We start from the raw sequence: 72,089 nt of genomic DNA on the forward strand, positions 1-72,089 counted from the left end.
GATCTTTAACAATAGCAATATTAGGTTCTACTTTAACTTGTTCAGGAGGTGTATAAGTTCTAATATTGCTTTTACGAACAACAGTTGAAGCTTTAGCATGATCCTTTATTGTAACAAGGAAAGGTGGTTTCTCAATATAAGAAGTAGGAACAATAGGATCATTATAAGTGACAGTCTTTTCTTCAACTTTAATAGGTGCAGCTACTTTTACTTCTATGGGAGGATGATATTTAAACCACTTCTCCTTAGGAAGATCAACATAAGTAGCAAAAGATTCACAGAAAGAAGCTACTATCTCAGAGTCAAGTCCATATTTAGTGCTAAACTTACGGAAAATATCGGTATCCATAAAAGATTTAACACAATCAAACTTAGGTGTCATACCTGACTCTTTACCTTCATCGAGGTCCCAATCTTCATAGTTGCGTTTAATTCTATCCAATAAATTCCATCTGAATTCAATAGTCTTCATCATAAAAGAGCCAGCACAAGAAGTATCGAGTATGTTGCGATTGTTTTCAGAAAGCCGAGCATAAAAACTTTGCATAACTATTTCTCTCTGGAGCTCATGATTGGGGCATGAATATAACATTGATTTAAGCCTCCCCCAAGCTTGAGCGATGCTTTCTCCTTCGCGAGGCCAGAAATTATATATATAATTGTGATCACGATGAACAAGATGCATAGGGTAATACTTTTGATGAAATTCCAACTTCAATCTTTTATAGTCCCAGAATCTCATATCATCACATAGCCTATACCATATCAATGCATCTCCCTTCAAAGATAAAGGGAAGACCTTCTTCTTAGCAACATCGTCGAGTATACCTGCAAGCTTAAATAATCCACAAACTTCATCCACATTTATTAAGTGCTCATCAGGATGCTTTGTTCCATCTCCTGTAAAAGGGTTAGCTAGCAGTTTTTCCATCATAGCCGCAGGAAATTCAAAAAGAGTTTCATTTTCAATAGGTTCAGTAGGTTGAGGAGCAACTCTTTGCTCTACTAGATGGGGTGAAGATGCCCCGAACAAGCCCCTCAAAGAATTACTTTCCATAGTAACAAGTGACAGTAAATTTCAGCACACTATATAAATTTTTCCTTACCAAATTCCACCTACCAAAGGCGCTACACTCCCCGGCAACGGTGCCAGAAAAGAGTCTTGATGACCCACAAGTATAGGGGATCTATCGTAGTCCTTTCGATAAGTAAGAGTGTCGAACCCAACGAGGAGCAGAAGGAAATGATAAGCGGTTTTCAGCAAGGTATTCTCTGCAAGTACTGAAATAAGTGGTAACAGATAGTTTTGTGATAGGATAAATTGTAATGAGCAACAAGTAACAAAAGTAAATAAAATTCAGCAAGGTGGCCCAATCCTTTTGTAGCAAAGGACAAGTCGGAACAAACTCTGATAATAGGAAAAGCGCTCCTGAGGACACATGGGAATATCGTCAAGCTAGTTTTCATCACGTCCGTATGATTCGCGTTTGATACTTTGATAATTTGATATGTGGGTGGACCGGTGCTTGGGTGCTGTTCTTACTTGAACAAGCATCCCACTTATGATTAACCTCTATTGCAAGCATCCGCAACTACAACAAAAGTATTAAGGTAAACCTAACCATAGCATGAAACATATGGATCCAAATCAGCCCCTTACGAAGCAACGCATAAACTAGGGTTTAAGCTTCTGTCACTCTAGCAACCCATCATCTACTTATTACTTCCCAATGCCTTCCTCTAGGCCCAAATAATGGTGAAGTGTTATGTAGTCGACGTTCACATAACACCACTAGAGGCTAGACAACATACATCTTATCAAAATATCAAACGAATACCAAATTCACATGACTACTCATAGCAAGACTTCTCCCTTGTCCTCAGGAACGAACGTAATTACTCACAAAGCATACTCATGTTCAAAATCAGAGGGGTAATAATATGCATATAGGATCTGAACATATGATCTTCCACCAAATAAACCAACTAGCATCAACTACAAGGAGTAATCAACACTACTAGCAACCTACTAGCACCAATCCCGGACTTTGGGACAAGAATTGGATACAAGAGATGAACTAGGGTTTGGAGATGAGATGGTGTTGGTGAAGATGTTGATGGAGATTGCCCTCTCCCGATGAGAGGAGCGTTGGTGATGACGATGGTGATGATTTCCCCCTCCGGGAGGGAAGTTTCCCCGGCAGAACAGCTCTGCCGGAGCTCTAGATTGGATCCGCCAAGGTTCTGCCTCATGGTGGCGAAGTCTCGTCCCGAAAAGTTCCTTCCTATTTTTTTCTCATCGAAAGACCTCATATAGGAGAAGATGGGCGTCGGAGAGCCACCAGGGGGCCCACGAGATAGGGGGGCGCGCCCTAGGGGGCGCACCCCCCACCCTCGTGAGCAGGGTGTGGGCCCCCTGGCCTTCATCTTTGGCGTGGATTTTTCTTTATTTCTTTTAAGACGTTCCGTGGAGTTTCAGGACTTTTGAAGTTGCGCAGAATAGGTCTCTAATATTTGCTCCTTATCCAGACCAGAATTCCAGCTGCCGGCATTCTCCCTCTTTATGTAAACCTTGTAAAATAAGAGAGAATAGCCATAAGTGTTGTGACATAAAGTGAAATAACAGTCCATAATGCAATACATATCGATATAAAAGCATGATGCAAAATGGACGTATCAGTCTTGTGCAGCCTTGAGCCTTTGCTTCTATTTTTCAGACTCCTTGTCGTGGCAACAAGCCTTTGGTGGGCATTATGTTGCTCCTGGCGCCTGTCTGGTGTGATGTAGTCCGGACTGTTATCTTCGACGGGGTTGGGTTGTTCGGCTTGATTTTCCGTGTTACCGTGGTCGGGCAATGGTTCACCCTGCTCTAACGCTGGGCCTATGTGATCGTTATTTCTGCCGGGACGGGATTTTGGGCGGCGTTTACGCCGCCGCTTTGACTGCTGCTCGAGGGAACCACTCGTCGCTGCGTCCTTCCGTTCCTCGTCGTTATTTTCTTTGGGTGTGTCCACCATGTATACATCATGTGATGAAGTGGTCGTCTAGTGCCCTCTGGGCAGTGATTCCTCTTCTACTCCTGCATCGTCGTCCATACCGTCGATGTCTTCGGAGTCAAAGTCGAGCATGTCGGTTAAGTCATCGACAGTGGCTACTAAGTGGGTGATGGGTGGGCGGCAAAAATCTTCGTCACCCGCATCCCAATCCCGCCGGACGTAGTTCGGCCAGGATCCTCCTGACAAGGAGAGAGACCTTAATGAGTTCAGTACGTCGCTGAAAGGCGAGTGCTGAAAAATATCCGCGGAGGTAAACTCCATGATCGGCGCCCAATCGGATTCGATAAGGACGAGCGCAGGCAGTTCGGAGTCCGTGGCCAGAGAAGAATCTGACAGTTTGGCAACACGGCTCTCGTGAAGGGTAAGGTCGATATTCGGCTCGATCGCCGTTGAGGGTACGGCCTCCGTGACGGGGTCCATCCACCCGTCCATGGATGGCGCAACTGGCTCCGAATCGAGGCTCGGAGCGTCTGCCAGTGCGATCTCCTGAATACGGTCCGATGGTAGAGCTAAATCGTACTCATCGTGACCACGTGGCGCACAAGGAAGGGGCTCTAATCCGTCGAAGATCAAGTCTCCGCGGATATCGGCCGTGTAGTTTAAGCTTCCAAATCTGACCTCGTGGCCAGGGGCGTAACTTTCGATCTGCTCCAGATGACCAAGCGAGTTGGCCCGCAGTGTGAAGCCGCCGAACACAAAGATTTGTCTGGGGAGAAAAGTCCTCACCCTGGACTGCATCGCTATCGATGATCATAGGAGCCATCAAGCCTAACAGCGACGACACAGAGGAACTCTCAATGAAAGCACCAATGTCGGTGTCAAAACCGGCGGATCTCGGGTAGGGGGTCCCGAACTATGCGTCTAAGGCAGATGGTAACAGGAGGCAGGGACACGATGTTTTACCCAGGTTCGGGCCCTCTTGATGAAGGTAAAACCCTACGTCCTACTTGATTTATTCTTGAGGATATGAGTATTACAAGAGTTGATCTACCACGAGATCAGAGAGGCTAAACCCTAGAAGCTAGCCTATGGTATGATTGTATGTCGTCCTACGGACTAAAACCCTCCGGTTTATATAGACACCAGAGGGGGCTAGGGTTACACAAGGTCGGTTACAAAGGAGGAGATATACATATTCGTATTGCCTAGCTTGCCTTCCACGCCAAGTAGAGTCCCATCCGGACACGAGACGAAGTCTTCAATCTTGTATCTTCATAGTCCAACAGTCCGGCCAAAGGATATAGTCCGGCTGTCCGGAGACCCCCTAATCCAGGACTCCCTCAGTCGTTTAGGTCATATTGGTGTAAAGCGCATGAAGAAACTCCATGCTGATGGACTTTTGGAATCACTTGATTATGAATCACTTGATGCTTGCGGACCATGCCTCATGGGCAAGATGACTAAGACTCCGTTCTCCAGAACAATGGAGCGAGCAACTGACTTGTTGGAAATAATACATACTGATGTATGCTGTCCGATGAGTGTTGAGGCTCACGGTGGGTATCGTTATTTTCTGACCTTCACAGATGATTTGAGCAGATATGGGTATATCTACTTGATGAAACATAAGTCCGAAACATTTGAAAAGTTCAAAGAATTTCAAAGTGAAGTGGAAAATCATCATAACAAGAAAATAAAGTTTCTATGATCTGCTTGTGGAGGAGAATATTTGAGATATGAGTTTGTTCTTCATTTGAAACAATGTGGAATAGTTTCACAACTCACGCTACCTGGAACACCACAACATAATGGTGTGTCCAAACATCGTAACCATACTTTATTAAATATGGTGTGATCTATGATGTCTCTTACTGATTTACCGCTATCGTTTTGGGATTATAGACGGCTGCATTCACGTTAAATAGGGCACCATCTAAATCCGTTGAGATGACACCATATGAACTGTGGTTTGGCAAGAAACCCAAGTTGTCATTTCTCAAAGTTTGGGGCTGCGATGCTTATGTGAAAAAGCTTCAACCTGATAAGCTCGAACCCAAATCGGAGAAATGTGTCTTCATAGGATACCCAAAGGAGACTGTTGGGTACACTTTCTATCACAGATCCAAAGGAAAGATCTTTGTTGCTAAGAATGGATCCTTTTTAGAGAAGGAGTTTCTCTCGAAAGAAGTGAGTGGGAGGAAAGTATAACTTGATGAGTTAATTGTACCTTCTCCCGAATTGGAAAGTAGTTCATCACATAAATCAGTTCCAGTGATTCCTACACCAATCAGTGAGGAAGCTAATGATGATCATGAAACTTTAGATCAAGTTACTACCAAACCTCGTAGGTCAACCAGAGTATGATTCGCACCGGAGTGGTACGGTAATCATGTTCTGGAGGTCATGTTACTTGACCATGACGAACCTACGAACTATGAGAAAGCGATGATGAGCCCAGATTCTGCGAAATGGCTTGAGGACATGAAATCTGAGATGGGATCCATGTATGAAAACAAAGTATGGACTTTGGTTGACTTGCCCGATGATCGGCAAGCCATAGAGAATAAATGGATCTTCAAGAAGAAGACTGACGCTGACAATAATGTTATTGTCTACAAAACTCGACTTGTTGCGAAAGGTTTTCGACAAGTTCAAGGAGTTGACTACGACGAGACCTTCTCACCCGTAGTGATGCTTAAGTCTGTCTGAATCATGTTAGCAATTGCTGCATTTTATGATTATGAAATTTGGCAAATGGATGTCAAAACTGCATTTCTTAATGGATATCTTAAAGAAGAGTTGTATATGATGCAACCGGAAGGTTTTGTCGATCCAAAAGGTACTAACAAAGTGTGCAAGCTCCAACGATCCATTTATGGACTGGTGCAAGCATCTCGGAGTTGGAATATACACTTTGATAGTGTGATCAAAGCATATGGTTTTATACAGACTTTTGGAGAAGCCTGTATTTACAAGAAAGTGAGTGGGAGCTCTGTAGCATTTCTAGTATTATATGTGTATGACATATTGTTGATTGGAAATAATACATAATTTCTGGATAGCATAAAAGGATACTTGAATAAGAATTTTTCAATGAAAGACCTCAGTGAAGCTGCTTATATATTGGGCATCAAGATCTATAGAGATAGGTCAAGACGCTTAATTGGATTTTCACAAAGCACATACCTTGATAAAGTTTTGAAGAAATTCAAAATGGATCAGTCAAAGAAAGGGTTCTTGATTGTGTTACAAGGTGTGAAATTGAGTGAGACTCAATGCCCAACCATTGCAGAAGATAGAGAGAAAATAAAAGTCATTCCATATGCCTCAGCCATAGGTCCTATCACGTATGCAATGCTGTGTACCAGACCTGATGTGTGCCTTGCTATTAGTTTAGCAGGGAGGTACCAAAGTAATCCTGGAGTGGATCACTAGACAATGGTCAAGAACATCCTGAAATACCTGAAAAGGACTAAGGATATGTTTCTCATTTATGGAGGTGACAAAGAGCTCGTTGTAAACGGTTACGTCGATGCAAGCTTTGACACTGATCCAGATGACTCTAAGTCACAAACCGGATACGTATTTTTATTGAATGGTGGAGCTGTCAGTTGGTGCAGTTCTAAGCAAAGCGTCGTGGCGGGATCTACGTGTGAAGCGGAATACATAGCTGCTTCGGAAGCAGCAAATGAAGGAGTCTGGATGAAGGAGTTCATATCCGATCAAGGTGTAATACCCAGTGCATCGGGTCCAACGAAAATCTTTTGTGACAATACTGGTGCAATTGCATTGGCAAAGGAATCCAAATTTCACAAGAGAACCAAGCACATCAAGAGATGCTTCAATTCCATCCGCAATCAAGTCAAGGAGGGAGACATAGAGATTTGCAAGATACATATGGATCTGAATGTTGCAGACCCGTTGACTAAGCCTCTCTCACGAGCAAAACATGATCAACACCAAGACTCCATGGGTGTTAGAATCATTGCTATGTAATCTAGATTATTGACTCTAGTGCAAGTAGGAGACTGAAGGAAATATGCCCTAGAGGCAATAATAAAGTTGTTATTTATATTTCCTTATATCATGATAAATGTTTATTATTCATGCTAGAATTGTATTAACCGGAAACTTAGTACATGTGTGAATACATAGACAAACAGAGTGTCCCTAGTTTGCCTCTACTTGACTAGCTCGTTAATCAAAGATGGTTAAGTTTCCTGACCATAGACATATGTTGTCATTTGATGAACGGGATCACATCATTAGAGAATGATGTGATGGACAAGACCCATCTGTTAGCTTAGCACTATGATCGTTTAGTTTATTGCTATAACTTTCTTCATGACTTATAGATGTTCCTATGACTATGAGATTATGCAACTCCCGAATACCGGAGGAACACCTTGTGTGCTATCACATGTCACAACGTAACTGGGTGATTATAAAGATGCTCTACAGGTGTCATCGATGGTGTTTGTTGAGTTGGCATAGATCGAGATTAGGATTTGTCACTCCGTGTTTCGGAGAGGTATCCCTGGGCCCTCTCGGTAATGCTCATCACTATTAGCCTTGCAAGCAAAGTGACTAATGAGTTAGTTGCGGGATGATACATTATGGAACGATTAAAGAGACTTGCCGGTAATGAGATTGAACTAGGTATGATGATACGACGATCCAATCTCGGGCAAGTAACATACTGATGACAAAGGGAACAGCATATGTTGTTATGTGTTTGACCAATAAAGATCTTCGTAGAATATGTGGGAACCAATATGACCATCCAGGTTCCGCTATTGGTTATTGATCGGAGATGTGTCTCGGTCATGTCTACATTGTTCTCGAACCCGTAGGGTCCACACGCTTAACGTTCGATGCCGATTTGTATTATGAGTTATGTGATTTGATGTACCGAAGTTTGTTCGGAGTCCCGGATGAGATCACGGACATGACGAGGAGTCTCGAAATGGTCGAGAGGTAAAGATTCATATATTGGAAGGCTATATTCGGACATCGGAATAGTTCCGAGTGATTCGGGTATTTTTTGGAGAACTGGGGAGTTAGGGGAATTCATCGGGGGAAGTATTGGGCCTTATTGGGCTTTAGTGGAAAGGAGAGAAGGGCCACAAGGGGAGGCATCGCGCCCCCCATGGGCTGGTCCTAATTGGACTAGGAGGGGGCGGTGCCTCTCTCTTTCCTTCTCCCTCTCCTCCTCCTTCCCTCTCTCCACCTCTTGGAAAAGGAAGGGGACTCCAACTAGGATTGGGAATCCTAGTTGGACTCCCCCTATAGGCGCGCCCCTCCTAGGCCGGCCTCCTCCTCCTCCCTCCTTTATATACGGTGGAGGGGGCACCCCAAAGACACACCAAAGTTTCTCTTAGCCATGTGCGGTGACCCCTCCACAGTTTTCCACCTCGGTCATATTATCGTAGTGCTTAGGCGAAGCCCTGCTTTGGTAACTTCACCATCACCGTCACCACGCCGTCGTGCTGATGAAACTCTCCCTCGGCCTCAGCTGGATCAAGAGTACGAGGGACGTCACTGAGCTGAACGTGTGCAGATCGCGGAGGTGTCGTGCGTTTGATACTTTATCGGTTAGATCGCGAAGACGTTCGGCTACATCAACCGCGTTACTAAACGCTTCCGCTTTCGGTCTACGAGGGTACGTAGGCACACTCTCCCCTCTCGTTGCTATGCATCTCCTAGATAGATCTTGCATGATCGTAGGAATTTTTTTTGAAATACTGCATTCCCCAACATTTGTTGGGTTGGCATAGATCGAGATTAGGATTTGTCACTTCGAGTATCGGAGAGGTATCTCTGGGCCCTCTCGGTAATGCACATCACTATAAGCCTTGCAAGCAATGTGACTAATGAGTTAGTTACAAGATGATGCATTACGGAACGAGTAAAGAGACTTGTCGGTGATGAGATTGAACTAGGTATGAGGATACCGACGATCGAATCTCGGGCAAGTAACATACTGACGGACAAAGGGAATTACGTATGCTGTCATAATGTTCGACCGATAAATATCTTCGTAGAATATGTAGGAGCCAATATGGGCATCCAGGTTCCGCTATTGGTTATTGACTGGAGAAGTGTCTCGGCCATGTCTACATAGTTCTCGAACCCGTAGGGTCCGCATGCTTAAACATTCGTTGACGATATAATACTATATGAGTTATGTATGTTGGTAACCGAATGTTGTTCGGAATCCCGGATGCGATCATGGATATGACGAGCAGCTCCAGAATGGTCCGGAGGTACAGATTGATATATGGGATAATAGTGTTTGGTCTCCGGAAGGGGCTCCAGATGTTTCCCGAAATGTTTGGGTACGAGAACACTTTATTTGGGCCAAAGGGAAAAGCCCACAAGATTTTTGGAAAAACGCAAAAGGAAGTTTTGCAGAGTCCAGGGGCCAGACGCCAAGGTCCCTGGCGTCTGGCCCTGGAGTCCGAGAAGGACTCTTACCTTTCGGGTGAAACTGACTTTGTGGAGGCTTTTACTCCAAGTTTCAACCCCAAGGCTCAACATATAAATAGAGGGGCAGGGCTAGCACCAAAGACACATCAAGAATCACCAAGCTGTGTGCTGGCAACTCTGTCCCCTCTAGTTTATCCTCCGTCATAGTTTACGTTGTGCTTGGCGAAGCCCAACGGAGATTGTTCTTCACCAACACCGTCACCACGCCATCGTGCTGCCGGAACTCATCTACTACTTCGTCCGTCTTGCTGGATCAAGAAGGCGATGACGTCATCGAGCTGAACGTGTGCTGAACGCGGAGGTGGCGTACGTTCGATACTTGATCGGGACGGATCGTGAAGGTGTACGACTACATCAACCACGTTGATAAACGCTTCCGCTTTGCGATCTTCAAGGGTATGAAGATGCTCTCCCCTGTCGTTGCTACGCATCTCCTAGATAGATCTTACGTGATCGTAGGTAAAAATTTTAAAATACTGCGTTCCCCAACAAAAACTTGACACGCAATGGTGCCCATGGCTTCCATGTGAGCTTCCAGTGGGGATCTTCGCAGGACCCAATGAGTAGGGCCCGGTAGCATGAGCTGGCAGAGTATTGTCCGGAGGTCGTCCATCTCCAACTGAGGGTGTCGTGGGTGGGCGAAAGCACAATGTGTCGTACACGCCTCCATAGCTCGACGTACTGGATCAAGGCAGTGGGTCCCAGTGCACCCATGATGCCTTGCACCCAAGATCTGAGGTGGAGAGCATCCCTCAGAGTGCATGATTTTTGTCGGCGGCGAGGAACGAGCGAGTGCACGAGGGGGGCGATCTCTACCACTGATCTACCGTCGATCTAGTGGTCGCTCCAGAATTTGCAGGTGGTCCCATTGCCAACCTGCCATGTAGTAGACGCCCTGAAGATGGCGGCGAGGAACGAGCGAGATCACATTGCTACTATGCCCCCTAATTAACTGTTGTTTCCACTCAACAAATTGCTTTTATTGGCATAAGACACTTCACACTTATGTACAAGAAACTAGTGTGTTTTATAAGAAAAAGGAACATGAGCCCAGTTGAGTTCCACATTAGGGAAACAAAAACTTGCACTTTTTGCCAAAAAAGATTTTAAAAAATCTTGTGCTCACTTTCAGTCAAGCAGGTGACACTGTGACACGTGGCCACTGCTTCTTCACGAGCCATGGTACAAACTGGGCCCACATAAAATCAGCTGTTCCGCGTCGCGGCTTCCCCTTCACCCGTTTCCTCTGCGCGCGCTCGCCTACCTCCCCCCCTCCCAAATTCGTTCGTTACTTCCCCACTCCGCCCGCCGCCCGCCGGCTGCTCGACGAATTGCCCGTCCCGTCGCCGGAGCGATGATGCCGCCGGCGCCACTTGCCGCGATGCTTATCCTTCCCTCGGCGCCCTCGCTGCGACCGCGGCTCGGCCTCGGGCCGTCCTCTAGCCGCGCGCGCGGAGCCGCCCTCCATGCCCTGCCGCGCCGCCTCGAGCTCTGGCACCCACGCCTCGCCGCCGTAGAGAGCGGGCCTCCTTCCAGCCAATCTTCTGCCCCGCCGCCTCAGCCTAGCTCGGAATTGCTGGGCGGCATCCCAGGTTCGGCATCCGTTGCTTCTTTGTTGCTCGTGCACGTGTTGGTGCGTTGATGTAATGATGCGAGCTTTCGCTGTTCTTGACAGGATTGGATGCGGGGTTCGGAGGCGGTGGTGGTGGTGGTGGTGGAGATAGAGGTGGTGACGCTGATCTCGGGTGGGTGCGGGCGTTCCCGCACGTGCTCACGGCGTCCATGGCCAATTTCCTCTTTGGCTACCACATTGGGTGCGTAAGAGAATACTCCCTCCGTCCCAAAATAACTGTCTTTGGTTTAGTACAACTTTGTACTAAAAAAGTTGTACTAAATCAAAGACACGGAGGGAGTAGTTAGCAACCTCAGGATTTACGATTACATATCCTTTCTACGAGTGTTGAACTGGACGTGCCATTTATGTGTTCTTTCTGAATTAGATTTAAAGTTTAAAGTTTAGAAAACATGCATAGACCTGAACTTGTTTTTGAATATCTTTGATTAGTAATCTCAATCAGTTGTTATGCAGTAGCTGGTAGTCACATCATTACTACATAAATTTTGTATAGGAAATGGTGCAGCTGTCATCAAAATTCGTGTGGCTTCAAGGAAATTTAAATGATCAATGTCAGTTGAAATGTGAACACTGAATTTGGAATGTATGTTGAAGTATGTGTATTTGACTGTTTAATGGGCTATACATTGCAATGTTATTTTCAGTTTACTGGTGCTGATATCTATGTTATGTTAAAACATTCTAGTAAAGTCTCGGTGCATGATGTAATTTGCAGGGTCATGAATGGTCCGATAGAGGATATTGCACGAGAGCTTGGTTTTCAAGGAAATCCGTTTCTCCAAGGTCTTGTGGTCAGCATATTCATTGTCGGTGCATTCTTTGGGAGCTTAGGCTCGTCTGCGCTAGTTGATTATTTAGGTTGTAGAAGGACTCTTCAGATTGATAGTATTCCATTAATTCTTGGGGCTTTCATCAGGTACTTTTTCTACATTCGTAGGTTTATGGAGTTTCTTCTTCTAACTGCTGTCGTAACATAGTTGTACAGAAGTTAACATCAAATTCAGTCTTTCCTCTTAACAGCATGTCCATTTCATAAACATCATTTGTTACGTCTAAAACAATAATACAGCGCACAGGCACATTCGTTGGATGAGATGCTCCTGGGAAGGTTCCTTGTTGGCATTGGAATTGGCGTGAATACCGTGCTTGTTCCAATATACATCTCTGAGGTACACTTCAGAAATGTGATGCTTCAGAATTGAACTGCAGTGCTATAGCACTATGCTTAGTCTTATACCCAGTTCTCATGTCTTGATTGTTTCCAATATCTCTGTATCAGTTTTCGCTCTTTTTACATGCTACTACATACTAGGTTGCTCCAACAAAATACAGAGGCACTTTGGGTACTCTATGCCAGATTGGAACATGTTTAGGAATAATTGCTGCACTTTCCTTGGGGATACCTTCTGAAAGTGATCCACATTGGTGAGGCACCTTTCGTTGGCTTTTCTGCTATGTTAATGATGTAAGTTATCATTGGTTTAATTTTTTTACAGTGCCCGTGATCATGGAACAGATTCATAACAGTTACTTATTAATCAAGCAGATTCATAACCTTTTTTCTCACATATCTCAGTAGTATAGAAGAATAGAACCAATGCAAAGGTTATCAATTGTTGAAATAAATCATAGTCATATGAAGAATATTGCACTGTTACAGCTTTACAGGAGCCCAAATTTCTAGCTTTAACTACTAAGTCTCGAGACTTTACATATTAAAATAAACACTTTGATTTTGAACACTTAACATTTTTGTTAAGCTTTGTGAACAAATTTCTAACCACATGCATTTTATTTTTAGTAGATTCTTAACATGTTGCCTAATTAATATTTTGGGTTCCTTTCCATAGGTGGCGAACAATGCTTTATGCAGCATGTGTGCCTGGTTTTTTCATTGTTGTTGGAATGCAATTCGCCGTTGAGAGTCCACGCTGGCTTGCCAAGGTGTGCCTTTGCTTAATTGTGAGTTTCATTTAGTTGATCAAGACCATTCGCATGAGTACATTCCATCATGTAGCTTGGGAGATTAGATGATGCCAGAAAAGTGGTAGATAATATTTGGGGAGTTTCTGAAGCGGAGAAGGCCATGGAAGAAATGAAATCTGTTGTTGCAAACGACGATTCACAGGCTAGCTGGTCAGAACTTCTGGCGGAACCCCACAATAGAGGTTGTTTCCATTACCTATATATTTCCTTTTGCTGTTCCTTCTTTTGGTCTCTCTTCCTGCTATGAATAACCATAATATGCTTGTGAACTGTATATGTTCGGATTTGTGCATGCCCGCTTATGTATCTAGGTATGGATGTGCACGTTCCTGCACTTACATGCCTGCTTGAGGTTTTGCATCTCATTTTTGCATAACTTTGAACACAAATATCATTCTTTCTCCACACATCTTTTGTAAAGGAGAGGCCATGACCTTACCTGGAAGCATTTTTCTTTGGTATATTATGATTTTTTTCATTAGCAATAAATATTCTCTAATGTATATGCAGTTGCATTGATTGGAGGGTCGCTTTTCTTTCTGCAACAGTTCGCTGGAATAAATGGTGTTCTCTATTTTTCATCATTAACATTCCGTGATGTTGGTATTACCAGTGGTATTTTGGCAAGCTTATATGTTGGAGTAACCAACTTTGGAGGTTAGTTAAACTCCGTTATTCATGTTCTTTATGTTGTATTTTATTCATAAACTCATGTACCATGTTTTGGGTGGTTTTAGGGGCACTTGTTGCTTCAAATTTGATGGACAAGCAAGGACGGAAGAATCTTTTGATAGGGAGCTATCTTGGAATGGTATGCAGCATTTTTCAGGCAGTCCGACATAATCTTAAAATTTTTGTAAAAAAATATCTGCATTTTCCTTTTATTGGAGAGTTGATGGCGAGTATATTGTTCCTTTGGTGCGCCGATATGGTTTTCCTGATATTCAGGCAATCTTGCTATGTTGGTATGGTCCTTGTGCAAATACTGCTCTTGTTAAAAATAATAATCTAATGCCACTTTCTTCCCATTTTCAGGCATTTGCTATGTTCCTCATAGTGTTTTCCATCAGCTTTCCCCTTGATGAAGGCGTTGGACATACCCTCTCAGTTACCGGAACTCTTTTGTATGCACTTTTACCTTCTTTCTCTCTAGCATATTCCTCATTCCATGGTCCACAGCAATTTAAAATGTGAGGACTAAACCTCGTTGCATTGCAATCACTTGACAGTTGTGACAAATAACCAGAATCTTGGTTAGAGACCTCACTCATGCTATTTGTGTTTCACTAGTATTGAAATTGGCTAGGTATGTCGCTCTTTTGTCCATGTGTACAGAAAACTTATGATTGCATTTTCAGGTACATTTTTTCTTTTGCTCTTGGTGCTGGGCCAGTCACTGGAATTATCATACCTGAGCTGAGCAGTGCCCGGACACGCTCAAAAGTTATGGGGTTCAGCTTCACTGTACATTGGGTATGCACTCTACTCACTCTGTATCAAGAGTATTGTCCAGTCTCAAAAAAAAACTGTCCTGTCTACCCCTATATGCTTATGGAATTGATTGTTTGTCAGATATGTAATTTTGTGGTGGGACTATATTTCCTGGAGCTCGTAAAGTTGTTTGGCGTCGGAGCGGTGTATGCAGGTTTCGGCGGAGTCTCCTTGCTGTCCGCACTTTTCGCTTATAATTTCATAGTTGAGACAAAAGGACGTTCTCTTGAGGAAATTGAGTTGTCTCTGAGCCCTGCTGCCCCTGGAGAACAAAAGTAGAACAGGTTGTTGTATTAAGTTATGCCGATGGGCCAAAAAACAGCATTCAACTGCCTCGATGAGTTTTTGAGCCGAGAAGTACATGCACACCAATGCCTGTGGGTATATCTGGAGGTCATGTAGAAGCAGTAGCTCTTTAGCAGCAACAATTTATCGCACAGAGACACGGTTTTGCCTAACTTCGATCATTACGCCCATGTATATAATACATCATATTGTAATTGAAAATACACCCCAGTTGATAATAGCGCTAGCCATTGGTGTGCTGTCTAAATACTGGGTAGAGCAAATACCATTCTTGTATATGTAGTTTGCAGTTCTTTATACATGAATTTTTTTTTTGCGGGTCTTTATGCATGAACATTGTGTATTCTTCCAAAGATGTGTAGTCATAGCATCGATATGGCTTGAGGGCAACGTATCCTATACAAATTGATAGTTTCAACTTGGCATTCAAAGTACTCCCTCCGTCCCGAATTACTGGTCACAGAAATCGATGTATCTAGATGTATTTTTAGTTCTAGATATATCCATTTTTGCGACAAGTAATTTGGGATAGATGGAGTATTTCTCGGGTGCAAGGAAAACAAATCTGCTGTGAGTAGCGACTGTTTCACATCCATTTGTCTTCTTTATTCTTTTTTGCGAAGTGCACGAATTCGAAGTTGGAACTTTTTCAAGAGCACATAACAGACTATATCGTAAATTACGCCTTCTTTCTTTCTTTCTCGCAGAGCACTTCTCGTAAGCCCCACATCTGGACAGACTCGCGCAGGAAACAATTTATACGCGCTGGTCATTCGCCGCTGAGGCACCCGCGCTGGAGATATTATCGCCGGTGTTTAGCAGCCAAAACTCCCAGGGCAAATCATTTATAGTTCTAAATCAAGGCCATGCATAGATTTCCTTTCTTTTACTTTGAAACAAGGTTGCTAGACCTGCCTAGGTGACGAGTATTTTTAAGAGCTAATCGCAACAAAAAAATATATTTTAAGAGCTGTGCAGTGTGCACACACACGCTTCTACCCACTGCACGACCGGATTCCTACTCACTACGACTATACCACACCTTAGTTAACTCGAAAGGAAAGCGAGCGGAGCTGATATTGTCTCGACTGCTCGCTTGGCTATGCTACTCCCGTATCCTGTACGGGTAATAACACAAACCCGCCTTCCTCCGCTCCGCTCCGCCCACCCCACCCCCCAATCTCAAGATAACATTCTTGGGATTATTTAATTTGCTCGACGTAACCAGCCCCAACTCTCTGATAGGATGCTCGTGGTAAACCGTGAGCAATGACCGACCGGCCTTTCTTTGATCGTCGTTGTTTATTGGGGCAGAGGCCTGGAGATCTTTTGGTGAGGTATTGCGAGTGTTGAATGTTCAAAAGGAGTGGAGATATTTCGATGCACGTCTCGAAGATATCTGGTAGTCGGCAACTACCTGCCTAAGCATGGGTGACGGTTTAACAGCAGGCCGTGCAATTTTCTTATAGTTTGCTCATCATGGTTATGTAGCTTATCGCTTCCTGTGCCCATCATATGACAACCCGAGTATTCTGTAATAGTAGTAACTTGTGAAACTGAATCTCAATCGCAGGGACTGGCTGAGTTTTCTCTTCCGTTGTCGCAAGGAAAATTAAGGAAGCATTTGTAATTCATGAAATAGTTTGTGCAGCACATTTGATGCTTAAAAAAGCCAGCGTGGTAGGACGACATGTATATTCCCGGAGCCCAGGGAGTATCATGTAAAAGAATTTAGTCTAGCCGTCCATTGGTCTAAATTTAAAGCTCATGCAATGGCACCTTGCTTTTGAATGTTCTCCCCCATCCATGACGAGTTGACGACAACGTTGGGTCCATTGTTGCAAGCCACGGGATCTACCTTTTGCAACGGTCACACATTTACGATAATGCGACACGGGAAGTGTGTCCAAACAGGTGCCGCACCTCGTGTTTGAGATCAGCATCGTCTCTAAACATCATAGTGAGGATTGACAGGAAAGGCACCATTACGTGCCTAGTTGTTCAAGTGGATCTTGTAACACTAATTTAGAAATTAAGAGCTGAAACATCAGACCGCTATGTTCAACTGGAAAACTCCTAATTTCTTTTAGCCATAGTGTGTACAAAATACTTGCTAGGTAAAATACTCCCTCTGTAAACAAAATATAAGACGTTTTAGAGATGAGGATGAGAACAAAAAATTTATACAGCGTCACTGATAAGAACATCAGACTAGTCTACTTCCCAATTGCGCACTGGTCGTCAACGAACACTCAAGATCTCGTCAAAATTCATCATGGTTTCGCTATGTCCGTGATTGTTCCATATTTTAGATCGGACGGCAGAGCCTCTGGTTGGATGGTGCATAACTTCCATCTCGACCATCGGCTGCAGAGTTCAGCGCATGAAGCCACCAATAGAGTCCTCCGCATCTCCCCTGATCCTGCACTCGGCAATGAAACCCGCTCTCACCGGCCGGTGGTCTGACAACTTGTAGTCGCAGGTCCCATATTGGATTTGTTTCAGGCCCTTGCCGCGCCAAAGAATGCGATCACACCTGCACACAAAAATTTACACAACCAAGGTCACATTAATTTGTCCCTGAGATAATCCCATCTCATCTATGGCGTTCTGAGGCATCAAGCTAGCTAACCATGCGGGAGCACGCTTCTTCTCCCCTCGCGCTGCTTCAAAGCACCAGTAGTACTGATCAGAGTTTGGCTGGTACTTGTAGGTGGGAGAGAAGGTGACCGGCCCTTCCTGAAAGCCCTCAAAAAGCCGACCCGTTGAGAATTCAGACACTAGCTGCGATAGAAACATGAGGAAAGGAAAAGCATAGTGGTATTCAGTAAAAAAATTCTGGTGGTTTCGTTAAGGATGGCAGATCAGGTTAGCTCGGCAAACAATACCTGATCGTTCTCTAACAAGGTGGACCAGTTCTTAGCTTTCACCAGCAACCTTGTCTCAGGCTCTTCCAGTGATATCCTATAATTCAAGTCGCCGAGCAAAACTACTTGGCTGCACAGATGATAAAAGGAAACACAAAATAAATGTCATGACCAAATCGGTGCTGCAAATCAAGACAAAATAAGCAACGCAGATAGTAACGTATGTATAATACTGTATCATCTAGCATCTTGCTGGATTCGTAGTTCTCAGTTGAGATGCCCTTATGTCACATCAAAGTAAGGACTAAAGAATGCAATCATTGGAATAATGTCAAAGCTAATCCATAGGGGTTAATATCCGTGGTTGTTTGATACTACAGCACAAATTTAAAGATGCTTTGGGATTGCCTGTTGAAGAAATCTAAGAGGAACACCAAATGCAAAGGACATACGAACACATGAGGTGCGGATGCTGTAAACTTACTCGTGATCGAGGATTTTCTTTGGCAGTTTTTTATGTCCACCACCATGGAATCTCGTCCTTGCAAGTATATCCGCTGCATCAAAGTTCCTTAGCAGCACATCCCCTTGTTTGCCACCTGAAGCCAGGTGACAACAAACAACACAAAAGCTCGTCTCATGCAGCAGAAATCGAACTGATACTGAACCCTGCAATCCACATATCAACATATGCATGGCCAACAGTCATGAGATTGTGCAGACGGATGATACACACTTATTAATACTCATGAGTGCAAGCAATGTGTACCTTGTTCCCTAGATAGCCCATGATACCTGAACCAACACATGACACATCCAGATGGTGAATGTATGACCTAAGATTGCTTCTCACCCAGACTGAGGTAAAGATGCCCACCATCTGCTTGCTCCTGATGCATATAAAGCACCCCTCTTGTGCAAAGCTTTCCATTGCACTACTATTTGTAGTTGTATGCTGCAACTGTGCTCCATCCCGTGTCTTCTTTTTGTTTAGTGCCTTCCCAATTAGTGAGTTCCACTTTGTAGAGATACACCTCTTGCTAGGACCAAGCACATTTACTGCATTCAGTGGCACTATTTCTTGGAACCTAAAACACCATCAGCACACAATATTATTCAGCTAGAACTAAACAGCACTAATAACATTAGATGGGTTGGCACTTAGCACGTTGAACTGAACTAGATACTCACCCTAGAACATAGATGTCGTAGGAGTTAGCTCTTGTATCCAACCAATCCTCCAAGTCCAGATCATCTGTTGGTGCTACACCACCGATATTCCAAGTACTAGCAAACACCCTTCATGTCCACAAGACATTGTCAGGAACGAAATGCAATGAACGAACTCGGGTGCTACGAGGTATACCACAAAAATCACCTGTATTTCAGTGTACCCTGCCTATCCAAGGGACTCTTTCCCAAGGTCTCATCCACTATGCCTGAAACATCAGAGATGGATTGATCGCCATGTAGCTCCTGGTGGTGCAGTATCTTATTTGTCGTCATCCTTGGCAGGATGATCTAGAAGAAGAACATCATATGTTATATGCTTCAACTCTGCAACAGAAAGAAGGAAGGCGTAGTTACAAATGCATGTTGGCTCACTTGTCCAAACTTCCTGTTCTCTCCCATGTTGTGGTAGCCTACTATGGACAAGGAAGAGATTGTCTTGCTGTCTAATAGTGGCATGCAGCAAGTAATCATAAACACAGCGAATGCTGCAAATATATAGCTGAGCAAATGGGCAGGAAAGAAAAGGGAGAAAGCAGTAGCTAAGATGTTGACAGAGTTGCAAGTCAAGAGGCTTCTCATCGTTTCCACCAACTCCAAAAATGATTTTTTTTTCTCTTTTGTGCAAAACTTAAAATGTTCACATGATACATAATTGGTCCAAGACGTGTTAAGCTTTCTGTAGACCAATTAGTTACTGCTGGTTCTGATCTTAACAGAAGATAACAGCTAGTTTACAATTTTGGCGTCACTTGTGTCAATGGCTCTATGCTAAAATAATATAAAATAGTACAGAGATATTACAGGTAACATCAGAAGAAAAAAAATGATCAAGTGGTATAAGAAATAATGTAAATATGCAATCCAAAGTGTTCTGATAGGCGAGCTACACTGTCATGCTTGATTGGCTGGGGAAGAAACCATTCTCTGTTGAATAATGGCTGGGTGGGAATATAAAAAGGCCTACTTGTGCAACTTGCTTACCCAATATATATTGTTATTATTATCTGTTTGTGATGACACCTTTGGTTTTGGCACGAAAACCACAAACTGGTGTTTCAACTTTGCTAGAACTTGGACTTACGTATGTAGCTATTCCACTATCTGAAAAGATCTCAAGACTACGTTTCTCGGAAGGAGAAAAGGAAAGATAGAGAAAAGATCTCAAGGTTGTACCAGCTTTGTGCCATGGTGTGGATAGATCCTGCAGGTGGCATATGGCACATAGACCCAAAAAAATCATATTAGAGTTAAAGCGCTCAATTATGTGTTTTTAGTAACATAAATGTCATAGTAGGCTTACCTCTGCCTGAATTCCAAGTGGAAGATATTATTACATTTGATACTTATCAGGTTGGGCTCCTCTTCACAGAGGAGAAAAACAATTACTCCCTCCGTTCCTTATTAGTTGTTGCTCAAACGGATGTATCTAGCACTGAAATACGTCTAGATACATCCGTTTCAGCGACAACTAATATGGAACGGAGGGAGTACTAATAGTGAATTCACAGGATCTTCTTCCCAGAGGAGAAAAACAATTACCAATAGTGAATTCATGGGCTCCTCTTCACAGAGAAAAACAATTACTAATGGTGAATTCATGGGCCAGGTACTAGAGATAAAATGAACAGAAGAACTCATGTTGTACTCCCTCCGTCCCAAAATTCTTGTCTTAGATTTGTCTACATACGGATGTATCTATTCACATTTTAGTATTAGATACATCCGTATCTGTTAGAACTAATCCTGTTATTAGTGCGTACGATTAGATATGTTGATAAATTGAAGACAGGAATTTTGGGACGGAGGGAGTATATTTTAGTTCTAGTGGTCATGGAGACGCTACAAGTTGGTGATTTGACAAAAGAATCACAAAAGAGCAATAAAAGAATATAAAAAAAGGGACATCAAAAGAGACAAGCAAGCACCTCTAGGCAAGACTACTGCCCACCGTCCATTTTCCCGAACAACTAAATTGGAGGCTACTAGCTTGTCCCATGTTTCTTCATTGGACAAGGCACCATTCTCATGAAACCATCATCGTTCTTTTTGCACCGAGGAAACCAAGGCAGGAGTAGGATGGTCCTGAACCAGAAGAGGAAAAATTGTGTTCGTGCATTTCTATGAGAGACCTAAGTACCTAACTACACATTGGAATGTAGTCACACACAGCTGTGGGAATCTAAAAGCAGGTTTGTAACCACATGCCCACATGTATCATCATCCTGATCCTAGTAAATGGACGGTGGTGGTTCCCAGCGAGTCTCCAGTTGCATACCGTCAGTACTGGTAGAAGGCTAGTGGCTAGATGAACATGCAGACAATGTATAAGTTGCCAACCCTTGGGTCAAGAGATGCTGTGTGCATGCGATAGTTTTTTGGAAATTGTATGCATACAAATAACAAGAATAATGTGAAATTAGTCAAGCATTCACAACGACCCGTTATAAAAAATCAATCTTGCATTCAACCACTAACAGTGGTATGAATGAGAAACATATTTCGGTACTGTTACTTAACTTATAACATTATTACGAACATTTCAACCACCATGACAAGTTCATATTTTAAGAGTTCGACTGAAAAAACATCATGCATATCCATTTTCAATAACTCAATAACATTTTACTTCAAAAAAAAATGTACAATCTTCTGTATACTACTGATAAACAGGTATACACCTTTTATCTATAAACAAGAACAAGAAAAGCATACAATATATCTGGTGTACCTCCAGTTCGAAGTATATGAGGTTTAAAAATAATATTGGGCTTGGAACTACTAAACACGCAAAGAAAAGAGTTGCCAATTAACTACTCCCTCCATTCCAAAATACTAGATGTTCTAGGTCTGTCCTAAGTCAAACTTCTTTAAGTTTGACCAAGTGTACAGGAAATTTTGCTAATATCTACAATATCAAACATATATAGTATGAAAATATATTTTATGGTTAATCTAATGAACTAATGTGGTGTTGTAAATGTCTGTATAGTTTTCTGTAGACTTGGTCAAAAGTTAAAGAAGTTTGACTTAGGACAAACTTTGAACTTCAAGTATTTTGGAACGGAGGGAGATTTTATCATAAGTCAATATTACAAGCACACATTACAGATATTTAGATAAATGGCACAGTAAACAATTGTGCAAGCAACCTTGATGAGATCTTGACAAAGAACGGACTGGTACCAGCTCACTTGAGTTGCATGGTCAACTTGGATGATGTCCGTCTGATAGGATCACATGTGCCAGAGACTATGACGATGCAGATCGAAGAGCCACGAGCACGCGACTCAGAGGTTATCTACATGTCAGCTTACATACATAATTTGAGTAGCATAACTCCAATAACAGTTAGTTTCCACATCGATGTGATCATGGTTCTCATAATCCCATAATAACTTGTGTTATCCAACTCCGAAAACATGATCAGGTCTGAGTTAGATACATGGTATCTTCTCTTTTATGACGATGGTAGGAAACCCACTATAACTTCAGTAATATTGAAACCCACTATAAGTTCAGCAAAGGAGATATCTGATTGTTCAACTGTCACTATATGCCTTCCATAAAATGGATAGAAACTAGGAGTATATATTTTTGTGTACATGCAAACAAGTGATCGGGGTTTCTGCGGTCAGTGACAAATAAGAACGTCTGCCTTCTGTAAATATCAAATAACACTTGATGGATTGCAGCATTTTCTGAACTGTTAATTCACTGCATGCACCTAATTGGCACTTGTTACACAATCATATCACGAAAACTTCAGCACAGCGGGATAGCAAAACAAACCAATACCACCACAGGAAAACAAATCTCTATTGGTAAAAAAAAACTGGTGCATAATGCTTGACACAACGGCGCTATGTGAATATCCACTTCATATAAATTAGTGTATATCATCAATAACTTGTCAAGAGCAGTTCTATATATTTGCAAATTGATACACTTCTTTACAATAGCATAACTGATGACAAGATGGACACTGAGTTGCACCTTTTTTTTCTGTCAAGTTGCAGTTGTAGTATTTCTATATTATAATTTATTGGAGATGAGCTGAACTGTACCCAGCATGAACTGTATCTGTTTCATATAAATTAGTGTATATCAATCAATAACTGGTCAAGAGCAGTTCAATATATTGTCGAACTTTCTACTGATAATAGCACAACTGATGAAAAGATGGACACTGAACTACACATTTTTTACTGTTACAAGTTCCAATTGCAGTATTTCTATATTATCATTTACTGGAAATGAGCTGAATCTGTATCTGTTTCAGAACCCATCAAACACAATGTACAAGGACAAACGACGTATAGACCAAAATTTCAAAGGAAACGATGCATGCTGCTGTGGAACAGAGGGGGTACCTCAAACCTCATACAGATATCTTCTGATAATAGTTTAGGTACAAATTTGTGAACAACACTACCTGCGAGATGCACAAAGAAATAGGGTTGAATTTATGATATCAGAGATGGTCACACCACATACACGAGAGCGACATATTTGCAACCAATAAGATGTGAATCTTCCACCACTTTTCAGAATTAAAAAAGATATAGCCATGTCAGTATAGCTGGTACAGAAGGATGGACTTCAAATTATAGCGCAGTTGACACGAAAAGAAAGTTCATATATATCATCTTTGCCTTCAACAGCACAGATGCATAACACAAGAACTGAAAGAGATACACATATATTACTCATATGTGCACAAGCATGCAAGCGGTGCTGTAAGTGGTTAGATTGCACTGTTGCACAAAAAGATACATTAATAAAACATCTTGCTGCACAGACAAAAGGCTAATAATATGCACACACCAATAATAGTCATTGTTTTTAAGGATAAAACTATGATCCTCCAATGTAATCTATTCCACATCATCATTTCATTTCAGAAACAACCATCATACCTCAAAATTTAACATAGAAGCAAATGGCATCTGCAAGTATGTTATGTACATTACATGCCCTATCTAAAGTGCAACCTTTGTTAGAAGCAAAATTATATAGCATTAGTTTACTTCATGATGATTAGATGAAATAACCAATATACCATTGAAGTCTGACTCAACAAAGGGAGAAGCATATCGACATCCTATTGGCTATAGCATGATGTAGTATGCTATTAAGATCATGGTATTGATAGTTTTGGGACTAACAAAATAGGTAACCATGAAATGTTGCCTGGTTGTAATGTCTGCAGACAAAACTACCATTGTAACTTACACCACACAAGACTGTAATAGGGGTTGGACTATGTTACTGGCAAGTGGCAATCCATCAAAGAATAGTCAATTGTGATAACATAGCTGACACTGCACAATAACCAATACAGCTCATCATTAATCTGCTAGTGCGCACATCAGTAACATATCGCCTGGCTCTATGCCCACACCATTACTATGTAAATTAAATTGATAAGTTGTGCTATCAGATGGATGATCAAAATTTACTAGAAACCAGTAAGAGCATCCAAATGCAATCCAGCAACAAATATTGAACTAATAACTTTTCTTTTTAACTAATGGAATAGAATGGAAGTACATTATTTCTTGCATAACTTACATCTCAGGTAAGCTCCTTTCATACCCTTTATTAAAAAGTAAATAACTAGACAAAAACATCTATGAAGACAGCCGCAGATGCTAAAACATCGTGTGTTACAATTATCTTGTCCTATATACCATGTTACAAGTGAAAGCACCTCGTAGCTGATTCACCTTACCATCTGTGGAGAGCATTAAGTCTTGAACTCAACCAAGTGATGATGTCATTGGCTATATCATCCCTTTCAGGCTCGAAGAGAAGGTCATGCAAATATCCGTCATATAGCTTTATCGATTTATGAGTCGACATTGATGCTTGGTAAAGTCGTTGGGATGCTCTTGGGTCAGTTATCGTGTCAGCTGTCCCATGAAGAACTAGAAAAGGGACTGTAACTCTACTTAAGTTTCTCTGCAAGTATGATGATATCCGGAGGATTTCGTTGCCTGTTCTAACTCTAATCGGTCCAGTATACACAAGTGGATCTGCATACTTGATCTTCAGAGCCTCTGGATCACGGGAAACAGGAGGTCCTCTCTTATGCAAAGCACTAACCCGGTATTTCGGAGCTAGCACCGAGAAGATTGGTGCAACAACCTGGTGTTGAGAATAACCAAAAAATATATAAGAATTTGAAAACAGCACTTATTTTTTACCAAGGTTCCTACTGCAATCACTAGTACCAAATGAAACGACTGCATCCCATGTCGATTACCAACTAAAGTCAATTCTTTGCATAAATATGACGGAAAGTACAAATCAAAATTACTGAGGAAAGCAGTGATTCTTTCATAACAAAAAATGCAACACTCGATTCTACAGTTTAAATATGTACCCTCTTGTTGGAATACTGAAGTTTAAACTTCACAACAAACTACTCCCTCCGTCTCAAAATAACTGTCGCTCATCTAGTACAACTTTAGTACTCACTCAGTAAAGAAATATAAGAGCGTTTAGATCACTACTTTAGTGATCTAGTGATCTAAACGCTCTTGTATTTCTTTACAGAGGGAGTACAAAGTTGTACTAAATCAGCAACACTTATTTTGGGACAGAGGGAGTATATTGCAACCCTTACAAGTTAAAATAATATTACATGTATTCACGGCCTGGTCCACACAGAAGGTTAAAAATGCAAAATATTTTACACTGTATATATATCCATATAAATAAAGGAATAATAAAATGCACCTTCCTTCAATTGTTGTCACCTGTTACAGTTCATTTTTTTAAAACTATATGTACAACAAACATAACTAAGGAAGCATATCACAATGGCAAGTACTCCCTCCGTTCCTAAATATTTATCTTTTTAGAGATTTCAAATGGACTACCACATACGGATGTATATAGACATATTTTACAGTGTAGATTCACTCATTTTGCTCCGTATGTAGTCACTTGTTGAAATCTCTAGAAAGACAAATAATTAGGAAAGTAGGGAGTAACAGGGATAATGGATTTTAGCACAGCATACCAATATTTCTACGTATTGACATGATAAGATCATTTAAAATGTGGAGCTAAATCTCCCCGGTGTCGATAGATATTACCCTACTAATCTCGTTTCATTCAAGTAACATCAAGCATATGAGGATAGTATTCCAGGAGTGCAAGATGTAGAAAATGGAAAGATGGCTGTTGTTCATATAACACAGACCCCAGCCACAGAGCCACTCCACAGCAACCTTCGGTTAAAAGAAAGGCGCAGTAACCACTAGAAAGAAAGGCATTGTTCAAATGTGCTTACTTTGATAATCGGATGAGATGGCTGAACGTGAATAGCTGGCGAGGTCAAGATCAAACCTTCTATATGAACTTCCACACAAGGGTCTAGTGCTGCCTTTGAATCAAACAAAAGGAATACAAGTTAGTAACTTAGTATTCCAGTTATGATGCTTACGGTTTAATACCACCAAGAGAATCAAACAATATTATATAACTGCTTCTTATACCAGCATACCTTCAAAACAATAGCTCCACCTGTGGAGTGGCCAAATAAGAAGCATGGCAAGCCATAGTTTTCTTCTAAGACGACATCCTCTAAAAATTCTTTCTGCGCACAGAGAAACTTAGTTCAAGAAAGCCCAGATACAAAAGAAGCTATGACTAGAACTCCATATCTCTGCAGTTATTCAAAAGATTAAGAAACATTACCAAGTCACCAACAGCATGATCAAGCGATGAAACATAACCATGCGCACCATCACTTCCGCCATGTCCTTGAGAGAAAAGACACAATGCAACAATTTAATAAGAAAGACTCCAAGTGTATGAAGAGAAGGAGGACTGAGAATGGAAACCAGTTCGTTAACTTCCAGGACGAAAGCAGCAGAAGAAATATTTGGTAGTAGGTATATACTGTGCCATGTATATATGATATTAATAAGGTTGTTTATACTGAATAACCGCATACATAGCTGACATGGCAACAGGTATCCTGCGACTACTAAGAACAGTGTAGATTAACTTGAGCAAGATGATAACCTAATTAAATTATGAGTCTATCAACTTCATATTGTATTTTTGATCTAATTTGAAAGAACTTAAAATCATAAACCTCAGGTGAACTTTATAGTTGGTAGTAGGGATTACATAATGAGTTATGAATCTTACTAAAAGCAATAATCAGGTGAAAGCCCAGTATATTACGGTAACTAACTCACCGATCCAGTCCATCGCATAAACTTTAAGACCTTGATCATTCAACAACTTTGCAAAATGGTCGTATCTTCCACTGCGGGACACTCACTGCTGTCAGCAAAACCCACTATCGAAATCGATCTTGGTATATCCATATAGTATATATACCTATGCTCATTCAGACCATGTAGCAGAACAACAATACCCCTACAGGATTTGAAAAAACAAAGATGTCAAGATAAGTGTCTACAGAAAACTATATAGTAGAAAATGCAGTAGATCAAGTAGCATCCAGCTCATATGATGATACAGTGACAGTTAGCTAGTTATAAACTCCTATATATCATACATCCTGTAAATTTTTCAATAGCATACAACAACAACAAAGCCTTTGGTCCCAAACAAGTTGGGGTAGGCTACAGGTGAAACCCATAAGATCTCGCAACCAACTCATGGCTCTGGCACATGGATAGCAAGCTTCCACGCACCCCTGTCCATAGCTAGCTCTTTGGTGATACTCCAATCCTTCAGGTCTCTCTTAACGGACTCCTCCCATGTCAAATTCGGTCTACCCAGCCCTCTCTTGACATTCTCCGCACGCTTTAGCAGTCCGCTATGCACTGGAGCTTCTGGAGGCCTGCGCTGAATATGCCCAAACCATCTCAGACGATGTTGGACAAGCTTCTCTTCAATTGGTGCTACCCCAACTCTATCTCGTATATCATCATTCCGAACTCGATCCTTCCTCGTGTGGCCACACATCCATCTCAACATACGCATCTCCGCCACACCTAACTGTTGAACATGTCGCCTTTTAGTCGGACAACACTCAGCGCCATACAACATTGCGGGTCGAACCGCCGTCCTGTAGAACTTGCCTTTTAGCTTTTGTGGCACTCTCTTGTCACAGAGAATGCCAGAAGCTTGGCGCCACTTCATCCATCCGGCTTTGATTCGATGGTTCACATCTTCATCAATACCCCCATCCTCCTGCAGCATTGACCCCAAAAACCGAAAGGTGTCCTTCTGAGGTACCACCTGGCCATCAAGGCTAACCTCCTCCTCCTCACACCTAGTAGTACTGAAACCGCACATCATGCTGAAAATGCAAAGCATGCAGTAGCAGCGCATAATGTCTAAATATGATATATGCATTCTTATGTTTTAACGAGCTGCTCCCTCCATTCCAAAATAATCAAAGTTCTGGAATTGTCCTAAGTCAAACTTCATTAAGTTTGACCAAGTCTATATAAAAAAAATATCAACATCTACAAAACCAAAATTACTTTGTTAGATTCATTATGAATTACATTTTCATATTTTATTTGATATCGTAGATCTTTGCGGATTTCTCTATAGACTTGGTCAAACTTTAAAAAGTTTGACTTATGAAAATTGTAGAACTTCAATTATTTTGGAACGGAGGAAGTACAAATGAATTTTTTTGTGAAGTAATATACATTTTCAGTAACGTATCTCGAGTTCCCTACCCAAGTACTAAACTATACGAAATAGCAGCATTAATGAGCAAGTTGCCGCCAAGTGCGAACCATAACAGTCTTTTCCTAGATAGAATATGCTTCCACTCTGTCATTACAGGTTGACGCCAAGGGCCAACCATGACAAAGTAGTTTTCGGCCTAGACAGAAAACAGCCAAAAACTTCTTTTGTGGGTTTGTCAGTCATTATAGCTATGTACAGGTTGCTAACTTCACTTTTAAGTTCCCATAAAAGTTTGTCTTTCTTTTTTGGAGATATATGTGTAGGTTTATCTGATACAACAACAAAATGTCAAATTTATAGCCTGCGGCTTGGTAAGCACCATCGCTTCCACTATTTTGCAGGAGTCCCTCATTTCAGAACTTTGTTGTCACAATGTTCTAATAACACAATAAATATTGGATATGCTACTTAATCTAGGGATTAATTTTGCATGTGCAGCTTCACATGTAGATCCTACATTCAACTAGACAGAGCCCAATTTATGGCTGAGATTATTAACAATTTTTCCTGTCTTCATACTTCTGAGAAAAATAAACTTAAAATCTCATCAACTAGTGCTTTCCATGAATATCTGCTGCCCCAGCTCCATGAATCAAATAATATATATAGTAATAAAACCCATCACCAGAAATGTCTCCCCAGTATGCTTCCCCGTGCTAATGAAAAGATTCCACCACAAGTAACCACACTGGTCCCTGAACACTCCGACAGAATGATTAGTCCCTTGTAATCTAGTCCGCGCACATAGAAATCTTAACATTAGCTAGCCTTATGGTTGGTAAACAAACATATTTGTCATGTAATCCCATGTTTGCATGGTCTAATCCCCACAAAATCACGTGCAAGGAACCAAAATATTCTGACATTCTCTCATGATTCCCTACTATCAAACAACGGATGGCACCCAAGACAAAAAATGTGTATGCACTACTCGATGGTACCAACACAGATCAAATCAAATTGCGCCAAATTAAGCGTAACACAGATCAAATCATCTCCAACTACTAACTTACAGAGAGCAGACACGCGTGATGCCACAACCGCGTCGAGCAGCAGAGAAAAAAGCGCCGCTACAGGGTGAATCGGTGCTACTACGATAACAAATGGAATTTGCACGATGCTGCGTTGGCAAATGAGGTGGGAATACCTGACGGGGTCGGCGGCGGCGGGAGTCCACGACTGGGTGAAGAGCGTGTCTCCCCTTGCCGTCTCGAACACGGCGAACTCCCGCCTACTCCTCCCCGTCCCCGCCTCCTCCGCTTCCTCCTGCAGCCTCCGGATCGCCAGCTCGCGCCTCACAGCCGCGTCCATCTCCTCCGCGCCCCTCCACCACCTCCTCTCCCCCTCCCCCTCCCCGTCCTCGGCCGCGGCCGCCATTTCCGATGCACGCGGCGCGGCTAGGCAGAGCCGACTGGGCTGCAGCGGCAGCCGCCGCGCCCTCGCCGCGACAGGCAGCGGGACGACGACCCGAACCACCGCCGGCAACCGCAGGGGTGGTCGGGGCGCTCTGCCCGCCGGCGAGGCCGCCGGGGCCCACATGTCGGCCGAGCACGGCGGGCGGGTCGCTCCGAGGAGGAGGGAGCGTTGGTGGAAACGGTCGGCTCGAATGGAACAACGGGGGCGGAAGCGGGAGGGATCTGGCAATGGAAGCTTCTTCGCTTCGCGAGAAATCTGTCGTCAAATCTCCCCCTCGGTCTCTCCTTGAGCTCGATGTTTATATTTGGCGAGAGTTTTCTAACGTAGACATTCGCCGTGGCGCTTGGAACAACGCGGAGGTGAGGAGGTGGGCCGCGGCTGGACCAAAAGCCGTAGCTCGCGAGCTTAATGAGGGCTTGATAGTTCGGTTCGTTAAGCTCGTAGCTCGTTTCTTAATGAACAGAGCCAATAATTGATTTTAGCGAGCTTAACGAGCGAGCTAACGAGTTTCACGAGTAGCTCGTTAAGCTCGTTAGTAACAGCACAACGCATATTTTCATCTTACGTGACAATTTTTTTTTGTAGCACCTCAGCCCATCTATTTAATCTAATCGACATATGAGGCAACAAACTACTTCATTTCTTTTTGTCATCATATTTCATCTTGAAAACCATACCTCCACATTCATCATGTACATCATAACACATTATAGTCTGTTAACGAGCGCCCGCGAGCGCTCACGAGCTTAACGAGCTTTAAACGAGCCGAGCCGAGCAGAGTTTTCTGCTCGTTAATCTTAACGAGCTTAACGAGCCGAGCCTTAACGAGCACGAGCTTAACGAGTACGAGCTTAACGAGCCGAGCTGCTCGTTAGTCCACCCCTACGCACAAGTGCTGCGCTGGAAGGCGTACGGTACGCACCGATGGCACGTGGGTCCGGACGAGATGTTGAACGGGTCGGGAGCTCTAGGTCAGTGCAATAAAATAGTGTGGGTAGCTCGGACGTGGTGGCGGTGGGCACGTCCCAGTCCCAGTCCCAGTTGAAGCGTGTAGGGCGGTGCACGAGGGCTGGCTCGGACCGGGTGCAGAGACCGTTCGAAAAGTTCATTTGAGAGTAAAGCAATGACAGGTAAAATATATCTATATCTATATCTATACTAATTGAATGCTCGTGTGTTGCCACGAGACAATACAGAGATGCTAGACATTATTGAAATGATAAAAAAATATGAATGCAAATGCCAAGCAATGCGTGCCTCTGGTATATGATTGTGCCATGCCAAATATTAACGTAGTTCTTCGGTTCTCAGTTTCCGCAACAACCAAGTGTTGGGTAACGCAGCAGAAAACAAAAATTTTCCGATCTACGCACCAGCCCAGGACCACTATGGAGACTGCATACAAGGTTTGATCTGTTTCGTTACTGACTCGTAGCGCAGCGGGAAGTAGAGTCGATGACGATCGGCAGTGCAGATCCCCGCAGCTAGGATTTACAACCTCCCAACCGCGAGGATGAATACCCTCATCTGCTCCTCAGACAGCCCTCCGGGAGGCGGTCGAACAGTCCCCCAGACGGTGTTGCGGACAGCCCTTCGGGAGGACCTTCGAAACTCGGACGGTCACTCGGACAGCCCTTCGGGAGGACTCACAGAACTCGGACCGTCACTTGGAAAGCCCTTCGGGAGGCATTCTCGAACAGCCCCTCGGGCACTAAGATCGAAACTACGACCTCTCTACAGAGTTGCACACATACGGTGTCATCTATCCGGCAGGGCTTCGCCGTCCAGAACTAGTTCCTGCCGGAACCCAGACAGCCTTTCGGCTCTACGAAACTGTTTCGCTGGGAGGGAGAGAGAAGTCAGATCATGCATGGCACTTGTATGTGAGAAAGAGTGAGTGTGGAGGGCTGACCCTCCACCTCTATTTATAGGAAATCCCAAGGGGTAGGGTAGTTTCACACAAAAACCCAAAATGCACATGAATGAAGTCCTTCCACAAGGACCTAGGAATGAAACCAAGGAACAAGAGGGTCCCCAAGGGGGGATACCCCATGTGGCCGGCCACGCCCCTATGAGGGGCCCAAAAAATGGCTCCTATCCATCCATGTCATCCCCAAGATCTTTTGGAGCAAAGCCCCAAAAGATGGCTTTCCATAAAGTAACCATAAAGTGATTTTCACTATTCACGAGGACATTTTTCAGCGTCCGTACGAACTGAAAATATTTATGTGGGCTTAGAACATTTCCAGTACCCACCAAAATGATTTTCAACGCATTCCGAAACAATTCCGGTTTAGTGATTTTCATCTACGAAAAGCATCTGAAGTGGTTCCGGCAGCTCCGGAGCATATCCGGTTTTTATCCCGGAAAATTCCAAAAAGCTTCCAGAATGATTCTGGCACCCTCCAAGAATTATCAGGCATGTGCCGAAACCAATTTGACTTAATGGTATCCCCTGAAACAACTTTTCAGTTTCATCGAAACTCATCCGATGACCTCTCTCTGCGGAACCTTTTCCGCTGTCCGAAAAATTTTCCGGTGTCCGAAACTTTTTCGGTGATTTTCTCTCAGACTCCTTGTCTAGTATTCAGCAGATAGATGACCCTTAAGCGTGTGACCCTATAGGTTCGGTGAAGTATAGACATGACCCGGAACCCCTTCCGATCAATGATCAACATCGGAGCCGTGGACACCCATATTGACCCCTATACCCACACGAATAAATATTCGAGTGAACCTGCAGTTGCAGTGAGCTATTCCTGTTGCTTCGTGATATGTCACAAACACCCGAGGTGAGATTTGTTGCATCACCGTGGACGAACCATTTGTCCACCATGCAAGTTACCTCGTTACTGGTTTTCTTCTCTTTTCTCGTTTCCGTGTTCCGGCATCCCAGTGATCAAATCACACTGTGTCTGGCCAGACGATGATGGATACCGTAATACCGAGAGGGCCCGAGAATATCTCTCCATCGTCGGAGGAGCAAATCCCAATCTTGAGCTATCAAATTACTTGACACACTTTTCCATGAACCCGTAAGCCGCCGTAATAGCCACCCATTTACGGATGACGTTTAACAAACCCCAAAGTTCATGAAGCAAGCATGAAGAAACTCGATACTCTTATGGTCTAAGAAATCATGCAAACGTTAACCATCTCTGTGTTATGTACCATTAACTTGTGACGAATGAATCTCTTAGCATAACATCAATCCGGGTCGATTCAACACAAATGTTCTCTTAACATTATGCCCTCAAGGTTGCTGGCATAGACATGCCCATGATCAGGAAAACAGAACCATCATGCAACACTTGAGCTAGTCTTAGAGGCCAGACTAGGAATACATTTTACTGTTTATTGTTCCACACGTGCATATGAGTCTTCCTCCGAGCCTCGTGGTTATTGCAGACTCGAGAACCATATCAGTTATAGCATGGAACATAAACATAATTATGAACTCGGAGATAAATAATATCATTTATTATTGCCTCTAGGGCATATCTCCTACAGACTCTCACTTGCACTAGAGTCAATAATCTAGTTAATGCAAATGCACTTTACACCTATGGCACACCGGTGTAAAAAATGCTTCGTATGTGGTATAGCCTGATGTCCATCGGATCTGACGACTTCAGCTCCATGTGTATCTCTGCATATCCTCGTGTTTTCACGCTTTCACAAAATTCATATTTTGTGCGGACTTGGCTTTGTATATATGTGAATCATTGGTCGAAACCTGATTCCTCAAACTGAGTTATGGAGCAACTATCTGCAATAGTGTCCCATTGACCAAAGCCTTCTTGGAACCATACTAAGTTCATGAATGAACTATATGATTCAACATATTGTTTGTCGCTTCTAAAGCATCAACATACTTAGCCCTTGTTATAGAAATCGCCACAGTATATTGTTTGGAACAATTTCAAACTACCGTGCCACCATATTGTGTATCACACAAAAACTCTTAATTTAAATCGAAAATCGCATGGAGCATTGATGAAGACTGTATCTATGTAATTACTTACAACGAGCACTTTCATAATCTCTGCTTGCGAGAAAACATGTCATCAGTACTACTCTGGTACTAAATGACATCTTTCACTGTTGTCCTATGATCAATACTTTTGACCATTTTGGTATCTATACTCACAACACCTTTGGAGTATCAGACATATCTGGTTGTTTTACATACCATGGAATACATGATTAATCCAAAACACGAAGGTGTGTGGAATCTCCATCATGTATTTTACTCATCAGTGTTTTGGGACACCGAGTCTTGTAAAAACTCTTTCCATGTGACTTCGGCAAGAATCACTCCTTGGCGTTTTAAATGCTAAAAGGTTTTAGCATCTTGTCAATATGTATTCATTGCTTAGCCCCATTAGGTAAATCTATCTCCATAGATCATCATGCCTAATATTGAGGCTATTTTGCCTAAGCACTTCGTCGAAAAACTATTTTCAAATGAAGTCCTAATTCGTGTCAAGGAATTTATTTCCAATTACCAATGTGTCAAGCACACAAGGTTTTTAGAAATATTTTTGTGCTCCCACTTACTTTCTTGAATTATAAGCATCTTCATTACCCATTGATGAAGTCAAAACCCCTTTTGACCATTTCATCAAAACACGAAGATTCCAACTCCATTTTGCTCTCTTCTGTCCATCGCTGGAACTCTAAAGTTTGCATACCTACTAGCATCCTCTGGATCGACAAATTACTTTGGACTGTATCACATACAAGTCCTAGGTTTCCTTTCCATCATGATGGAAATCCTTTTGTTATCCATGTATCATATCTCAAGATTGAAATATGTATTAATTGCTAGTTCAACCCGAACCGACTTTAAGCATTGCTACGGTGAAAACAACCTCATCGTAGTCAACTCTTGAACTTGTTATTTCAACGAGTCGAGCTTTATGGATAAAACATTTTTATACGTATCAGTTTTAAGTTCCATAAATATTCGTTAGACTCTAAGTCTTCCGAAAGGTGTATCAAGGTTTTAATCTTGAATCACTTATATGGAAACTAACTCGGGTTGTATTGGCATTTAGCCAATTCCGGAGTCAAGGCCCATCAACGCTTCCTTGTGTATCGTAGGTATAATGTTGTCTAACAACAATATCTCGTTTGCGCACCTGAGAGGTTTGCACGAGCCTTGCCTACGTGGTTCAGCTGCAAGTTCGATCGAAGTTCATACATTTTATTGTAGAGACTTCCGTATCAGTCGTAGTAGAAAACTCTGGAATTACTTCCAAGGTCTCTTTCCTTTGATCTGATGATGAAGGTACTGTTTATCTCGTCGAGTTGCACTATTCTCCCACTCACCTTTTTGAAAGAACCATTCTCTTTAAAAGCACACCGTTTCGTGGCAAAACTATTTGCCTTGGTATAGTGAGGGAGGAATATCCAACATTTTGGTATAACCTACAAAGTAGCACTTGTCTGATTTGGAATAGGTTTATAACATTTTACACAAGCCCCATATTCCAAATGTTAAGAAAAGATATAACATGGTTGGGTGTACCATACCATGGCTTCATTTCAACAGACCCGATGTAGCTCTTTTCAGTGTAAAAGCCGTAGTCTCTAAAGCATCACTTTAAAAGGGATAATGACAAATTTATTTATGTCATCTTTGACCTTACCATGTCATAAATAATTTGATTACATCTTCACAGACATTCCACTCATAGTGGTGTTCCGGAAGGTGTAAGTTATGAAACTCTTTTCACAACTCATCAGACATTCGCTAAACTTGTAACTCAGATATTCCTTTCTGCAATCAAATTGTAGAAACATAATTTCCTTGTTACAATAACTTCTACTTCATTTTTGGAAACCTTTCGAATGATTTCAAAGGATCCAGACTTACGTCTCATCAAGCAAATATCCATATATCTACTTGAGTCATTTCTGAAGATATATAAATCCACTACTTGCAACAACATTTATTGAACTACACACATCAAAATGTATGATCACCAATATGTTTGTTGCTCATTCCTTATGGCCTGTGAATAGTATTTCAGTCACTTTACTTTTCGGAGGAAAGTTGCAAGTGTCAGATGATTCAAAATCAAAAAGACTTCAAAATCCATCATAATGGAATTTTCCATGCGGGTTTCTCCAATGTGAACAAATGTAGTGCCACACTTGTGTGGTATTCTTTTAGTCTTGTGACATTTAGCGTCAGTGTTACGGATGTATCATATTACCATCAATATTCATAACATACATCCCATCTTGGATGGAAGCATGGCCCTTCATGTTATGCATAATACTTAACAATAATTGTTGTTTTTATGAACAACTCTTTTGCAACAAACAATGTGCAATGGGCTAGAGTGTATGAAACTCTAAAATGAATTATGAAAGTAAACCTAGAGGTATTGTATTATTATCAATATTCATAACATACATCTCATTCATAATGAAAGTATGGCCCTTGTGTTATTCATAACATCGAACATAAAAAGTTCTCTTATGAACAACCTTCTTGCAAGAGGCTAGAGTTTGTAAAACTCTAAATGAATTATGAAAATAAATACAGACGGCAATACACCAATGGAAGGTATAGTAACATTTACTATGTTCCCTGTGTATACCTAAACCTCATTTCTGTCTAGTCTTTTAGGCCATAGTAGTTCTTACATCGAGTTGCAACAGAATGCAATCGAGCGGGTATCTTTGTTATTTAACTCACAATACCCAAGAATCAGTGATCAACAATTTAATCATAATTCCCAAGGACTATATCTTTAACCAGCCTTCTATACATCAAAAACTTGTATGACATTCATACATGAGCTGGATATTCCAGTCATCTTTCTTTCTGCCTTTATACTTTTAACAGTTTAACTTTTAGTATTTCTCCTACTCGCAAAAGAAGCACCCAACTTAAGAGTGGCGTTAGCCCCGGACTTCCTAGGCGTGTAAGTCATACTAACACCCTTTGGATACTACCTTTCTCTTTAAGTTGTTGTTTTATTCACCTTTCATTATATGACAGGCGTTCTTCTGGATCCCCTTCTCAACAGTCAAATGCATAGTAAACACTTTTACTAATACTTGCAAACAAACATTGCTTTGTTTGTATCTGAAAATAATTTTTAGTTCCATGAATATCACATAACTATCCCAAACTTTCGAAGTTCGAGTTTCATGGAAGCAAACATATTGCACTTGACCGCAATGGAATTCTAGCTTTTGGATCGAAGGACGAGAGTCTCATCATCCATTGCATTTAGCGGGAGTATACGGAAAGCATGCAATAGGACAAAGTCCTTCTCGGCACTTTTGAGGACAATCCTCACATTACGTTACCAATCGTAAAGTTTTAACCAGATATTTAATAGCTATTCAATTGTAATAGGGAAGGTGGAAACGCGAGCCATTATTCTACAACTATTTTGCAAGAAACACTTAGACAGTGTTCATAATTAATTGCACTGAGAATTAAACGAGTTAATTCTATAGTGCGCTCCCACTCAAATCAATATCTCTCATAATTGATCATGAGTGATTCAAGATCCGCATTTCAATTCAACGCCATTGGTGTAACACCACTGATGACAAAAATCTCAACCGGTAGGCCAACTTGCCAATCACATCTCTATGTGACTCTTGTTCATCTTTCGATGCGTGTGTTCCGAGCTCATGACGGTCATGCCTGAACGTCAAGACAACCAAGTGATCTCGCTGCGAGGTCTCAACTCACCCGCCTCACACTTCTCTAATCGTTTGTACCCGTGTGACACGGCGCATCCCGAAAAGATAGGTGCTGTGACGGTGCTACACTTGGGAGAACACTAACTACTTGATATTTTTGTGAGAGATCACCCTAATAAAAAGCGACTACGGCGCAATCAAGAAGGGTGCATCAAAGGGATAAAAATCTTAGGCAATTCATAATTAGCATGATATGGTATAGCCCTTTCTGACGGAGAAGTCTTTCATTTCTTCGTCTTCGGCACTCGCGTCGGTGTTCACCTTCGCGAAGATTGCCACCACCTTGTCGATGCACCAGATAATATTGCTATCTCTATAGCTAATAAAATAATGCATTACAACAAGGTTGACACGCAGGTCATTAAAGTGACAATCATATGGCTCCAGCCATCATGCCGAATCATGACACGCAAGTCATGTTAATAACATCATATAGTCATCTCATACATAATTAAATTGAATATGAGCATTGCTATACCACATCACATGCACATCCTGCAAAACCAAGTTAGACGCCTCTAATCAGTTTATGCAAAAATTTATTTTTACGTGGCTTCTAAGGTTTTGACTTAAACCGCATCTACCAACATTTTATCAACAAGTATGATTATTCAAGTTGCTAGATTAACATCTCGGGGTGTATGAAACACGAGATAATTAAATCTCGAGCCCCATACTAAACTCCATCATACGCATGACCCCCCTGCAGATCATATCTGCAATGCCCTTTCATCAGCGAATTTCATCTTTCTTTTGACTATGGCGGAACCCAAAGAACTGATAGCACTTCCATGATCAATCAGGATCACGGTTTGCCAGAACTTTGTCAAATTCCACCATGCTATCTCGAGATTGAGCAAACGCAAATTCTAGGAAAGCAACAAGAATGTCGGGTAACAGATTTCATCTGTCACCCGCATAAATAATTTTCAGCAATAGATCTCATCTAAAACCTAATTATATTATGCAATACCCATACATCTCCATGTATTCTAGATCGAAACCTGCATCTACGCATAGTACGGCTCTTGATGCCACTGTTGGGTAACACAGCAGAAAACAAAAAAATTCCGACCTACGCACCAGCCCAGGACCACTATGGAGACTGCATACAAGGTTTGATCTGTTTCGTTACCGACTCGTAGCGCAGCGGGAAGTAGAGTCGATGACGATCGGCGGTGCAGATCCCCGCAGCTAGGATTTACAACCTCCCAACTGCAATGATGTATACCCTCATCTGCTCCTCAGACAGCCCTCCGGGAGGCGGTCGAACAGTCCCCCGGACGGTGTTGCAGATAGCCCTTCGGGAGGACCTTCGAAACTCGGACGGTCACTCGGACAGCCCTTCGGGAGGACTCACAGAACTCGGACCGTCACTTGGACAGCCCTTCGGGAGGCATTCTCGAACAGCCCCTCGGGCACTAAGATCGAAACTACGACCTCTCTACAGAGTTGCACACATACGGTGTCATCTATCCGGCAGGGCTTCGCCGTCCAGAACTACTTCCTGCCGGAACCCAGACAGCCTTTCGGCTCTACGAAACTGTTTCGCTGGGAGGGAGAGAGAAGCCAGATCATGCATGGCACTTGTATGTGAGAAAGAGTGAGTGTGGAGGGCTGCCCCTCCACCTCTATTTATAGGAAATCCCAAGGGGTAGGGTAGTTTCACACAAAAACCCAAAATGCACATGAATGAAGTCCTTCCACAAGGACCTAGGAGTGAAACCAAGGAACAAGAGGGTCTCCAAGGGGGGATACCCCATGTGGCCGGCCACACCCCCATGAGGGGCCCAAAAAATGGCTCCTATCCATCCATGTCATCCCCAAGATCTTTTGGAGCAAAGCCCCAAAAGGTGGCTTTCCACAAAGTAACCATAAAGCTGATTTTCACTATTCACGAGGACATTTTTCAGCGTCCATTCGAACTGAAAATATTTATGTGGGCTTAGAACATTTCCAGTACCCACCAAAATGATTTTCAACGTGTTCCGAAACAATTCCGGTTTAGTGATTTTCATCTGCGAAAAGCATCTGAAGTGGTTCCGGCAGCTCCGGAGCATATCCGGTTTTTATCCCGGAAAATTCCAGAAAGCTTCCAGAATGATTCTGGCACACTACAAGAATTATCAGGCATGTGCTGAAACCAATTTGACTTAATGGTATCCCCTGAAACAACTTTTCAGTTTCATCGAAACTCATTCGATGACCTCTCTCTGCGGAACCTTTTCCGCTGTCCGAAAAATTTTCCGGTGTCCGAAACATTTTTGGTGTTTTTCTCTCAAACTCCTTGTCTAGTATTCAGCAGATAGATGACCCTTAAGCGTGTGACCCTATAGGTTCGGTGAAGTATAGACATGACCCGGAACCCCTTCCGATCAATGATCAACATCGGAGCCGTGGACACCCATATTGACCCCTATACCCACACGAATAAATATTCGAGTGAACCTCCAGTTGCAGTGAGCTATTCCTGTTGCTTCGTGATATGTCACAAACACCCGAGGTGAGATTTGTTGCATCCCCGTGGACGAACCATTTGTCCACCATGCAAGTTACCTCGTTACTGGTTTTGTTCTCTTTTCTCGTTTCCGTGTTCCGGCATCCCAGTGATCAAATCACACTGTGTCTGGCCAGACGATGATGGATACCGTAATACCGAGAGGGCCCGAGAATATCTCTCCATCGTCGGAGGAGCAAATCCCAATCTTGAGCTATCAAGTTACTTGACACACTTTTCCATGAACCCGTAAGCCGCCGTAATAGCCACCCATTTACGGATGACGTTTAACAAACCCCAAAGTTCATGAAGCAAGCATGAAGAAACTCGATACTCTCATGGTCTAAGGAATCATGCAAACGTTAACCATCTCTGTGTTATGTACCATTAACTTGTGACGAATGAATCTCTTAGCATAACATCAATCCAGGTCGATTCAACACAAATGTTCTCTTAACATTGTGCCCTCAAGGTTGCTGGCATAGACATGCCCATGATCAGGAAAACAGAACCATCATGCAACACTTGAGCTAGTCTTAGAGGCCAGACTAGGAATACATTTTACCGTTTATTATTCCACACGTGCATATGAGTCTTCCTCCGAGCCTCGTGGTTATTGCAGACTCGAGAACCATATCAGTTATAGCATGGAACATAAACATAATTATGAACTCGGAGATAAATAATATCATTTATTATTGCCTCTAGGGCATATCTCCTACACCAAGTACCACCCACTCCATCCCCGTGGAACATCTCTTTCGGTCTCATGAGGTTGGTCATAGTGGGGAGTAATTTAGACTAGTTTCATGCATATGACACTAGCCTAAGTTACTATCTTCATAATGCAAAGTAACATAATAGTAGTATCTTAGATGTCTTCATTTATTAGCTTGTAGACTCATCTTGTTTTGGAAAGCGCTATGTTACAGTAACATATTATGTTACCACCTCTCATTAATTACTTGCCACATAAGCAAAAAAAAAATAAAGTGTGCCATATTACTAGCTAAGTTACTCCCACTATGACTAGCCTGAGAAAAAGGTACTCCCTCTGATCCGTATTAATTGACGCTACTTTAGTACAATTTTAGTATAAAATTGTACTAAAGCAGCGTCAATTATTTGGGCTCAGAGAGAGTAGTGTCTTTCTACTATACTGTACCAACCTACATGGCGTATCAGCACACAAAACATACTGTAAAAATTAAGATATCAATTGTACTAAATAACATTGAAAACCTGCGAACAAAGCCACAGCTAAGTGCTGAAAGGAAGCAAACATTAAGATCTATAATTTGATCGAACTTGATAGATGAAATCCATGTTATCACTTGTACAGTATCCTGAGCTGCCACAAATAGCTTGTACATTTTCTAGAGCTGCCACACCGTCAAGGCATTAACCCACTCCTAGTTGCATCAAAGACATCTCTTCCTCTCATATCAAACGTGTCCGTTCAAACTCCAATGCTCACTGTCCAAATCTTTTGATGCTGAGACACATCAAAACACCAAGTGTAGAGATGATAGAAAGAGAATGAGAGACCATTCCTGCAACCACGATAAAACATATTTCAGTTAAGAAATAACTTTTATACTTTGTCTAAATAACGTTAATATTTATTAGGTTGCATGAAAACCTCGAAAGCTAGACCACTGTTAGTATGTTCAGATAGGCAGCCGCATAATTTTAAAATCAAGTGGTTTCTATTTTCAACAACAAAAATTCCTGAAAATGCAAGAAGTGAGCAACGAGAAATGTACCAAATGTTATATGAAGGCAATGAAATTTAAGTGATTTAAGTGCTGCAGTAGTAACCATTCAGCTGATTCTAAGAATAAGAAGATGGATTTTAATTGGAAAAATCATACATACTCCCTCCGATCCAAAATAAGTGACGTCTTATTTTGGATCGGTGCGAGTACCACTTAACATCTCTACAACGTTACGAAATTTCAGCATGTAGTTTGCATTGATTTATAAGTTATAACGCATTTTATGTCTGACTCCTTAGTCATGCCACATTGCTAATATTACTTACCAATATCTACAACTACTTCTTTACCTGAAGTCCTCAACACATCCAATTCCGCTCACATATGAGACCGAGATGCCAAGATAATCAGACCAGATGTTCAAGTTACAGCCCAACCATTGGTGAGCCTTATCTTCTACGCAACATTATAATTAGAAGTAGAATTAACATAGTAACGCTTTGGTCAGATCATATGCTTGCAGAGTCATTACAATACTATTACAATATGGATAGTTTCAGCTGTTTATCACACACGTCCTTCATAGAAATATGGATCAGAAAGTGAAGAAAGCATAAGTGCAACTTACAGATACATTTAGTTAATGAAACTGAATTTGTGCTTAGATGAATGATCAAATCAAAACAGAAGGGGAATAAATTAGGGGCCTAAGCTATTATAAGCTCTTCACCCTTCTGTCAGTGCCTTCAGTGAATTCTACATAAGCTTGGAGTGTGTATTCTTGAAGACAAATAGTCCGTTACTCTGTTTTTATTACATCTAGTAGTTACATCTAGTCGTCACTCTATCACAACAAGTAATTCCAACTCTGTATAATTTAGCATGACGGAAGGAACAAACATATGTACATTTACCTTGTTCAAAAATGACAACGAAAAATTTCAGTGCATGATGATGCATAAACGGAAACCATACTGAAACTAATATTTTGTCAATAAAGTGTAATTATTCATCTACTGAATGTACCTTTGTATACTTTTGCCTCTAACCTTCCTACTTAAGTCATAATCTTCAAGCTCAATTATGTTCTGAAACCTATACGGAGTCCTGGACTATCAGAACTCAGACAACCTATTTTAGGGGAACAAACATTGCACTTTTCTTTGTCCAGAACTTAATTAATTGACTCCATTTATCCAGCCCTTTCCACATGAAGGCCAAGTAATGCATACATAAAAGCTAGTAAGTTTACACATAATTTTATGTAAATACCATGCCAATTCTATCATATAAAAGGAAAATTAACCCGACCAATAAAAACATCTTGCCACTGTTGCTATCACAATCAAATAGAATTTTTTGCGTGTGAAGATAATTTGCTCATATAGCCCCCATGTATGAGCTAACGATAAAGTAGGATGCAAAAATATATGACATTCTGCACTATCACATTAGCTTCACAAACCAAAAGGTCGCTAAGATAACGCTCATTGTGGTTTCCACTAAAATAAATACACTGTCTTGTGGTATAGTTGTTCCATGCTGCAGCAGCGGAAGTTCATATCAATGGTACAAAAGTAAATAGAGCAACCGAAAGGAAAAAACAGGGTAACAGCCCTACAAATTACAATATAGCAGAGGCAAAGGAAAGATATGGTGCACCTCATAATGGGGTTAGGTTGTTCGGCACAAACAGATAATGCAGGCCATTCATATCTTCCAGAGTAACACCATTGTCTCGTGTCTCCATTCAAATTTTCAGAAATGATTTTTGGTTAGAAAACTTGATAATAGCATTACGATGGGAGGAAGGTCAAACCATTATGGCAGACTCCCCCCTTATAGTAGATATTCATGTATTATCATGAGGAAAAAAATAGCATCAACAAGAGAAATAAGTAACATCATAAGGAAAGTAAGCCAGCATGGCAGTATCATCTCTGCCTGTATAGATAAGGCACAACTAAATTTTCACAGTTATTCACATTGGATATATGTATATTATCCTCGGTCTCATATCATGGCTATTGAATGAACCATAACAAAATCGAGTCTAGATAACAATTAAGTGCAATGCAGAAACCACCATAAATTTTTTGCAATGCAGAATGCACATCCAATCCCAGTGACAACTATTTGTTTATCCTCACATAGTTTTTACTACAAAGGAGAGGAATCTACCCAGCAACGAGCCAACGACCAGCCAAACTGATCTGAAATCCTGAACTGAACACCGGTCTGGTCCTACATGGTGACCTCCGCCGCATAGGAGAACTCTGGGATGTGGCTCCGCTTGAAACCACTTATCCCAGTTCCTCCTGTCGGTCTTCATGTACTGAACGTGCACCAGGGTACCGGGGTTCACAAAAAGACATATGAAAGTGACCCTTTAATCTCTATGTATAAATGGCGAATGTTGTACCACTCATTTACCTTCAAACATCCATTTATACTACTGTACTTCCCCAAGAACATCTTCATATGCTACTGTACAATGATTAGAAAGTCAACTTTGTATAAAATTAGTACTAAAATGTACTCCCTCCGTTTCAAAATAGATGTCTCAACTTTGTATAAAATTAGTACAAAGTTGGGTTATTTATTTTGGAACGGAGGGAGTAGAAGTTTGAAATCTCTTGTGCAAGAATATTAAATTATTAATACAACCATACCTAAGCTATGGAAATAAACAGCTGATTGTGCTCGGGGTTAAGTTCGTTGCTACTGAGGCCCACCAATGCATCCTCCTCGCCACTACCACCTCCGCGGGCCGTCCTTGCTGTTGCCCCCATCCCCAAGGAGGATGTCATCGCGCCTATTCTTAGGCTCAGCACCCCTTCACGCTCATCGCCATGGACTCCCAGGCGCTGCTCGCCATGGCAGGCTGACGACGCAGGGTCCGCGTGCGGGATCCCCTGCTCCGCTGCCAGCAACTGTAGCAACGTCGCCTCGGCCAATTTCAACGGCTTCTTCGCCTCGCAGATGGGCGCCCACCCCTCGACCGTCTCCGACGAGCTGTCAACAGTAGCCGCGATGGGCTCTGGCTCCTCCAAAACCGTCTTCGTCCTCGACGCCCCGCCGTTCTGGGCGGCCTCCAGTCTATGATCTTCGCTCCACAGGACCCCGATAACCTAAGCTCACAGGACTCGAAGTTGGGAAGGCGAGGCGATTGGATCGGCGCGCCGGTGGCGGTAGTGGGAGTCGTGGGTGGGGTAACTGCACGCGTGGGTCTTGGTTTGATTTTGGGTTTTAATCGACGACCATTTTTCTTTTTCCTTGCGAAGAAATTTTTCTTTTTGCCCGAGGGAAGGCAGGACGGGACACGGGAATCGGTAGCGAGGGCAGGAGAGGAGAGGTCGAATTATCACGACGTTTGATTCTTCTTTAACAGTAGAGATCAATTCAATGTCAATCAATTCAATCATCAATCAATCAATCAATCAATATCAATATATCAATATCAATATCAATATATATATATATATATATATATATATATATATATATATATATATAAGTTGAAATGGTTCACCTTTTTCTCAAAAAAAGTTCATGTAATTCTAAGAAGTGTTCACATGCTTAAAAATATTTTGTAATTAAAAAACATTCATGCACTTTAAAAATTCCATGTGATTTAAAAATTATTTATTATTTCAAAAAGATTGTTGATGCATTTTGGAAAACAAATATACAGTTTAAAAGTGAATGGGCCTATGAGAGATGGTGTATGCATGCACTAGGTGCATATTGTAGCTTGGGGAAGGGCGCCCATCACCTCCAGCTCGACGAGATTAGTATATAACTATTAGACATTCACTTACGATGATGTTGTTCAATGTCAGGTGTGCGTGGGTTTAGGTAGTGGCCGACATCATCGCCTTGGGATTGGCCACGTTCAGACGCATTGTGACCAATTAGACACCGCGACCATGCATGGTTAGTGAAGGCATGAAAGGGTATAAGTGACAACACGGAGGTGGACTATGTTGATATAGATAAGGAGGACCAGTTGAGGGGTCTTAAGTTGTGCTTATTATACAACTATAGAAGCATGTATCTTTTTTTCTCCCGCTGCAACGCACGGGCATGTTTGCTAGTTATATTATAAAAGAAATAGGTATTCTTGGTTTGGTTATGTTTTGTTTGGTCCTGTTTAACTATTTTTATTATTTAATACACTATTCCGTACAAAGGAAGCCATGTGCACAAAAAAAATCAGGAGGTACATGTAAAGGAAACTTAAAACTAAACAAAGCAGCCAGCCGGCCAGACTATATCTCTATTTTTCACTTGCCAAACAAAACCAAGGCGCCGGCTCATGTCTATTTTGTGATTGCCAGCCTATATCAAGAGGATGGTTGCTCCGTCGAGGAAAGAACGCATGGTGTACAACAGCGTACGACACCGCCGCCCGCTGGCTTCTCTCTAGCCGTATTTGGATCTCCGTAGACGGATCTGCACAGGTGAGATGTCTTCGCGTTGAAGGTGCACGACGTTCCTGGCAGTGCCAACAACGGTGCTGGGACAGAGCAGGTTGAGCTTGACTTTAATTTGCGGCTCGTCTGCAGCGAAGTACATGGCGCCGGCTATGGTGACACGGATGAGTAGACGACGCCGAGACATACATATAGACGACGCGGCGGCAGAGCTGCAGGCCGAGCGTGGACATGGCGGTGGTTGTGATGCCAACGTGCAGCCGGTGCGGCCGCACTGCACGAGCTGTAGAGAGGGCAGCGGTGGTGGTTGTGGATGTGCAATGAGCTATCAGCTATGGACGGCAGCGGTGCGACGGCACGAAGAAGAAAGGGTCCGCTGGACAATGTACGGTCCACCGGGCCAGGGTTGCACTAGACCACGTGAATATTGAGCTAGCAGCAATGCCATTGAGATCGAGTGAGCTTGTGAAACTTGAAGATGAAGACGCAATTAGGGAATCACTGGTCATAATCCATGCACTTAAACTATGGACATGGCAATCAACTGGATCCATGCATTGCTGAATATGTGCAGACCAAACTACGCATCGAGAGAATTATACTAGCAAACATGTAATACACCTGAGAGGTACTCAAGTTCCTTGATCATTATGTGCATTAAAATGTATGGCTGGCATGCACTTTTTAGCATTCTTCTTTAGGGTAACCTTTTATTAGGGGTAACTAATTTGAGCTAAGACTTCATGTTGCTTTGTGTTTTTCCGTAATGCCACATCTAATTATGTGCATGGTCATTTTCTTTTGAATATATTCACAGACTAATTACTCACACCACTAATCATCTCTGTAAAACTTGAAGTCTATCAGGAGCAAATACAGCTATCTCACGGCATTACTTGAAGCCAATATATGTCTTTGTTTCGATCCAGATGGATTTGTAGTTTTGCACTAGGTAAACACTCGAATACGACACAAACTATGAAATTTATTTTATACCGGTTGCAAGGCACGGGTTGCTTATAGGTGGAACCAATTAACATGTTTATTTGTTAGAGGCAGCCTCTAAAGCTAGAAGGACGCTAAGCTTGGAGCAATCGTCGCCAAGGCTTGCATCGTATGGAGGCTGCCCCTATAGGCTGTGATAACGCCTTATGTTTTTAGTATTTTGAATAGCCTTTTAAAATTTCTTTTCTCAGTTTCAGTTTTTTTAAGTCTACGATGACTCTGCAGCCTGATTTTTAACCTTGCACGATGTGTTTTGTTTGTACCGGAGTGCGGTCGGATGTGGATATTTCATGATTTAGATTAGATAGGATGAAGAAGGTGTATGAAACCATATGTGGATTTTTTAATTAATTGCCAACCGTTGCCATCAAGCTGCCTTTGTTATTTGATACAAAATTTCCAACAGTAATTCTCTCTATTATATATTGCGCACCGTGAGTAAAAGTGTTGGGGAACGTAGTAATTTTAAAATTTTCCTACGCACACGCAAGATCATGGTGATGCATAGCAACGAGAGGGGAGAGTGTTGTCCACGTACCATCGTAGACCAAAAGCGGAAGCATTATAACAACGCGGTTGATGTAGTCGTACGTCTTCACGGCCCGACCGATCAAGCACCAAAACTACGGCACCTCCGAGTTTTAGCACACGTTCAGCTCGATGACGATCCCCGGACTCCGATCCAGCAGAATGTCGGGGAAGAGTTCCGTCAGCACGACGGTGTGGTGACGATCTTGATGTTCTACCGTCGCAGGGCTTCGCCTAAGCACCGCTACAATATTATCGAGGTTTATGATGGAGGGGGGCACTGCACACGGCTAAGAGATCAATGATCAATTGTTGTGTCTATGGGGTGCCCCCTGCCCCCGTAATAAAGGAGCAAGGGGGAGGAGGTGTGGCCAGGCAAGGGGCGCGCCAGGAGGAGTCCTACTCCTACCGGGAGTAGGACTCCCCCCTTTCCATGTTGGACTAGGACTTGGAGGGAAAGAGAGAGAGAGGGGAAAGGAAGGGGGGGGGGAGCCGCCCCCCTCCTTGTCCAATTCGGACCTGGGGGGGGGGGCGGCTGCCCCTTGGCCTCCTCTCCTCTTCCTCCACTAGGCCCATTAAGGCCCATTAGGTTACCGGGGGTTCCGGTAACCTCCCGGTACTCCGGTAAAATGCCGATTTCACCCGGAACACTTCCATGTCCAAACTGTTGGAAATATGCCCTAGAGGCAATAATAAAATGGTTATTATTATATTTCCTTGTTCATGATAATTGTCTATTGTTCATGCTATAATTGTGTTATCCGGAAATCGTAATACATGTATGAATACATAGACCACAACACGTCCCTAGTGAGCCTCTAGTTGACTAGCTCGTTGATCAAAAGATAGTCATGGTTTCCTGACTATGGACATTAGATGTCATTGATAACGGGATCACATCATTAGGAGAATGATGTGATGGACAAGACCCAATCCTAAGCATAGCTCAAAGATCGTGTAGTTCGTTTGCTATAGCTTTTCCGAATGTCAAGTATCATTTCCTTAGACCATGAGATTGTGCAACTCCCAGATACCATAGGAGTGCTTTGGGTGTGCCAAACGTCACAACGTAACTGGGTGACTATAAAGGTACACTACGGGTATCTCCGAAAGTCTATGTTGGGTTGGCACGAATCGAGACTGGGATTTGTCACTCCGTATGACGGAGAGGTATCTCTGGGCCCACTCGGTAATGCATCATCATAATGAGCTCAATGTGACCAAGTGGTTGATCATAGGATCATGCATTACGGTACGAGTAAAGTGACTTGCCGGCAACGAGATTGAACGAGGTATTGGGATACCGACGATCGAGTCTCGGGCAAGTAACATACCGATTGACAAAGGGAATTGTATACGGGATTGATTGAATCCTCGACATCGTGGTTCATCCGATGAGATCATCGAGGAGCATGTGGGAGCCAACATGGGTATCCAGATTCCACTGTTGGTTATTGACCGGAGAGTCGTCTCGGTCATGTCTGCGTGTCTCCCGAACCCGTAGGGTCTACACACTTAAGGTTCGGTGACGCTAGGGTTGTTGAGATATTAGTATACGGTAACCCAAAAGTTGTTCAGAGTCCCGGATGAGATCCCGGATGTCATGAGGAGTTCCAGAATGGTCCGGAGGTGAAGATTTATATATAGGAAGTCAAGTTTCGGCCATTGGGAAAGTTTCGGGGGTAATCGGTATTGTACCGGGACCACCAGAAGGGTCCCGGGGGTCCACCGGGTGGGGCCACCTATCCCGGAGGGCCCCATGGGCTGAAGTGGGAGGGGAACCAGCCCCTAGTGGGCTGGTGTGCCCCCCATGGGCCTCCCCTGCGCCTAGGGTTGGAAACCCTAGGGGTGGGGGGCGCCCCACTTGGCTTGGGGGGCACTCCACCCCCTTGGCCGCCGCCCCCCTTGGAGATCCCATCTCCTAGGGACGGCACCCCCTCTAGGGGTCCTATATATAGTGGGGGGAGGGAGGGCAGCCGCACCCTAGCCCCTGGAGCCTCCCTCTCCCTCCCGTGACACTTCCCCTCTCCCTGAGCTTGGCGAAGCCCTGCCGAGATCACCGTTGCTTCCACCACCACGCCGTCGTGCTGCTGGATCTCCATCAACCTCTCCTTCCCCCTTGCTAGATCAAGTTGGAGGAGACGTCTTCCCAACCATACGTGTGTTGAACGCGGAGGTGCCGTCCGTTTGGCGCTAGGTCATCGGTGATTTGGATCACGACGAGTACGACTCCATCAACCCCGTTCTCTTGAACGCTTCCGCTCGCGATCTACAAGGGTATGTAGATGCACTCCCTCTCCCTTGTTGCTAGATGACTCCATAGATTGATCTTGGTGATGCGTAGAAAATTTTAAAATTCTGCTACGTTCCCCAACAGTGGCATCATGAGCTAGGTCTATGCATAGTTTCTATGCACGAGTAGAACACAAAGCAGTTGTGGGCGTCGATATTGTCAATTTACTTGTCGTTACTAGTCTTATCTTGATTCGGCGGCATCGTGGGATGAAGCGGCCCGGACCGACCTTACACGTACGCTTACGTGAGACTGGTTCCACCGATTGACATGCACTAGTTGCATAAGGTGGCTAGCGGGTGTCTGTCTCTCCCACTTTAGTCGGATCGGATTCGATGAAAAGGGTCCTTATGAAGGGTAAATAGAAATTGGCATATCACGTTGTGGTTTTGGCGTAGGTAAGAAACGTTCTTGCTAGAAACATATAGCAGCCACGTAAAAACTTGCAACAACAATTAGAGGACGTCTAACTTGTTTTTGCAGCATGTGTCGTGTGATGTGATATGGCCAAAAGGATGTGATGAATGATATATGTGATGTATGAGATTGATCATGTTCTTGTAATAGGAATCACGACTTGCATGTCGATGAGTATGACAACCGGCAGGAGCCATAGGAGTTGTCTTAATTTATTTATGACCTGCATGTCAACATAAACGTCATGTAATTACTTTACTTTATTGCTAAAGCGTTAGACATAGTAGTAGAAGTAATAGTTGACGAGACAACTTCAAGAAGACACGATGATGGAGATCATGATGATGGAGATCATGGTGTCATGCCAGTGACAACGATGATCATGGAGCCCCGAAGATGGAGATCAAAAGGAGCAAATGATATTGGCCATATCATGTCACTATTTGATTGCATGTGATGTTTATCATGTTTTACATCTTATTTGCTTAGAACGACGGTAGCTTAAATAAGATGATCCCTCGTAATAATTTCAAGAAAGTGTTCCCCCTAACTGTGCACCGTTGCGAAGGTTCGTTGTTTCGAAGCACCACGTGATGATCGGGTGTGATAGATTCTAACGTTCGAATACAACGGGTGTAAGCCAGATTTACACACGCAATACACTTAGGTTGACTTGACGAGCCTAGCATGTACAGACATGGCCTCGGAACACGGAAGACCGAAAGGTCGAGCATGAGTCGTATAGAAGATACGATCAACATGAAGATGTTCACCGATGTTGACTAGTCCGTCTCACGTGATGATCGGACATGGCCTAGTTGACTCGGATCATGTTTCACTTAGATGACTAGAGGGATGTCTATCTGAGTGGGAGTTCATTGAATAATTTGATTAGATGAACTTAATTATCATGAACTTAGTCTAAAATCTTTACACTATGTCTTGTAGATCAAATGGCCCATGCTAATGTTGCCCTCAACTTCAACGCGTTCCTAGAGAAAACCAAGCTGAAAGACGATGGCAGCAACTATACGGACTGGGTCCGGAACCTGAGGATCATCCTCATAGCTGCCAAGAAAGATTATGTCCTAGAAGCACCGCTAGGTGACGCACCCATCCCAGAGAACCAAGACGTTATGAACGCTTGGCAGTCACGTGCTGATGATTACTCCCTCGTTCAGTGCGGCATGCTTTACAGCTTAGAACCGGGGCTCCAAAAGCGTTTTGAGCAACACGGAGCATATGAGATGTTCGAAGAGCTGAAAATGGTTTTCCAAGCTCATGCCCGGGTCGAGAGATATGAAGTCTCCGACAAGTTCTTCAGTTGTAAGATGGAGGAAAATAGTTCTGTCAGTGAGCACATACTCAAAATGTCTGGGTTACATAACCGCTTGACTCAGCTGGGAGTTAATCTCCCGGATGACGCGGTCATTGACAGAATCCTTCAGTCGCTTCCACCGAGCTACAAGAGCTTTGTGATGAACTTCAATATGCAGGGGATGGAAAAGACCATTCCTGAGGTATATTCAATGCTGAAATCAGCGGAGGTGGAAATCAAAAAGGAACATCAAGTGTTGATGGTGAATAAAACCACTAAGTTCAAGAAAGGCAAGGGTAAAAAGAACTTCAAGAAGGACGGCAAGGGAGTTGCCGCGCCCGGTAAGCAAGCTGCCAGGAAGAAGTCAAAGAATGGACCCAAGCCTGAGACTGAGTGTTTTTATTGCAAGGGAAGTGGTCACTGGAAGCGGAACTGCCCCAAATACTTAGCGGACAAGAAGGCCGGCAACACTAAAGGTATATGTGATATACATGTAATTGATGTGTACCTTACCAGTACTCGTAGTAGCTCCTGGGTATTTGATACCGGTGCGGTTGCTCACATTTGTAACTCAAAGCAGGAGCTGCGGAATAAGCAGAGACTGGCGAAGGACGAGGTGACGATGCGCGTCGGGAATGGTTCCAAGGTCGATGTGATCGCCGTCGGCACGCTACCTCTACATTTACCTACGGGATTAGTTTTAAACCTCAATAATTGTTATTTAGTGCCAGCTTTGAGCATGAACATTGTATCAGGATCTCGTTTAATTCGAGATGGCTACTCATTTAAATCCGAGAATAATGGTTGTTCTATTTATATGAGAGATATGTTTTATGGTCATGCCCCGCTGGTGAATGGTTTATTCTTAATGAATCTCGAGCGTAATGTTACACATATTCATAGTGTGAATACCAAAAGATGTAAGGTTGATAATGATAGTCCCACATACTTGTGGCACTGCCGCCTTGGTCACATAGGTGTCAAACGCATGAAGAAGCTCCATGCAGATGGACTTTTGGAGTCTCTTGATTACGAATCATTTGACACGTGTGAACCATGCCTCATGGGTAAAATGACCAAGACTCCGTTCTCAGGAACAATGGAGCGAGCAACCAACTTATTGGAAATCATACATACTGATGTGTGCGGTCCAATGAGTGTTGAGGCTCGCGGTGACTATCGTTATGTTCTCACCCTCACTGATGACTTGAGTAGATATGGGTATGTCTACTTGATGAAACACAAGTCTGAGACCTTTGAAAAGTTCAAGGAATTTCAGAGTGAGGTTGAGAATCAACGTGATAGGAAAATCAAGTTCTTGCGATCAGATCGTGGGGGAGAATACTTGAGTCACGAATTTGGCACTCACTTAAGGAAATGTGGAATAGTTTCACAACTCACGCCGCCTGGAACACCTCAGCGTAATGGTCGTAATCGCACTCTATTGGATATGGTGCGATCTATGATGTCTCTTACCGATCTACCGCTATCATTTTGGGGCTATGCTTTAGAGACTGTCGCATTCACTTTAAATAGGGCTCCGTCGAAATCCGTTGAGACGACACCGTATGAATTATGGTTTGGGAAGAAACCGAAGCTGTCGTTTCTAAAAGTTTGGGGATGTGATGGTTATGTCAAGAAACTTCAAACTGAAAAGCTCGAACCCAAATCAAAAAAATGTGTCTTCATAGGATACCCTAAAGAAACTATTGGGTATACCTTCTACCTTAGATCCGAAGGCAAGATCTTTGTTGCCAAGAATGGATCCTTTCTAGAGAAAGAGTTTCTCTCGAAAGAAGTAAGTGGGAGGAAAGTAGAACTTGATGAAGTATTACCTCTTGAACCGGTAAGTGGCGCAGCTCAGGAAAATGTTCCTGAGGTGCCTGCACCGACTAGAGAGGAAGTTAATGATGATGATCATGAAACTTCAGATCAAGTTGCTACTGAACTTCGTAGGTCGACCAGGACACGTTCCGCACCAGAGTGGTACGGCAACCCTGTCTTGGAAATCATGTTGTTAGACAATGATGAACCTTCGAACTATGAGGAAGCGATGGCGGGCCCAGATTCCGACAAATGGCTGGAAGCCATGAAATCTGAGATAGGATCCATGTATGAAAACGAAGTATGGACTTTGACTGACTTGCCCGATGATCGGCGAGCCATAGAAAATAAATGGATCTTTAAGAAGAAGACATATGCGGATGGTAATGTAACCATCTATAAAGCTCGGCTTGTCGCTAAGGGTTATCGACAAGTTCAAGGGGTTGACTACGATGAGACTTTCTCACCCGTAGCAAAGCTGAAGTCCATCCGAATTATGTTAGCAATTGCCGCATTCTATGATTATGAGATATGGCAAATGGACGTCAAAATGGCATTCCTTAATGGTTTCCTTAAGGAAGAATTGTATATGATGCAGCCGGAAGGTTTTGTCGATCCTAAGAATGCTGACAAGGTGTGCAAGCTCCAACGCTCGATCTATGAGCTGGTGCAAGCATCTCAGAGTTGGAACATTTGTTTTGATGAGATGATCAAAGCGTTTGGGTTTACGCAGACTTATGGAGAAGCCTGCATTTACAAGAAAGTGAGTGGGAGCTCTGTAGCATTTCTCATATTGTATGTGGATGACATACTGTTGATGGGAAATGATATAGAATTCTTGGAAAGCATAAAGGCCTATTTGAACAAGTGTTTTTCAATGAAGGATCTTGGAGAAGCTGCTTACATATTAGGCATCAAGATCTATAGAGATAGATCGAGATGCCTCATTGGTCTTTCACAGAGTACGTACCTTGACAAGATATTGAAGAAGTTCAATATGGATCAGTCAAAGAAGGGGTTCTTGCCTGTATTGCAAGGTACGAGATTGAGCACGGCTCAATGCCCGACCATGGTAGAAGATAGAGAAAAGATGAGTGTCGTCCCCTATGCCTCGGCCATAGGGTCTATCATGTATGCTATGCTGTGTACCAGACCTGATGTAAACCTTGCCGTAAGTTTGGTAGGAAGGTACCAAAGTAATCCCGGCATGGAACACTGGACATCGGTCAAGAATATCCTGAAGTACCTGAAGAGGACTAAGGATATGTTTCTCGTTTATGGAGGTGACGAAGAGCTCGTCGTAAAGGGTTACGTCGATGCTAGCTTCGACACAGATCTGGATGACTCTAAGTCACAAACCGGATACGTGTATATTTTGAATGGTGGGGCAGTAAGCTGGTGCAGTTGCAAGCAAAGCGTTGTGGCGGGATCTACATGTGAAGCGGAGTACATGGCAGCCTCGAAGGCAGCACAAGAAGCAATCTGGGTGAAGGAGTTCATTACCGACCTAGGAGTCATTCCCAATGCGTCGGGCCTGATGACTCTCTTCTGTGACAACACTGGAGCTATTGCCCTTGCCAAGGAGCCCAGGTTTCACAGGAAGACCAAGCATATCAAGCGTCGCTTCAACTCCATTCGTGAAAGTGTTCAAAATGGAGACATAGATATTTGTAAAGTACATACGGACCTAAATGTAGCAGATCCGTTGACTAAACCTCTCCCTAGAGCAAAACATGATCAACACCAGAACTCTATGGGTGTTCGATTCATCACAATGTAACTAGATTATTGACTCTAGTGCAAGTGGGAGACTGTTGGAAATATGCCCTAGAGGCAATAATAAAATGGTTATTATTATATTAACTTGTTCATGATAATTGTCTATTGTTCTTGCTATAATTGTGTTATCCGGAAATCGTAATACATGTGTGAATACATAGACCACAACACGTCCCTAGTGAGCCTCTAGTTGACTAGCTCGTTGATCAAAAGATAGTCATGGTTTCCTAACTATGGACATTAGATGTCATTGATAACGGGATCACATCATTAGGAGAATTATGTGATGGACAAGACCCAATCCTAAGCATAGCTCAAAGATCGTGTAGTTCGTTTGCTATAGCTTTTCCGAATGTCAAGTATCATTTCCTTAGACCATGAGATTGTGCAACTCCCAGATACCGTAGGAGTGCTTTGGGTGTGCCAAACGTCACAACGTAACTGGGTGACTATAAAGGTACACTACGGGTATCTCCCAAAGTGTCTGTTGGGTTGGCACAAATCGAGACTAGGATTTGTCACTCCGTATGACGGAGAGGTATCTCTGGGCCCACTCGGTAATGCATCATCATAATGAGCTCAATGTGACCAAGTGGTTGATCACAAGATCATGCATTACGGTATGAGTAAAGTGACTTGCCGGCAACGAGATTGAACGAGGTATTGGGATACCGACGATTGAGTCTCGGGCAAGTAACATACTGATTGACAAAGGGAATTGTATACGGGATTGATTGAATCCTCGACATCATGGTTCATCCGATGAGATCATCGAGGAGCATGTGGGAGCCAACATGAGTATCCAGATCCCGCTGTTGGTTATTGACCGGAGAGTCGTCTCGGTCATGTCTGCGTGTCTCCCGAACCCGTAGGGTCTACACACTTAAGGTTCGGTGACGCTAGGGTTGTTGAGATATTAGTATACGGTAACCCGAAAGTTGTTCGGAGTCCCGGATGAGATCTCGGACGTCACGAGGAGTTCCGGAATGGTCCGGAGGTGAAGATTTATATATAGGAAGTCAAGTTTTGGCCATCGGGAAAGTTTCGGGGGTAATCGGTATTGTACCGGGACCACCGGAAGGGTCCCGGGGGTCCACCGGGTGGGGCCACCTATCCCGGAGGGCCCCATGGGCTGAAGTGGGAGGGGAACGGTGCGCCCCCCATGGGCCTCCCCTACGCCTAGGGTTGGAAACCCTAGGGGTGGGGGGCGCCCCACTTGGCTTGAGGGGCACTCCACCCCCCTTTGCCGCCGCCCCCCTTGGAGATCCCATCTCCTAGGGCCGGCGCCCCCCCTAGGGGTCCTATATATAGTGGGGGAGGGAGGGCAGCCGCACCCTAGCCCCTGGCGCCTCCCTCTCCCTCCCGTGACACTTCTCCCTCTCCCTGAGCTTGGCGAAGCCCTGCCGAGATCACCGTTGCTTCCACCACCACGCCGTCGTGCTGCTGGATCTCCATCAACCTCTCCTTCCCCCTTGCTGGATCAAGTTGGAGGATACGTCTTCCCAACTGTATGTGTGTTGAACGCGGAGGTGTCGTCCATTCGGCGCTAGGTCATCGGTGATTTGAATCACGACGAGTACGACTCCATCAACCCCGTTCTCTTGAACGCTTCCGCTCGCGATCTACAAGGGTATGTAGATGCACTCCTCTCTCCCTCGTTGCTAGATGACTCCATAGATTGATCTTGGTGATGCGTAGAAAATTTTAAAATTCTGCTACATTCCCCAACACAAACATAGGCTTCCAATATATCAATCTTCATGTCTCGACCATTTTGAGACTCCTCGTCATGTCCGTGATCACATCCGGGACTCCGAACAACCTTCGGTACATCAAAACATATAAACTCATAATGAAACTGTCATCGTAACGTTAAGCGTGCGGACCCTACGGGTTCGAGAACAATGTAGACATGACCGAGACACGTCTCCGGTCAATAACCAATAGCGGAACCTGGATGCTCATATTGGCTCCTACATATTCTACGAAGATCTTTATCGGTCAGACCGCATAACAACATATGTTGTTCCCTTTGTCATCGGTATGTTACTTGCCCGAGATTCGATCGTCGGTATCTCAATACCTAGTTCAATCTCGTTACTGGCAAGTCTCTTTACTCGTTCCGTAATACATCATCCCGCAACTAACTCATTAGTTGCAATGCTTGCAAGGCTTAAGTGATGTGCATTACCGAGAGGGCCTAGAGATACCTCTTCGACAATAGGAGTGACAAATCCTAATCTCGAAATACGCCAACCCAACAAGTACCTTCGGAGACACCTGTAGAGCACCTTTATAATCACCCAGTTACGTTGTGACATTTGGTAGCACACAAAGTGTTCCTCTGGTAAACGGGAGTTGCATAATCTCATAGTCATAGGAACATGTATAAGTCATGAAGAAAGCAATAGCAACAAACTAAACGGTCAAGTGCTATGCTAACGGAATTGGTCTAAGTCAATCACATCATTCTCCTAATGATGTGATCTCGTTAATCAAATAACAACTCATGTCTATGGTTAGGAAACATAACCATCTTTGATCAATGAGCTAGTCAAGTAGAGGCATACTAGTGACACCCTGTTTGTCTATGTATTCACACATGCATTATGTTTCTGGTTAATACAATTCTAGCATGAATAATAAACATTTATCATGATATAAGGAAATAAATAATAACTTTATTATTACCTCTAGGGCTTATTTCCTTCAGTCTCCCACTTGCACTAGAGTCAATAATCTAGTTCACATCGCCATGTTATTTAACATCAATAGTTCACATCACCATGTGATTAACACACATAGTTCACATCATCATGTGACCAACACCCAAAGGGTTTACTAGAGTCAATAATCTAGTTCACATCGCTATGTGATTAATACCCAAAGAGTACTAAGGTGTGATCATGTTTTGCTTGTGAGGGAAGTTTAGTCAACGAGTCCGCCACATTCAGATCTGTATGTGTTTTGCAAATTTCTATGTCAACAATGCTCTACACGGAGCTACTCTAGCTAATTGCTCCCACTTTCAATATGTATCCAGATTGAGACTTAGAGTCATCTGGATCAGTGTCAAAACTTGTATTGACGTAACCCTTTACGACGAACCTTTTGTCACCTCCATAATCGAGAAACATATCCTTATTCCACTAAGGATAATTTTGACCAATGTCCAGTGATCTAATCCTAGATCACTATTGTACTCCCTTGCCAAACTCAGGGCAGGGTATACAATAGGTCTGGTACACAGCATGTCATACTTTATAGAACCTATGGCTGAGGCATAGGGAATGACTTTCATTCTCTCTCTATCTACTGCCGTGGTCGGGTTTTGAGTCTTACTCAACTTCACACCTTGTAACACAGACAAGAACTCCTTTTTGACTGTTCCATTTTGAACTACTTCAAAATCTTGTCAAGGTATGTACTCATTGAAAAACTTATCAAGCGTCTTAATCTATCTCTATAGATCTTGACGCTCAATATGTAAGCAGCTTCACCGAGGTCTTTCTTTGAAAAACTCCTTTCAAACATTCCTTTATGCTTTGCAAAATAATTCTACATTATCTCCGATCAACAATATGTCATACATATACTTATCAGAAATGTTGTAGTGCTCCCACTCACTTTCTTGTAAATACAGGCTTCACCGCAAGTCTGTATAAAACTATATGCTTTGATCAACTTATCAAAGCGTATATTCCAACTCCAAGATGCTTGCACCAGTCCATAGATGGATCGCTGGAGCTTGCATATTTTGTTAGTACCTTTAGGATCGATAAAACCTTCTGGTTGCATCATATACAACTCTTCTTTAATAAATCCTATTAAGGAATGCAGTTTTGTTTATCCATTTGCCAGATTTCATAAAATGCGGCAATTGCTAACATGATTCGGACAGACTTAAGCATAGATGTGAGTGAGAAACTCTCATCGTAGTCAACACCTTGAACTTGTCGAAAACCTTTTTGCGACAATTCTAGCTTTGTAGATAGTAACACTACTATCAGCGTCCGTTTTCCTCTTGAAGATCCATTTAATCTCAATGGCTCGCCGATCATTGGGCAAGTCAATCAAAGTCCATACTTTGCTCTCGTACATGGATCTCATCTCAGATTTCATGGCCTCAAGCCATTTCGCGGAATCTGGGCTCATCATCGCTTCCTCATAGTTCGTAGGTTCGTCATGGTCAAGTAACATGACCTCCAGAACAGGATTACCGTACCACTCTGATGTGGATCTCACTCTGGTTTACCTACAAGGTTAGGTAGTAAGTTGATCTGAAGTTACATGATCATCATCATTAGCTTCCTCACTAATTGGTGTAGTAGTCACAGGAACAGATTTCTGTGATGAACTACTTTCCAATAAGGGAGCAGGTACAATTACCTCATCAAGTTCTACTTTTCTCCCACTCACTTCTTTCGAGAGAAACTCCTTCTCTAGAAAGGATCCATTCTCAGCAATGAATAACTTGCCTTCGGATCTGTGATATAAGGTGTACCCAACATTTTCTTTTGGGTATCCTATGAAGACGCACTTCTCCGATTTGGGTTTGAGCTTATCAGGTTGAAACTTTTTCACATAAGCATTGCAACCTCAAACTTTAAGAAACGACAGCTTAGTTTTCTTGCCAAACCATAGTTCATACGGTGTCATCTCAACGGATTTAGATGGTGCCCTATTTAACGTGAATGTAGCTGTCTCTAATGCATAACCTCAAAACTATAGTGGTTAATCGGTAAGAAACATCATAGATTGCACTATATCCAATAATAGTATGGTTATGACGTTCTGACACACCATTATGCTGTGGTGTTCCAGGTGGCACGATTTTGTGAAACTATTCCACATTGTTTTAATTGAAGACCAAACTCGTAACTCAAATATTTGTCTCCGCGATCAGATCGTAGAAACTTTATTTTCTTGTCATGATGATTTTCCACTTCACTCTAAAGTTTTTGAACTTTTCAAATGTTTCAGACTTATGTTTCATCAAGTAGATATACCCATATCTGCTCAAATCATCTGTGAAGGTCAGAAAATAACGATACCCGCTGCGAGCCTCAACATTCATCGGACTGCATACATCAGTATGTATTATTTCCAATAAGTTAGTTGCTTGCTCCATTGTTCCGGAGACCGGAGTCTTAGTCATCTTGCCCATGAGGCACGGTTCGCAAGCATCAACTGATTCATAATCAAGTGATTCCAAAAGCCCGTCAACATGGATTTTCTTCATGCGCTTTACACCAATATGACCTAAACGCCAGTGCCACAAATAAGTTGCACTATCATTATTAACTTTGCATCTTTTGGATTCAATATTATGAGAATGTGTATCACCAAAATCGAGATCCAACAAACCATTTTCATTGGGTGTATGACCATAGAAGGTTTTATTCATGTAAACAGAACAACAATTTATTCTCTTACTTAAATGAATAACAGTATTGCAATAAACATGATCAAATCATATTCATGCTCAATGCAAACACCAAATAACACTTATTTAGGTTCAACACTAATCCCGAAAGTATAGGGAGTGTGCGATGATGATCATATCAATCTTGGAACCACTCCCAACACACATCGTCACTTCACCCTTAACTAGTCTCTGTTCATTCTGCAACTCCCGTTTCGAGTGACTACTCTTAGCAACTGAACCAATATCAAATACCGAGGGGTTGCTACGAACACTAGTAAAATACACATCAATAATCTGTATATCAAATATACCTTTGTTCACTTTGCCATCCTTCTTATCCGCCTAATACTTGGGGCAGTTCCGCTTCCAGTGACCAGTCCCCTTGCAGTAGAAGCACTTAGTCTCAGGCTTAGGACTAGACTTGGGCTTCTTCACTTGAGCAGCAACTTACTTGCCGTTCTTCTTGAAGTTCCCCTTCTTCCCTTTGCCCTTTTCTTGAAACTAGTGGTCTTGTCAACCATCAACGCTTGATGTTTTTCTTGATTTCTACCTTCATCGATTTCATCATCATGAAAAGCTCGGGAATCGTTTTCATCATCCCTTGCATACTATAGTTCATCACGAAGTTCTACTAACTTGGTGATGGTGACTAGAGAATTCTATCAATCACTATTTTATCTGGAAGATTAACTCCCACTTGATTCAAGCGATTGTAGTACCCAGACAATCTGAACACATGCTCACTGCTTGAGCTATTCTCCTCCATCTTGCAGCTATAGAACTTATTGGAGACTTCATATCTCTCAACTCGGGTATTTTCTTGAAATATTAACTTCAACTCCCGGAACATCCATATGATCCATGACGTTCAAAACGTCTTTGAAGTCCCGATTCTAAGCTGTTAAGCATGGTGCACTAAACTATCAAGTAGTCATCATATTGAGCTAGCCAAATGTTCATGACGTCTGCATCTGCTCCTGCAATAGGTCTGTCACCTAGCGGTGCATTAAGGACATAATTCTTCTGTGCAGCAATGAGGATAAACCTCAGATCACGGATCCAATCCGCATCATTGCTACTAACATCTTTCAACTTAGTTTTCTCTAGGAACATATAAAAAATAAAACAGGGGAGCTAAACGCGAGCTATTGATCTACAACATAGATATGCTAATACTACCAGGACTAAGTTCATGATAAATTTAAGTTCAATTAATCATATTACTTAAGAACTCCCACTTAGAAAGACATCCCTCTAATCTTCTAAGTGATCACGTGATGCAAATCAACTAAACCATAACCGATCATCACGTGAAATTGAGTAGTTTTCAATGGTGAACATCACTATGTTGATCATATCTACTATATGATTCACGCTCGACCTTTCAGTCTCAGTGTTCCCAGGCCATATCTGCACATGCTAGGCTCGTCAAGTTTAACCTGAGTATTCTGCGTGTGCAAAACTGGCTTGCACCCATTGTAGATGGACGTAGAGCTTATCACACCCGATCATCACGTGGTGTCTGGGCACGACGAACTTTGGCAACGGTGCATACTCAGGGAGAACACTTTTATCTTGAAATTTAGTGAGAGATCATCTTATAATGCTACCGTCAATTAAAGCAAGATAAGATGCATAAAAGATAAACATCACATGCAATCAAAATATGTGACATGATATGGCCATCATCATCTTGTGCCTTTGATCTCCATCTCCAAAACATCGTCATGATTTCCATCGTCACTGGCATGACACCATGATCTCCATCATCTTGATCTATATCAATGTGTAATCACATGGTCGTCTCGCCAACTATTTCTCTTGCTACTATTGCTATCGCATAGTGATAAAGTAAAGCAATTATTTGGCTCTTGCATCTTATGCAATAAAGAGACAACCATAAGGCTTCTGCCAGTTGTCGATAACTTCAACAAAACATGATCATCTTATACAACAACTTATATCTCATCACATCTTGACCATATCACATCACAACATGCCCTGCAAAAACAAGTTAGACGTCCTCTACTTTGTTGTTGCAAGTTTTACGTGGCTGCTACGGGCTGAGCAAGAACCGTTCTTACCTACACATCAAAACCACAACGATAGTTTGTCAAGTTAGTGCTGTTTTAACCTTCTCAAGGACCGGGCATAGCCACACTCGGTTCAACTAAAGTTGGAGAAACTGACACCCGCTAGTCACATGTGTGCATAGCACGGCAGTAAAACCAGTCTTGCGTAAGCGTACGCGTAATGTCGGTCCGGGCCGCTTCATCCAACAATACCGCCGAACCAAAGTGTGACATGCTGGTAAGCAGTATGACTTATATCGCCCACAACTCACTTGTGTTCTACTCGTGCATATTACATCAACGCATAAAACCAGACTCTGATACCACTGTTGGGGAACGTAGTAATTTCAAAAAAATTCCTACGCACACGCAAGATCATGGTGATGCATAGCAATGAGAGGGGAGAGTGTTGTCCACGTACCCTCGTAGACCGAAAGTGGAAGCGTTATAACAACGCGGTTGATGTAGTCGTACGTCTTCACGACCCGACCGATCAAGCACCGAAACTACGGCACCTCCGAGTTTTAGCACACGTTCAGCTCGATGACGATCCCCGGACTCCGATCCAGCAGAGTGTCGGGGAAGAGTTCCGTCAGCACGACGGTGTGGTGAAGATCTTGATGTTCTACCGTCGCAGGGCTTCGCCTAAGCACCGCTACAATATTATCGAGGTTTATGGTGGAGGGGGGCACTGCACACGGCTAAGAGATCAATGATCAATTGTTGTGTCTATGGGGTGCCCCCTGCCCCCGTATATAAAGGAGCAAGGGGGAGGAGGTGCGGCCAGGCAAGGGGCACGCCAGGAGGAGTCCTACTCCTACCGGGAGTAGGACTCCCCCCTTTCCATGTTGGACTAGGACTTGGAGGGAAAGAGAGAGAGAGGGGAAAGGAAAGGGGGGCGCCGCCCCCCTCCTTGTCCTTGGGGGGGGGGGGGGAGGGGCGCGCGGCTGCCCCTTGGCCTCCTCTCCTCTTCCTCCACTAGGCCCATTAAGGCCCATTAGGTTACCGGGGGGTTCCAGTAACCTCCCGGTACTCCGGTAAAATGCCGATTTCACCCGGAACACTTTCGATGTCCAAACATAGGCTTCCAATATATCAATCTTCATGTCTCGACCATTTCGAGACTCCTCGTCATGTCCGTGATCACATCCGGGACTCCGAACAACCTTCGGTACATCAAAACATATAAACTCATAATGAAACTGTCATCGTAACGTTAAGCGTGCGGACCCTACGGGTTCGAGAACAATGTAGACATGACCGAGACACGTCTCCGGTCAATAACCAATAGCGGAACCTGGATGCTCATATTGGCTCCTACGTATTCTACAAAGATCTTTATCGGTCAGACCGCATAACAACATACGTTGTTCCCTTTCTCATCGGTATGTTACTTGCCTGAGGTTCGATGGTCGGTATCTCAATACCTAGTTCAATCTCGTTACCGGCAAGTCTCTTTACTCGTTCCGTAATACATCATCCCGCAACTAACTCATTAGTTGCAATGCTTGCAAGGCTTAAGTGATGTGCATTACCGAGAGGGCCTAGAGATACCTCTCCGACAATCGGAGTGACAAATCCTAATCTCGAAATACGCCAACCCAACAAGTACCTACAGAGACACCTGTAGAGCACCGTTATAATCACCCAGTTACGTTGTGACGTTTGGTAGCACACAAAGTGTTCCTCTAGTAAACGGGAGTTGCATAATCTCATAGTCATAGGAACATGTATAAGTAATGAAGAAAGCAATAGCAACAAACTAAACGATCAAGTGCTATGCTAACGAAATGGGTCAAGTCAATCACATCATTCTCCTAATGATGTGATCCCATTAATCAAATAACAACTCATGTCTATGGTTAGGAAACATAACCATCTTTGATCAACAAGCTAGTCAAGTAGAGGAATACTAGTGACACTCTGTTTGTCTATGTATTCACACATGTATTATGTTTCCGGTTAATACAATTCTAGCATGAATAGTAAACATTTATCATGATATAAGGAAATAAATAATAAATTTATTATTGCCTCTAGGGCATATTTCCTTCAAAAAGAACAATTGCATACAATGCAGGGATGATGCATGCATCAAGTAAAGATGAGATAAGCATAACACTCACCATCATCATAATTAATAGGTCCGTAAAATTAGAAGTCGGCGCAGGGACGGCTCGCGAAGCGGCGTTCCAGAGTATGTGCTTATTGCCTTAGATTGAACACTTTCATGATAGCATGGTTATCATTGGCGACGATAGTGAAGAGGAGAAGCGGTAATACGGATGGGTCACTGCTAGGCACATGAAAAGATGTGTTTCTCCCGTTGCAACGCACGGGCACATTTCCTAGTCTATATCAATATAAAAAGACACAAAGAGGCAGATCCAATTAATCTCGGCCATCAAATCATGTCAATCCAACGACCTAAATTGCTTCAATATCGAGCGCTCAACATGTTTATCTATATCAATATAAAAAGACACAAAGAGACAGACCCAATTAATCTCGGCCATCAAATCATGTCAATTCAACGACCTAAATTGCTTCAATGTCGAGCGCTCAACATTTTTAGTGTGCAGTTAATTTCGTGCCAAAAATAGCGCTAATCACATGCAAATAATATCCTACTTAATATTCGCATGCACTTAATATACTTCCAAATTAGCGTGCATTGCATGTACACATTGACTAGTTTTTAGAAGAATGTTGCTTATCTACCATTTTTAAGAAGTTGCTTCCCACTATATCAATTCTCTCTACATGCACATCGTCAACATCAGCATGATGTCGCGTAAATGTTTTCTCAACATGCAACCTTCACGTCACTGGTTCACTCGGAGCCACGTCAATGTTCTCTCAACATGCAACCTTCACGTCACTGGTTCACTCAGATCAGCAATTCTGCACATGCATAACGCCGCGTCTACATTATCAATCCCACGATGAAAATACATCCTAGATAACTCTAGAGCGCACTACTAGATTTATGATCACAATGAATGTTAGTGGTCAGTTTTTTGACTACCGCATCTATTCCCAGCCGTCTCGTTCTTCCATAAGCATGTACTCCCTCCATTTCTAAATATAAGTCTTTGTAGATATTCCACTAGGTGGACTACATACAAGCAAAATGAATGAATATACACTTAAAATGCATCTATATACATCTGTATGTCGTTAATAGTGAAATCTCTATAAAGCTTATATTTAGGAACGGAGCGAGTACATGCTTATGGAAGAACGAGACGGTTGGGAATAGATGCGGTAGTGAAACAACTGACCACTAACATTCATTGTGATCATAAATCTAGTAGTGCAACCTCCACGTCACTAGTTCACTCAGATCATCAATTCTGCACATGCATAACGTCACGTCCACATTATCAGTCACACCATGAAAATACATCCTAGATAACTAGAGCGCACTACTAGATTTATGATCACAATGAATGTTAGTGGTCTGCTGTTTCACTACCGCATCAATTCCCAGCCGTTTCGGACTGTAATAGGTAATGCATTATATAACTTTTGACAACATGAAAATAGAAAATATCACTTTCTTTATTCACATTCTTCGGTCTTATTTTTCACATTATTCTCTATTATTATTATAGAGGGCTGATCTTATAGACTTAATTTCTCATATGCAGCTCACATGTAGAAGATGCAATGTCCTTTGTTATTTCCTTATGGATAAGACACTTGCAATGACGACTTCCCATGCTACATCATCAACCACGCATGCAATAAACTACAGATGGTTTCTACCTAAAATTAGTAATAATGTTACTTAAATTCAGGATTTGTTATCTATAGAGTGATCATGTCCATTTGCAATAGAGTAGAACTTTCATTAGTACTCTTCTGAATAGTTCCTATTACATACTGAATCAATAATATTTTGTACATTAATTTCTCCCTATGTCTATTACATGCTATTGATTGATCAACTTATCGATTATTTTTAAAATAATCATGTGATATAGCCATTTTATTCATATATATATATATATATATATATATATATATATGATTTGGAAGCTAAATCTATGTATTTATTCTAACTAAGCATGTGACCGCACTAATCTATTTCTCTTAACATGTAACCATGCCATCTTAACGTACAACCATGGATGCGTAAAACCTCTACATGCAACAATGCATGGAAAATAATACTTATATTCATTAAATATCATGTAACTATGAAATATTCGGATACAATAAATTATATGTAATTTTATTTTTAGTTCTCATATTATTAATCCAAATGTTCCTGTTCCATCTAGCTAAATTTCAAATATGTTGCAACTGATTCCGGCAGCAACGCGCAGGGTATCATCTAGTTTATTTAGTGCTCAATGCCTCCATCAGAGGCTAGGTCTGAGCTTACAAAGTCTGGCGCTACAAGGCGCCAAAACTGACACAAAGATCTACAGCAACCCTCCCTAGCTAGTCTATGCGCGACTCTGTTGGCGGAATGACGTACCCAGATGACTTTATACTCTTGAAATTGGGCCAACAATTTCTTGATTTCTTGGACGATCTGTCCACTCTCTGATAGGTCTCTCTGCGTGTTGTTGATCTTCCCTACTGTTGTTAGCGAGTCCATCTTGAGCACCACCTTTTGAACAAGTTTTCTTGTGCAAGTAGAACCCCTCGGCGACACGCTAGGAGCTCCGCAAGTTCCGGATCTGCAGCAACTGGGGAAAAATGGCACGCTCCTGCCACAAACGAGCCATGGTGGTCCCTCAGGACCGCTCCACCTCCTCCTGATCCTCCTTGCTTTGCTAGAGCTCCATCCGTATTCACCTTCAACCAGCCTTCATCAGGCTTCGCCCATGATTCCATGCTCCGCTGCACTTGTGGTCTCGTTGTGATCACCTTGATCGACTGCCACTCCTCGTCAAGACAGATGACTCTGTCTGCAATCAACGTCGGGTCTTCGATCTTGGCACTGTCCCTTGCATAATTCCTTGCAGGCCACAACTCATACCACGCCCTGATCACCACTCTCTTCTCTTCGTCAGGTACAATACTGAGCCAGTCTAATGCCCATGATCGCATGCTTTGCATTCCCTCTATGTATTTGGGCAGTTGTGGCAGAGGTGCTCCGACTCCCTTCGACAGGGCTTTCCAGAACAACATCGAGTGAGGGCAACACCACACCCGATGTATTATTGTTTCCTCCCTTACGCATGCAATGTAGAATACCCCAGGCTTCACGTGTCGGCATAAAAGTTCAGTTCCGCCAGCCAACCCATTTTTTAGCATACGACAACCATGGATTTTGATCTTGTTTGGGACGTCCGCCGCCCATAAGTCCATCCAGCTCTTATGACCAGCGGCCGAACATGACGAGGAGGCCTATGCCTTTCTCGCCGTCTTTAGGGCCATTCCTAGGTGGTATGCAGACCTAACTGTGAAGATCCCATTTTTGGTGAAATTCCATGCCCGGAAGTCTTCTTTGCCGGGTCCACCCACAACTATCTGTCTAATATCTTGAGCATCACTTTGAGTGAACACCGCATGTAGTTTACCCTCGTCCCATGACCTCCTGTCTGCCGTAAGCAGGTCGGCGACCTAGACTGTATTCGGCACATAATTGGCACCGAGAGGAGCCATGCTTCCATTGCGGGGGATCCAATGGTCATGCAAAACATTTATTTTTGTCCCCTACCCCACTCGCCATATTAGTCCGTGAGCTAGGAGGTCCTGACCATGCATCAAGCTCCTCCAAGTGTACGAGCTCCCCTGTGGGCAAGGAGCAGCCATGATATCCATGTCCTGGAAGTATCTAGCCTTGAGCACCTTTGCACATAGTGACGTAGGAAACATGAGCAACATCCACACCTGTTTTGCAAGAAGAGCCTGATTGAACATCTCAAAGTCTCAAAAGCCCATTCCTCCCGCCTGCTTTCTAGTGCACATCTTGTCCCATGCTACCCAATGGACCTTTCGTTCGCCATTGGCTGCTCCTCATCAGGATTTTGAAGAGATAGATTTCAGTTTCCCACACATTTTCTTGGAGAGCTGGAAGCAACTCATCGAATAGGTCGGTGTTGCTTGCAACACTAACTTGACAAGAACCTCCCTGGCTGCCTTCGACAAACCCTGTCCTTTCCACCCCATTACCTTTCCTCTAGATGATTCTCTGACATGTTTAAAGCACCCGTCCTTTGACCTGCCCACGATAGTAGGAAGCCCAAGATATTTTTCATTAAGAGCCTCTGACTGAATTCCTACCTCATTTTTAAGAATAGCCTTCTCGTCATTTTTGCACCCCTTCCCAAAGAAGATGGGTGACTTTTCCAAATTCACCTTTTGACCTGATGCCTCCTCATACGTGTGAAAAATTGTCCTAGGCCTCACCATGTTATCCTTGGACGCCTCGAGGAAGACAATACTATCATCCGCAAATAGCAAGTGTGTCAACGTGGGGCCAGTGCGCCCAAAAGACACACCCTGGATTTATTTCTTAGGTTGCGCTTTTTTAAGAAGCGCCGAGAACCCCTCAACACAAAATAAGAACAGATAAGGGGAGATGGGGTCCCCTTGACGCAAGCCTTGGCCGGGGAGAAAGCTCTCCGAAAGGTTGCCATTGAGCTTCATCAAGAAACGTGCCGAGGTCACACATCTCATAACCATGGCAGTGCATGCATGAGAAAACCTAACTTAGTCATCATTTGTTGAAGAAAAGACCATTCCACCCGGTCATATGCCTTCATCATATCCAACTTAACCGCACACAGAGCTTTCTTCCTTTTCCTCTTTTGAATGGAATGAACACACTCGTAAGCCACTAGTACATTATCAGTAATAAGTCTCCCCGGTACAAAGGCACGTTGCTCTTCCGAGATCAGAATGGGAAGCACAACTTTGAGTCGGTTGGCAAGAACGCTGTGTCGATGTCAAAACCGGCAGATCTCGGATAGGGGGTCCCAAGCTGTGTATCTAAGGATGGTAATAAGGGACGCAAGGGACACAATGTTTTACCTAGGTTCTGGCCCTCTTAAAGGAGGTAAAACCCTACATCCTGCTTGATTATATTTGATGAGTATAGGGGTTACAAGAGTTGATCTACCTCGAGATTGTAATGGCTAAACCCTAGTTGTCTAGCCTATGATTATTCTGATAGCCTCTATGGACTAATCCCTCTGGTTTATATACACACCAGAGGGACCCAGGGTTGTACAGAGTCGGTTTGCAGAGGAAGGAAACAACAGATCCAGACACTAAACTTGCCATCCACGCATATAGGAGTCCTACCCGGACACGGGGGATAGTCTTTTGCTTTATCCTTATGGCCCACCAGTCCGGTCCATATTGAAAAGTCTGGACACCCAAGGACCCCCTTATCCAGGACTCCCTCAGTAGCCCTTGAACCAGTCTTCGATGATAATGTGTTCGACACACTGATTATCTTCACCATTGCAAGGCGGGTTCCTCCTCCCGAATATTTTAAATCAGCTTCCTGCATAAATAAGTTGTGTCCGGCTCTGCATAATCAATACAACCCTTAGCCATGAAGATAAAACATCAAAACAGGAACAGTGTCCTTTACTGACAACTTTTTCGGCGAAGCGTCACACTTGACCCTTCAACATTTTGAACCATTTTCACACCTCCCGTCTCGCGTTTCGAGGCTTAGCCTCTATTGGCACATCTTGTCAAAACAGAGATCGTGCCCGCCCATTATATCAATATGGTTTGGGTAACCCAACCGTGCCTTAACACACGATCTCGTTGGGAACAGTCGAGGTTTACGGCTTGAGGGGGGGCGTTTGGTATTTTAGTCGCCTATAAGAGGGTAAAAACCCCTTCTTTTTCTCCATGCCTTCCTCTAGCTTCTGTCTTCCAACCTTCAAGCTCCAGTGCCCAAAAAACTCCAATCTTTCCCACCACTGCCACCCTCCCCAACACTTGCCTGGTCCGGTTCCAAGGGCAAGTGGGAGACCTCCTCCGTCACCGAGAAGGATATCAAGGAGCTCCGGAGCGCGGGCTATCTGTCCGTGGATATCGCGCACATGCTTCCTAACAAAGATCAAGTTATCCCCACTCTGGAGCCTGGCGAGAGGGCCGTGTTCATCCCCCATTTTCTCCGAGGGTTAGGGTTTCCCCTCCACCCCTTCATCCGAGGCCTCATGTTCTATTACGGGCTAGATTTCCATGATCTAGCCCCAATTTCCTTCCTCCACATATCGACATTCATCGTCGTGTGTGAGGCTCTTCTCCGCATCCCCCCACACTTCGGCCTATGGCTCAAATGAAGGAAATATGCCCTAGAGGCAATAATAAATTTATTATTTATTTCCTTATATCATGATAAATGTTCATTATTCATGCTAGAATTGTATTAACCGGAAACATAATACATGTGTGAATACATAGACAAACAGAGTGTCACTAGTATGCCTCTACTTGACTAGCTCGTTAATCAAAGATGGTTATGTTTCCTAACCATGGACAAAGAGTTGTTATTTGATTAACGGGATCACATCATTAGGTGAATGATCTGATTGACATGACCCATTCCATTAGCTTAGCACCCAATCGTTTAGTATGTTGCTATTGCTTTCTTCATGACTTATACATGTTCCTATGACTATGAGATTATGCAACTCCCGTTTGCCGGAGGAACACTTTGTGTGCTACCAAACGTCACAACGTAACTGGGTGATTATAAAGGTGCTCTACAGGTGTCTCCAAAGGTACATGTTGGGTTGGCGTATTTCGAGATTAGAATTTGTCATTCCGATTGTCGGAGAGGTATCTCTGAGCCCTCTCGGTAATGCACATCACATAAAGCCTTGCAAGCATTGCAACTAATGAGTTAGTTGTGAGATGATGTATTACGGAACGAGTAAAGAGACTTGCCGGTAACGAGATTGAACTAGGTATTGAGATACCGACGATCGAAT

At 42.9% G+C, this 72,089-nt stretch overlaps 3 protein-coding genes across 8 annotated transcripts; 1 reads left to right on the plus strand and 2 right to left on the minus strand.

Annotated features, from left to right (window-relative positions):
• The first annotated feature begins 10,709 nt into the window (after positions 1-10,709).
• LOC123103669 (probable plastidic glucose transporter 1) lies at positions 10,710-15,230 on the plus strand. Its single transcript, XM_044525330.1, has 12 exons — positions 10,710-11,077; positions 11,161-11,299; positions 11,837-12,037; positions 12,191-12,290; positions 12,434-12,546; positions 12,972-13,065; positions 13,139-13,289; positions 13,618-13,764; positions 13,845-13,918; positions 14,143-14,231; positions 14,466-14,580; positions 14,680-15,230. The coding sequence occupies exons 1-12, from the start codon at positions 10,840-10,842 to the stop codon at positions 14,875-14,877; spliced, it is 1,659 nt and encodes a 552-aa protein (XP_044381265.1). The 5' UTR covers positions 10,710-10,839; the 3' UTR covers positions 14,878-15,230.
• A 1,730-nt stretch (positions 15,231-16,960) lies between these two features.
• Positions 16,961-23,071, minus strand: LOC123103670 (type IV inositol polyphosphate 5-phosphatase 9). Of its 5 annotated transcripts, none has more exons than XM_044525334.1 (9): positions 20,305-23,046; positions 20,178-20,205; positions 19,150-19,328; positions 18,963-19,070; positions 18,541-18,859; positions 18,256-18,440; positions 17,793-17,901; positions 17,537-17,688; positions 16,961-17,440 (listed from the first exon to the last, which is right to left on the minus strand). In XM_044525334.1, exons 3-9 carry the CDS (start codon positions 19,275-19,277, stop codon positions 17,281-17,283), a joined length of 1,161 nt encoding a protein of 386 aa, XP_044381269.1. In that variant the 5' UTR covers positions 19,278-19,328; positions 20,178-20,205; positions 20,305-23,046; the 3' UTR covers positions 16,961-17,280. The 5 variants fall into 5 exon arrangements, with proteins under 5 accessions (XP_044381269.1, XP_044381267.1, XP_044381270.1 ...); XM_044525332.1 differs by having other exon boundaries at positions 19,150-19,292; positions 19,377-20,205; positions 20,305-21,376; XM_044525335.1 differs by lacking the exon at positions 20,178-20,205 and having other exon boundaries at positions 22,154-23,071.
• LOC123103672 (monoacylglycerol lipase) lies at positions 21,652-30,495 on the minus strand. Of its 2 annotated transcripts, none has more exons than XM_044525337.1 (8): positions 29,848-30,495; positions 27,366-27,404; positions 27,221-27,291; positions 26,712-26,776; positions 26,518-26,610; positions 26,305-26,397; positions 24,731-25,151; positions 21,652-23,436 (listed from the first exon to the last, which is right to left on the minus strand). In XM_044525337.1, the coding sequence occupies exons 1-7, from the start codon at positions 30,237-30,239 to the stop codon at positions 24,732-24,734; spliced, it is 1,173 nt and encodes a 390-aa protein (XP_044381272.1). In that variant the 5' UTR covers positions 30,240-30,495; the 3' UTR covers positions 21,652-23,436; position 24,731. The 2 variants fall into 2 exon arrangements, with proteins under 2 accessions (XP_044381272.1, XP_044381271.1); XM_044525336.1 differs by having other exon boundaries at positions 24,736-25,151; positions 29,848-30,494.
• Positions 30,496-72,089: the final 41,594 nt, after the last annotated feature.

Source organism: Triticum aestivum, chromosome 5A (assembly GCF_018294505.1).
Source record: "Triticum aestivum cultivar Chinese Spring chromosome 5A, IWGSC CS RefSeq v2.1, whole genome shotgun sequence".
Taxonomy (NCBI): domain Eukaryota; kingdom Viridiplantae; phylum Streptophyta; class Magnoliopsida; order Poales; family Poaceae; genus Triticum; species Triticum aestivum.

Excerpts from the sequence above, each read along its gene's own strand:
- LOC123103670 (XM_044525332.1), bottom strand. The coding sequence starts at position 19,583 with ATGAGAAGCCTCTTGACTTGCAACTCTGTCAACATCTTAGCTACTGCT. Across the intron at positions 17,902-18,255 it reads AAGAAAATCCTCGATCACGA|CCAAGTAGTTTTGCTCGGCG; the intron begins GTAAGTTTACAG and ends TCATCTGTGCAG. Across the intron at positions 17,689-17,792 it reads CCTTGTTAGAGAACGATCAG|CTAGTGTCTGAATTCTCAAC; the intron begins GTATTGTTTGCC and ends TTTCTATCGCAG.
- LOC123103669 (XM_044525330.1), top strand. The coding sequence starts at position 10,840 with ATGATGCCGCCGGCGCCACTTGCCGCGATGCTTATCCTTCCCTCGGCG. Across the intron at positions 13,066-13,138 it reads GTCCACGCTGGCTTGCCAAG|CTTGGGAGATTAGATGATGC; the intron begins GTGTGCCTTTGC and ends TCCATCATGTAG. Across the intron at positions 13,290-13,617 it reads GGCGGAACCCCACAATAGAG|TTGCATTGATTGGAGGGTCG; the intron begins GTTGTTTCCATT and ends ATGTATATGCAG.
- LOC123103672 (XM_044525337.1), bottom strand. The coding sequence starts at position 30,239 with ATGTGGGCCCCGGCGGCCTCGCCGGCGGGCAGAGCGCCCCGACCACCC. Across the intron at positions 27,405-29,847 it reads GCCGCCGCCGACCCCGTCAG|GGGTATTGTTGTTCTGCTAC; the intron begins GTATTCCCACCT and ends CAAATCCTGTAG. Across the intron at positions 26,398-26,517 it reads GTGGAGCTATTGTTTTGAAG|GCAGCACTAGACCCTTGTGT; the intron begins GTATGCTGGTAT and ends TTTGATTCAAAG.